General features: G+C 33.6%; 2 protein-coding genes and 1 pseudogene across 5 annotated transcripts; all 3 read left to right on the forward strand.

Moving 5' to 3' along the window:
* Nucleotides 1-23,463: 23,463 nt before the first annotated feature.
* On the forward strand, nucleotides 23,464-25,639 carry LOC143545491 (uncharacterized). 2 transcript variants are annotated; one of them, XM_077037377.1, is made up of 7 exons: nucleotides 23,464-23,591; nucleotides 24,044-24,092; nucleotides 24,169-24,270; nucleotides 24,353-24,536; nucleotides 25,154-25,228; nucleotides 25,373-25,442; nucleotides 25,532-25,639. In XM_077037377.1, exons 1-7 carry the CDS (start codon nucleotides 23,466-23,468, stop codon nucleotides 25,604-25,606), a joined length of 681 nt encoding a protein of 226 aa, XP_076893492.1. In that variant the 5' UTR covers nucleotides 23,464-23,465; the 3' UTR covers nucleotides 25,607-25,639. The 2 variants fall into 2 exon arrangements, 1 of the variants encoding a protein (XP_076893492.1); XR_013137434.1 differs by lacking the exons at nucleotides 23,464-23,591; nucleotides 24,044-24,092; nucleotides 24,169-24,270; nucleotides 24,353-24,536 and having other exon boundaries at nucleotides 25,129-25,288; nucleotides 25,532-25,602.
* Nucleotides 25,640-29,375: 3,736 nt separating this feature from the next.
* Nucleotides 29,376-35,358, forward strand: LOC143545516 (potassium transporter 2-like). Of its 2 annotated transcripts, none has more exons than XM_077037398.1 (11): nucleotides 29,376-29,984; nucleotides 30,068-30,160; nucleotides 30,422-30,656; nucleotides 30,743-30,988; nucleotides 31,071-31,124; nucleotides 31,815-32,075; nucleotides 32,186-32,238; nucleotides 32,922-33,039; nucleotides 33,120-33,374; nucleotides 33,493-34,131; nucleotides 34,797-35,358. In XM_077037398.1, exons 2-11 carry the CDS (start codon nucleotides 30,122-30,124, stop codon nucleotides 35,267-35,269), a joined length of 2,373 nt encoding a protein of 790 aa, XP_076893513.1. In that variant the 5' UTR covers nucleotides 29,376-29,984; nucleotides 30,068-30,121; the 3' UTR covers nucleotides 35,270-35,358. The 2 variants fall into 2 exon arrangements, with proteins under 2 accessions (XP_076893513.1, XP_076893514.1); XM_077037399.1 differs by having other exon boundaries at nucleotides 30,425-30,656.
* Nucleotides 35,359-36,760: 1,402 nt separating this feature from the next.
* LOC143545492 (mini-chromosome maintenance complex-binding protein-like) lies at nucleotides 36,761-40,642 on the forward strand (annotated as a pseudogene). The gene is made up of 14 exons (XR_013137435.1): nucleotides 36,761-36,940; nucleotides 37,023-37,136; nucleotides 37,242-37,349; nucleotides 37,494-37,619; nucleotides 37,714-37,756; nucleotides 37,844-37,950; nucleotides 38,026-38,166; nucleotides 38,239-38,313; nucleotides 39,158-39,271; nucleotides 39,351-39,553; nucleotides 39,845-39,980; nucleotides 40,060-40,287; nucleotides 40,359-40,426; nucleotides 40,512-40,642. The product of XR_013137435.1 is annotated as a mini-chromosome maintenance complex-binding protein-like (transcript).
* Nucleotides 40,643-56,968: the final 16,326 nt, after the last annotated feature.

Genomic DNA, 56,968 nt, shown 5'->3' on the forward strand with positions numbered 1-56,968 from the left:
ACAGCTGTATATTAAAATTTGTTATCTTGTTAGTCTATTTTTTCCCTCTTAAAAGCCATAGTAGTTAATGAATAAAGACAACACGTAACGGTATAAAACAAGTATTCAAAATGTCCCAACACGGTATGCCTACCTCAAGTTACGATAAACACGGTACGCCTACCTCATGTTACGATAAACACGTACAATCCCCTTACTCATTAAGGATCATTTAAACAAAATAGGTTGTTGATTGCAAGCAGGTGTGAATACATTTTCACTTGTTTACCGAGAACACTCTCAGCTAACGAAATATTTACCATCACTATTAACTTTTAACTTATTATTATGATACTTCCAAACTAACCGTACCCTGATAAATATTAATGCAAGTCATTAGAAGGTGCGTACGTAATGCACATTCGTTCAGGACTATTCTTATCCTGATATAAACAAACCCAAGCTAAGGGGGAGAAGCTCGATGCCCTCTTGGTCCAAGGATATATTATTGATATTCAAATTGTCTCTCGTTACTTAGTGATTTATGTGTATTAGAACAACTTTTGTTCTTCATGATATATTATTGATATTCAAAGTAGTTATAGGCATGGCCGTGGATGGTGTATTTGATACGTCTCCATCTTTTAGTGACTTCTTCCAAATTAGACAGATACGGTTATATTAAAAATGTGCGAAAGTAACATTAAGTCGATGCCATATATATACCATCACCAGCCTCCTAGTTGTTCGCCCCACCCATGCGTCCAAATTCCAAAACGCCCCATCAGATTCATGGCGGTGTCACGTCTGTCCATTACACATATAGCCTTATCTAGATTAATTTTTCACTTAGCCTATTTCAACCTTGGATCAATTTACAAGCGTTAAAATTAAAGCAAATCTTGTATTATATATATGGTAACATAATATGTATCAACTTCTATAATGTACAGTGTTCGGTGGTAACATCATATATAATAATTTAGTTGGAGTGAATCTTGACTAGACTAACATATTAATGTAGAAGATAGTATATGGGCAAAGCGGTCACGGGTGGTCTAAAATAACTTTCTTTTGCTGCTTTTTGTGTGTGGAGCAATCAATCAATGCACCCCAACCACCACACTTGTCACACCTACTCTCCCAATTGCACGTCGTAAATTACTACCGCATGTTGAGAGAACACTAATTGATCATGGTTTGGTTTAAAACCCTTAAACTGATCATGATTATCGGTTTGGTTTCATAGTCGGACTTTGTACTAACTTTCGGACAGTTGGTTGGTTTTAAAAATTTCAAACCCTAACGAATGGTTTACTAAAGAATGTATTCAAAATTTTCAAACCGTATAAAACCCCTAAGTCGGGGTGTGACAGTTAAAAATAAAAATTACACAATTCTTGCTAATTTAAACTCTAAAGCGAATATCTAAATCCATAAAAATGTCAAGCATTTGGTGTCTTTCTCCAACTTTGAAACCGAGGACGCTTTGTCTTCAAAAATTTCCTTCCACGTTTTTTTTAAGTTAGAAAATGGAGAGCAAATAAGAGAAAATGAAGGAAATTGATGTTTATTTTCATTTTCAAATTGGAGAAGTTTGGAGAGAAGAGATCCTCAAAATTTACAAAAATATTTAATAAACTTTACATTTATTTTGTATTTGTGAACATTGTTGTAATCAGTTATACTTCAGTTCATTTTTTTGGAAATTACGTCCAACGGAGGTAAAAGGACTAAAGGCTAACAACGAAGGAAAAACCGTATCTTTTGTTAATTTTCGGCATTGTGCATTTTTATTGACATTGTGTTTTTTCGTTGTTTTCTTTAACGTAAATGATGGGGAAAACATTTTAGTTCTTAAATTTTTTTCGATTTTTATTTATATTTTGAGTTATGATTTTTTTATTAATTATTTTGAAAAGTTTTTTTTTGTCACAAATTATTCACACACGGCTCATTTTTGTCACCCTTCGTATTTTAACTTTTCTCTATTCTCAAATAATTTTTAACTGTTAAATATTTAGAATCATAATTATTAACACCAAATAATAAAAATTATAATACTAGGGGTGTGTTTAGGATTCCTTATTTTCCTCTCCTTATAACTTAAGATGGTTGAATAAGTCCTTTTTGTGTTAACAAAGTGTTTGGGAATACATAAGGCCTTCTTCATTTCTCCTTATCAACAAAGCCAAAATAAGGGTTTTCAATAAGTTGGAGTTTGCTAACTTATCTCCTTATAGGATTATAATACCCATTACACCCTTCCAAGTTCCATTCCCCCATTGCTAAATTATGTCCCTTTTGGTCATTTAAATCAATAAGTTAAACCAAACACTTTTAAAAAATAACTTATTGTCTTATGTTAACCCAAATATTTTTTTTGGAATCTTCTTATTAAAAAGTCATAAGACCTTTTTAACTTAATACAAAAAAGCCTTTTTACCTTAAATAAGGAATCCCAAACACCCTCTAGGATTATCAAGCTCCCAAATATGATTCACTTGAACGTTTAAACTCATATTTAAACACATTAAATAATTTACGATGTTCGTGACGTTCGACCTAAAGTATGCTTGGGCATATACAATATACAATTAACATTATGTATCTAATTACTAATACTCATTTTTTATATGAAATTTATCCATCCGACAAAGGAATTAGTCCGAACATCTTTTTCTACATTATTACCTTGGTAAGTATGATATGACTATTCATTCTTATTTATATACACGCAAACAAAATATACAATTGTCCCGCTAACATTAGTAAAAAACTTTTATGTACAAAAAGTAACTCGAGTTTCATTAAATGTTCAATGATGTGAAATTTTTTTAAAAATATTTTACAAAAATAGAAGTAAATGGCATTACTTGAAGCAATTCTGGTTACTATTTAGTAATTATTTATTCCAAACTAGTTTTTATCTCTCGTATTACAAAGGTTGTTTCACATTATTTGTTTTTAATATTTATATACTTTTTTGGGTATAATTTTATTTATTGTAATGAAATTTATAATATATTTAAAGTTTGATGATAAAAAGGTTTCACAGATAACTAAGATGTTATAACCCGGTTTAAAAGTTATCTGGGTTTGGTAACACCCAAGACCCGCTTATTTTTTTTACTATAAAATTGTTTCTTAATTATAAATAATATTTTTTTAAAAATATCATATAATAATTTTTAGTATATCCTATTTTATTGGATTTTCACATCAATAATTTGGTGAGAATAATTTTTAATTTAGTGAGATGTTATAACACGTTTAAGGAATATCTGAGTTTGGGTTTGGTAAGATTCATACTCGTGAATTCAGGTCAAATGTATGAGAAACATCCATTTAAAAATCTAACAAATCTGATGACTCCAAAAAAAGAGGGAACGACCACATCGCGACACGTATGATTTTTATGTTTTCGTTTATATATATTATAAATAGATTGACTTAAGATGAACAATTATGAGACTCGATTCTTAGATAGTTAAAAAAAATCTTTAATACCATTCAAGTTAACTTAAATAAAAAATTATTAACTGCTAAATAACAACTAGCATCCATGTAGGCCCAATAAGATAACATCAGAAAAATTTTGCCATGACTACACAATCGTACCTTCCTAAAATTGCTATGACTACACAATAATAAATTAATAATGCAAGAGTACCTTTCTAAAAGTCAATGGTTATTCATACACTCTTTTTAGATATTCATACATTCTTTTAACACACATTTTATCTTCTATATATATCCTATAAAAGGTGTATAAATTAATTGAAACCACAGTACCTCTTGTATTGTACAATTTAGGAACAATTTGATGCTTGGTATTGTACTATCATCACAACTAAAGTTACTTGTCATGCTCATACTCCAATATATCACAAACTTATTGCTCTCTACTCTGGTTAATTTAAAAATTAATTTATTTATATTTATCATGTTTGAGTACTCTCCAAACACTTCCCGAGTACATCCATTTTACCAATCCTTCACCTGATGTACACCTAGCGACTTTTGCAAAATTCTTCTAAGCACATTTAGGGGGTTGTAAATGTTAATAGAAAAAACGTGCTTTCCCGATAGGCATATGGAGGGTATTTATGTCCTTTCCATTTTAGTGTGTGGTCAACAGTCATAGGTGTAAGGTGAGTAGCCATGTGAAGGGTAATAATGTCCTTTTAATGATATCGCATGCATGGTCATAAATCATAATAATGAATCAGGGGATACGATAAGAGAGTGTGTGGACACAAAATTATATCTGAGTACATTCACAACATTTACTTTACAATAATGTTATATATTCGTACCACATTTTGATGAATGATATTACGAAGATGCCCTTTTACAGATCGATATCGCCTATTTACTAATTCTCCAAAAGAAAAGAAGGATGTCTTATTCACCATCAACTTCTTTTTAATCGGTCACAACATATTTTTCAGAATTATTATTGTATAATAATATTTTGTTTAATGATGTGAAGCAATAGAAAGTTGAATGATGTTTTTAAAAAAATCCAGACAAAAAATCTTGTGAAAAAAATAGAAAAGACATTAAGAAGGAAGTGTGTCAAAGATATTTGACAATTCTTACAAACTTTTTGATGAGCGATATTACGAAAATACCCTTAGTTTGCAGCCATAATGTGAACCTGAGCCTGTTGTGATTCCACCTATTGAGACTGGTTTGGTGTGGCTGCCATGACAACCATCCTAGCCTTCCGTTCATAACGGAATGTGTTTCTTTTGTTTGTAGATTCTTTATGCTTAGTTTATGTAGTTATTTTACAATTATTGTAGGTTTCCTTTGCTTTACTTTTGATTTGGCAGTCTCAATTAGTTGTAAGCAGGATAGCTAGAAACATTGTGCAAGTAATGTTGGTTGTGAAACAACATGATGATCACAATTGAGAAGATTCGATTGACTCTCGATCACCAAGATTTGAGCTTCGGCTATGGTTTCACAACCCTCCGTTGGTTCGACATTTGTTTTTGTAAGCAACTCTAAAGCTCTGCTTCCTCATACAAAAACAATTTACTATATGTTGATTTCTCATTTATTTTAAGTCAGATATTATATTGATTTTTATTTTGATTACATGTCTTTCTGATCGTGTGGCTGTTATATTGACTTCTATTTTCATTACCTTTGTATCCAATTGTGTAGGGCTGTTAATTTGTAGTTTGAGACCGTTTTGATGGAAGCTTTAGTTGAAGACAAATTAGTAGGGTTTGAGGACAAACGATCCACGAGCAAACGATGAGCAAAGTATGTTCATGAATCAATCTTAAAACATTTTGTGAGAGTTTTAATGTTAATTAAAGATTTAAAGTTATATGGTGTGTTGATATAATTGAGTTAAATGTTATATATGTAGGTTATGTATATGAAACATGAGCTTTAAGTGTTACGAATTCAATCGGATGAGAAGCCGAAATGCCAGTAAATTGACATCCGCCATTTTGCGGAACACGAATAAAATATATCAGATCCGTCATTTGAAATGACGGAACTCCTAGTAATCGTCCACATCACCCGACAAAATTTGACATGGTCTACGTTTTGGTTGACATCCGCCATTTAAAATGACGGATCTCCTAATTACCTAATACATCCTAAAAACCATTTCACTCTGAAATATCTTCCTATTTAAAAGAAAATTCCAACTCAATTGTTATTCAAACTATATATTCCCTAACTACAAAGATGACACGTATTCAAATTTGAATAATCAACCAAATTCGATTAGTTATACACAACTTTGGGACCTAATAAGATCCTTAGTTGTATTATATGGCATCGTCTAAGCATTGTTTTTCACCTTCGTAATTGTAGGTTTGTGTAAGCGGCAACAAGTTTCGAATTATCTTTTTTTTATTTATCTTATTATATAATTTTCATTATTTCAAGTTTTTTTTTTACTTTTCAAAACTTTACTCTCTTTTTTTGTCTTTAAGTTAGTGATTAACATATCCTGTTATGTAGACTACTAGAGCAATTGTTCTAGTTTTCAAACCATTTGTTGACGAAAAACTTCATTGTTGTGAAAGAGGAAGGGAAATGAAAGGAAGTGAAAGAAAGAAAGAATGAAAATAAAATTCTTATTTCACATTTTTTAACGACAACTTTCAATAAAAACGACAAACTAGCAAGAAGCTAAAGCCTAATACAACACAATAACAAGAGCTAAAAAGAGAAATTACACAATTCTTACCAATTTAAACTCCGAAACGAAGATCTATTTTTAATCTATAGGAACGCGAAGCATTTGATGTCTTCCATCAGCTTTAAACCTAGGGCGCCTTGCCTTCAAAAAAATTTCTACCACCAACTTTCCACAGCTTCTTATAAGTTAAAGAAATGGAAATCAAATAAGAGAAAATGAAGGAGAAGGAAATTGATGTTTATTTTTATTCTTTCAAATTGAAGAGATTTGAAGAGAAGAGATCCTCAACTTTATAAAATATTTACTAAACTTTACATTTGTTTCGTATTCGTGAACATTGTAGTAATTGGTTATATACTTCCGTTCATCATGCGTTTCTTCTCTCCTTAATTCCCTTTCTTTTGTTTTCTTTCATTTATTAAATTTGGGAACACTAGTAACAAAAAGATAAAGAAAAAAATTGTTAAAGCGCGGGCAAAAGTAAAACGGTAATATACGTATCATTAAATATATGTGTGACAGGTCCCATTTGGTTCCAGTCACAATGTATTTGTGTCAAAACAAGTTGATCCGGTGTACAAAGATATGCCAAAGTAGCACCCCGCTCTAACTTTGAATCTTGCAATTTATCTAAAACATCATCGACTATTACTTGTACAAACATGTTCATCCATGCACATAACTAATTAGGAATATATTACCCAATAAGTATACAAGAATATACTACTTAACGAACTATATAAGCCATGTGTAACGTTCCGTTAACCACAAACATAATTCCAAAGTTTCTTAAATTTACATAATGAAATGAATAACACAAAACCCCCCTAGTGCCCAGAAAATTGTTTTCGACTGGCTTTGGAGCCATGATCCAAATGATGTAGCTGGTCCGGTTACTTGGGGCTTTCGTGGTTCTTGAAGCTTTAAAAGTAATTCGTGATATCAATAGAATAGAAAGAATAGAAATTTTTGGCAAACCGGTACTCAAAAGTTAAAACCACGGGGCGCTATATTTTGATGGATACAAAATGACATTTTTGGTAGTACTTGATGCATGTGGAGTTTATCAGATTCTTTTAACTTTTAACTTGTACATACAAACATTGATTACAGATGTTGCATCATATTTGTGATATGCATTATTGCATTTATAAGGTTATGCAAAATTCATATTCATTTTTCAAAATTCACGTGAAGTATTAGGTGAAGTTTTGTACCGTATCAATATAAGTATACTAGCTAAATGGTGGTGAAGATATAAAATGGAACCGGATAGGCTATATATGGAGAAGAGCTGCTACGGGTTTGCATTTCAATGTTCCCTCAATTCGATTCCATGCAAATATCTACTGACGTGGGTTTGGAATAACACAAATAAAGTAGATGGTGAGCTCCTTGATAATAATATTACACTGATTTCATTGATGGTGACCATGATCGATAAACATAAAAACGAAAATTTAGATCATAAGCTCGATCATTGTAATTTTCATTAGCTCGAAAAATTACAATGCACAAAACTCTCAATGATCTTAATGATATAACCCACAAGCTCGGGTATATATACTAATTTAATCTTGAAAACCTAATTAGAGTACTAGAACGTCACAAACACTTATCATACTCAAATAATAATTAGTAAAAACATATTTAAATATTACTTAATAAATAAATGTCTTGTTGTCCAAGTCATAGGCTTGACTTGTTCACAAAGTAATTTATTTCATGTAAACCAAGTCACGTGCTCAGCTTGATAAACAAGACACCAACCCATCATAGGCTCAATGAGTAGGCCCAAAGTGCCTCATTAACTCGAGGACGAGAATTAAGTCCAACAAAGATATCTTATTTTGGTTGGATATGTGGTATGTGGTCTGGTTTGCGGATTCATCCATGCATGTGATTTAAATTTCCTTCCTTTTTCAAGTTAGAAAAGTTAAAACTATGCTCAATATGGGATATAATGATTGATGGTTCATCAATAGATGGTTGGAAGCCAGTGGGCTTGGGTGAGAAAACCCGCATGTCACCATTGGAACTTCAAGAGTTGTGGGAATGCGGTGGGTCAAGTACGGTATTACCCCGGTTTTTGTATTAGCTTGGAATCGATGGATACCTTTGAAAGTCAGTCTTTCTTGATGGAACGTGAAGATGGGAAAGTTTCCAACCTTGGACTCTTATTTCGAAGAAAGATCCTTGATTATATTAATCGGTGCTCGTTGTGTAGATCCGCACTCGATTCGGTGGATCATACGTGGATAGTGTGCTATGTGGCTTCGATAATTGTAAGTAGTTGGTGTAGTATTCCCTCGGTGTATGCTTTTGAGGTTTGAGATCACCTTCTTAAAGTCCATCTTACTCAACGTGTGAAAGATGCTAAAAAGAAGGCAATGCGTACGGTGATTCTTACGGCTTGTTGGTGGTTACAATCAAAGGCAAGGACTTCTAGTCTAGTCTCTATTAAATAAATTGGCTATTAAAAAAAGAAGAAAAAACTAATTAGTTGGTAAGTTGGTTTAGTTGATCTAGGATTAAATTTATTAAAATCCCACAAGTATGCCTTTTAATGCATTATAATTTATATGTACAAATTACATAACTTTTTGATATTTATGGCACGCCTGAAAATCACAGTCCATACACAAACAAATTAAACATTTTCTATTAAATAAAAAAAATGATCAAACTCAAACTAGTACTACCATTATAGTGCCAAAAACAATGACCTAATTACCCTAGCTAACCCCGTCCATTTACAAATCTATATATACATCACAAGCTAGCTAGCTTATGGCACAACAACAAAAGATCAGCCAATCACCACACGTTCTTCTCTTCCCCTATTAATCCCCTATAAACTCGTTACTACCATATATATACCTCAACTCTACTCACTCTTACATAGAAGCATTTGAAACACATAATTTAGAGAGTAACAACAAAGTCGAATTATGGAGAACATAGTTTCTGGATGGAGCGTCAATCAAATTGGGTATTTTACTTTCTTACTTCTTACTTTTGTTATATATAATTCATTATACACTTATATTGAAGATAAGGGAATAAACACTTTTAAGGATGATGTAGGAGTTCAAAAAGGAGAATGCATCCATTCATCACAGCGATTGATAAAACTCAAATCGCTGTCGTTGTTTTCTCTGAAAACTATGGTGATTCTTCGTTTTGTTTGCAAGAACTTGAATATATAATGAGATGCAAGATGAGGGGAACTAACGGTCGTTCCAATTTTCTGCGGTGTGGTTCCTTCCGATGTCTGAGAGCAGAATGGCAAATTTGGAGAAGGATTTTCCAAGCTGATCTTGAAAAAACCCAGCAAAGTTGAATTCTGGAAAAACGCTTTGGCTTCTACAACTAGTATTTCGGGCTAGGAACATATGAAAATGGCCGGAGGGTAAATATTCTTTCTCATATTCTACGCTTAAACATTTGTACCCTAGTTTGCATTTATACTATTCTCAAAACACTTAACAAAGTTTGATGGCTTTATAATTAAGGAATAATTAAACTTTCATATGAGATCATTTCAATAAAAAAAACTTAAAAATAAAAACTTCAAAAGAGGTGGAAACTATACTCTAAAACATAGTACGCATCAAGACGATAATGATCAATGATGGCCATTGACCAACACCAAAAAGGTAAGACAAAAATAGAAGCACCTTTTTGTTTTTGCACATGAAACTCATTAATTGTGGCATGTGAACCTTAGAAAGATTTATCCATATATTTGTGTTTTTTATATTTAACTGGTAAAAATAAAAGATCAACTTATAAGGAGACAAGTCAAAATGAGTCAAAAGTTACAACACAAAATAGGCTGCTAAAAAGAGGTTGCGACATCAAAATCTCATGGAAATTGCAAGGAAATGAAAGTGCTTTACAAAAAAATTGCAAAGCTACTTATAATGAATTATATATACATAGTAAGTACGACTGTCTTAAACTAGAGACTCACAAGGCAGTGGCAGAACTTGAACATATTCATAGAAGGGGTCGAAAATCTTTAGATTAATCATAAGCTCAAACACATAACAAAATAAAATGAAAAAACCAACTTTTTTACACTATATAAAGATTATATATCCAAGAAAAAAAACAGTTTCTACAAATAAATGACAAAAAAAATCATATGATGTTTTATTGCGGGATAATACTTCCCCACATTAAGGCTAATTCATTAAACTAGCCGATAATAAAATAATTAATAATCAAGTAAATGAATAAACAATAATACAAATTAAAAATCAAACTTTGAAGCCACTCATTTTATCATTTTCAAGAGTATAATAAACTTTCTAGTAATTATTATATGTATTTGAGAAAGGGTTAGATGGATAATTGTGTCAGTGAGTTTACACCCATTCATTTTAACATTTTCAAGAATATAATAAGTCACTTGTTTTCTTGCATGTCATTATATATTCAAGTTCTTACAAACAAAACGAAGAATCACCATAGCTTTCTGAGAAAACAATGACAACGATTTGAGTTTTATCAATCGCTGTGATGAATGGATACATTCTCCCTTTTGAACTCCTACATCATCCTTAAAAGTGTTTATTCCCTTATCTTCAAGATAAGTGTATAAGTGATCCACAAAATTATTACAAGATTCCACTCCTCTAAAGCTTAGAAAGAAATCATATTTAAGACTAGAATAATTTGAAGATGATGCAATTTTCATAGATATATTATGTATACATAACTCAGTCATACTTACAATGTATATATAATTTTGAAGATGACTGTCTCCCTTCTGAGTCTCTAGTTTAAGACAGTCGTACTTACTATGTATATATAATTCATTATAAGTATATTTGCACTTTTTTTGTAAAGCACTTTCATTTCCTTCGCAATTTCCACGAGATTTTGATGTAGCAACCTCTTTTTAGCAGCCTATTTTGTGTTGTGACTTTTGACTCATTCTGACTTGTCTTCTTATAAGTTGATCTTTTATTTTTACTAGTTAGATATAAAAAAACACAAATATATGGATAAATCTGTCTAAGGTTCACATGCCATAATTAATGAGCTTCATGTGCAAAAGCAAAAAGTGCTTCTATTTTGTCTTACCTTTTTGGTGTTGGTCTATGGTCATCATCGATCATTTTCGTCTTGATGCGTACTATGTTTTAGAGTATAGTTTCCACCTCTTTTGAAGTTTTTATTTTTAATTTTTTTTTATTGAAATGATCTCATATGAAAGTTTAATTATTCCTTAATTATAAAGCCATCAAACTTTGTTAAGTGATTGAAAATGGTATAAATGCAAACTAGGGTACGAATGTTTAAGCGCAAAATATGAGAAATAATATTTACCCTCCGACCATTTTCATATGTTTCCAGCACGAAATACTAGTTGTAGAAGCCAATGCGTTTTTCCAGAATTCAACTTTGCTGGGGTTTTTCAAGATTAGCCTCGAAAATCCTTCTCCAAATTTGCCATTCTGCTCTCGGACATCGGAATGAACCTCACCTTAGAAAATTGGAACGACCGTTAGTTTCCCTTCATCCTTGCATCTCATTATATATTCAAGTTCTTGCAAACAAAACGAATAATCACCATAGTTTTTGGAGAAAACAATGACTGCGATTTGAGATTTATCAATCGCATTGATGAATGGATGCATTCTCCCTTTTGAACTCCTACATCATCCTTAAAAGTGTTTATTCCCTTATCTTCAAGATAAGTGTATAGGTGATCCACAAAAATATTACGAGATTCCACTCCTCTAAAGCTTAGAAAGACATCATATTTAAGATTAGAATAATGCGAAGATGATTATGTATATATAACTCAATCGTATTTACTATGTTTATATAATTTTGAAGATGACTGTCTCCCTTGTGAGTCTCTAGTTTAAGACAGTCGTACTTACTATGTATATATAATTCATTATAAGTAGCTTTGCAATTTTTTTGTAAAGCACTTTCATTTCCTTTACTATTTTGTGTTGTGACTTTTGACTCATTTTGACTTGTCTCCTTATAAGTTGATCTTTTATTTTACTAGTTCGATATAAAAAAAACACAAATGTAACATCACGCTTTTAATAATAATAAATAAAAGATATTTAGTTTATTCAATAACGTGTTATGTATTAGTTTAGATAAATAAACTATAAGAGGGTGGGCTTGGACTTTAAAAGATGGAATTAGAGATGGAATGAGTCTTTGGTCCATGGGCTTAATGGAGTATAAATATCCCTTAAACCTTAATAATTTCCATTTTTATCCATCTCTACACCATAGTCTACACCTTCAAAAACACACACAAACACCATCTATATCCCGAGCCAATATCCGAAGGTGACAACCCGAGCTTGTTGGTGTTTGGACGTTGTAACGAGCCTAAACCGACATCAAGACTTGATCGTGTTCGTAAACCGACTCGTTTAAGGTACGTTCAATAACGAAAACTTGTTCGGCTCATTTAGTATTCCAAGATCTATGTATAAATGGTAAAAACGAATCAAACGAAATGATTCTCAGTAAAATCCGTTAACGTTTGATAGATTAATCGAGGGTAAAAGAGCCGTATGTATATATGTATAAATCGCACCATGTAAAACGTAATATTTGGATGATTGATGGATTGGGGTTTGTAGGCGAGGTGAATCCGAGTTCAATGATACCAAAATCATGTTGTTTCATCATGATTTGAAGGGTAATTGCAGATCTGGTGATGTTGACTGTTTATTGTTCTTATCAATTTTGACTTTGACCCTAGAGTCAAAGATTTGGATAAGTCTGATGCTCATCCGTTATGCCAAAAAAATCATCGGTCATTCGTTAACGCTTTTATAACGAATGAACCTCTCATTCGCTCTACAAAAGTCACGAATGATATGTTCATTCGTTACTTATTCATTCGTTAGGATAAGACAACGAATCAAGCCATTCGTTACGGAGTGAGCTTCCGTAACGAATGAGAACTAATTCGTCTCAAGGAAACACGAATGGCCCTAGTCATTCGTTATATGCACATTCGTTTCAGACCAAGCCATACGTTATAACGAATGAAGCCATTAGTCCTAGAAAAATAGCATAGCGAATGATACATAACCAGAACCCATTCGTCATAACTAATGGGGTAGCGAATGAGTCTTAGCCAGAGACCATTCATCATAGCGAATGAGTTAGCAAATAAAATGTCACACCCTCACATAGAGCCTGGGCGTGTGACCAATAGTTGGTACCTGTTTTGTAAATACATCAGAGTTGCGGTTTATAGCGGAAGTCTTTAAAATATTTATATTGAAAACTTATTAAAATCTCGGGTTTAAATACCCGCTTGATATTTCAAATACATTTCTTTAAAAAAACATAATTCTTTTTTAATATTTTTAAATAAAATATCTGAGCTACCAGATAGCATCTAATGACTATAACTCCAATCTTCTATTTCTTCTTGCTTGTCTGTTCTAACCTTTCTTGTTTCCATGTAACATGGGTGGGAAAATACGTCAGCATAAAGCTGGTGAATAACGCTGACTCTAAAAATTTCTTTTCAATACCTTTGTGAAACCAACAATAATACATTTGTGACTACTCATTAGGCACCCAACTACATTGGGATCAAATTACCCTAAGTACCATGTACAATTAATTATATACACAATATCATTTCTCTGAACAGTCCCGAAGACCTTCAGAGGCATGTTGATGATATGCATGGCCTCGGGGAAATGCCGAGTCACCATGTATGTTTGGATCTAGACACATGTATACTCTTAATCAGAGTGTCCGTTTCTTATTATTGTACACAAAGTTTTAAGGATTCGTAAATCTCATGCAAACATTCTGACTCAATATAAAAGGTTTGGGGCGTATTCACCTTTTTCTGTTTATAATCAGTTTCTGATACTGATTCCTGTTTTCTGATTCTTCTTCTTGTTTTGTTACCTCGGACCTATAGTACGAGAATAACATTTGTATAAATAACTAGATCATCGATCTAGCTTTAGACCTTTAGTCTATTTTGGTATAACTTCAACCTTGATAAAATCATTTGTTTATATAAAACATTTGGACCTTTAGTCCTCTTCTTTATTTTACCAATTATATGCTACGTTTCTTCTTCAGGAAGAAACGTCTATACTGAGTTTCTTCTTTAAGAAGAAACATTATTTAACTATACTCTTTGAATATTATATTTCTTAATATTAAAGAAATATTATTTAACTATAACCTTTACTTAAGAAAAGTTATATTATTCTTAATCGTAATCAAGGTTCGGGCTATACCCTCGACTATGGTCTAAGCCATTTATAATAATATAATAATAACTTAGGCATAACCCCTTACCTCGCACGGGTAGTCGGAGTTAGATATTTCTAAGTTTATACGGGCATCACTTCTACTCTATATGCACGTTTATCGAGACGTTCTTGCTCCATCTTTCTTGGCAAGTAAATCGAGATGATGTTCACGTGTCGCCGGGTCGTGAGTGTACTTCGAGGCGGAATGTTGGGTTACTTTTGGGTGGCACGCACTTCGAGGAAAAACACCAGGTATTTGGCACGGATTACGAGGTAATGATTGTCGGGTCGGTGGCACGCAAAACGATCTTCGGCATGAAAACCGAGGTAGAGAGTAATTTTCTAGAGAGAGAGTGTGGGAGTGTGTGTGAGAAATGCTGTGAGCCTCCCCTTTTATAGCCACGGTACGCGATGGCTGTCTTCTTAGACTCATCGCGTAGCGCGATTGGTCTCTGGAAATTGTTATTCATTTTCAGTCCCTTGTCTTTTGTAGCTTGTCACTTCTGGTCTAATTCTCGTTGTCCAAAAATACTAAGGCGGCTCTTAAAGCGGCTCGCGGCGATGCGAGCGTGCGACATCAAAGCGCCACATTGCGCCCAACGCCCTTCGCCGTAGCCGTCGTCCTCGTCCTCGCCCGAGCCCATGCGCGTCGGGTGCTACGCACCCTCCGCTAGGACTACTTGGTGCATGATAATCATAAAAGAATATAATTATGGAAATTCTATCTCTTAAAAAGAGCTTCCATTTCTTACCACTTTCCATGTGGGATGGATTTCATTTCCTTATTTATACCCAAGTGGAATGCTTCCACTTTCTTACATCTTCCAATGTGGGATGGGTTTTCTTTATCTTATTTCCTTCATGTAAGAATACTTAGCTTTAGGAAATATTTTTATTTCCTTATTTTTCTTATATTTTCTTTATTTAATATTTTCTTATGACTTAATTATATATTATTTTTGATCTCTCAACTTTCCTAAGCTGTCAAATTTGGATCAAAATTTTGGGGATGTTACATAAAATATTATTAAAGAATCCTAATGGAAATTTTGTTAAGAGCAGTTAATGAAATTTTGTTAAGAAGAACTTAACCCCAGCCAGGGGCTCTGCCCCTTGGACCCCCGCTAGGGGCTGCCGTCCCTATAACCCCGCTGCCCCCAGACCCCCGTTCATTGAGGGGTTACAATATCTTAGAACTATGATATTATGGAGATAGTTAATTGATACTTGTAATTATTATACAGTTAGCCATGCACAGCTAAAGAAGGGTATTACTATAAACTCAGAAAGAAACAGGACCCATGTGAGTTTCTAGACCCATTTCCTTGTTATGTTTTCGGGGTTGCGTGCATACTCGATGTGATTTGTTAATACACTTACCTTAAGTGGTAAGTGTATGATATGTGAATATGTATGAAATGTGTTGGTATGATATATAAAGTATGACTGGTATATGAATGTTAATGCAAAGATTGAAAGTATGTATGAAAGTTATAATTATAAAGATAAGGAAAATAAGGGTATGGTTGTATGGTAGAAAAGGGAACAGACCCTAATAATATTCGAGGTAAGAGGGAACCGAACCCTAATAATATTCAAGGCAAGAGGGAACCGGACTCTAATAATATCCGAGGCAAGTAGGAACCGGGCCTAATAATACTCAAGGAAAGTAGGGCGAAATGCTCTTTAAAATGTGTAAGTATATATATAAAGAAAGAAAGTATGAAAGGAAGAAAGTATAAAGGTATGTAAGCATAATAGAATGAAAGTATGAAAGTATAAAGTATGAATGAAAGTATGTATGTATATATGTATGAACGAAGTATAAAGAAAGTAATATGTGTCTTCGGATACATAAAAGTAAGATAAACTATTTCCATCAATCAATCATTAGAAAACAACAAAATACAGATAGCATTGATCTAGTATCCCGCTAAGTTGTCCTTGAGGCGTTTTAGATGTTAGACTAAAGTCAAATATTATACCATCTAAGGGAATTGGTATTCAATCCTTTTGTGATTGTTTGCCATGAAGGTTTTAGAATCACATCCAACAACCACAGCTACAACTACAACTATAATGACAATCAAAAAGGGAATGTAAACTAAACACGCAAATTGAATTTTGAAAATCATACCTATGTGATTTCATATACAAATGAGATGGAGTTTCGAATCAAAACTGTGTGACACTGAACTTTGGAACCCTTAGCTGTTGCACTCGTGACCTAATTTGAAACAAAAGATTAAAGAATTTGGAACACGAAGTGATTATGACCGTTAGTTGAACTATGATAATTACCTGACCTGATCTGAGGAGATGGAAAAAAGGATGCTTGGACTGAGTTGTATGAAGGCGGAGAGCGGTGGAAGGCGGTCACTGATTAATCTTCGTGGAGGTGACATGCTCACAACGGTGGTCTGCGAAGGTGAAGAAGACAAGGAGACGTGTGAAGATGGAGAACACAAAGAGAGTCCACCGCCACGTCATAAGTCTCGTAAACTAAAATCACGTGGAACGTAGAGAGAAAGAAAGAAATAGACACCAAAGACACACATGAGCATCTTGTACAAACCATTTGGTACACCATAGACATCATATTGTACAACTAAAATTGCATAACTAAGTTTACATTTGTAATATATATAATTTCTGAGGCAGGCGGATAATTATCCCCTCCCGAGGTTTTATGCCGGAGATCCTAACAAGGGTCAAGGGCTTTCCTCGTACACCCTGAGTCGTTTACAACTTTACACACGCACTTGCAATATTATGAAGAACACACTACTTCACTTATAAAGTTTGATCATTAAATTACGTATGTAATTTTTTACCAAAACATTTTGGCACCCACCGTGAGGCAAGTGGTGTTTTTCATCAAAAAGGTTCACCAACAATCACAATCCAATCAAACTCGATCCAAAAATGGCTTCTCAACAAAGTCTAATTCTTCTCCAATGCCATCCTCAGTCTCCTCCACCTGCTGTTCAGAAAAAGGCAACCATCACTAGGATTAGGCCTGTTCACAAGCCGAGCCGAGCCCGAGCCAAGGCAAGCTCAAGCTCGGCTCGATAATCAATCGAGCTGGCTCGAGCTCGAGCTCTTAATCGAGCTAAAAATTTGAGCTCAAGCTCGGCTCGGTTTTAATCGAGCCAAGCCCGAGCTCTTAATCGAGCTAAAAATTTGAGCTCAAGCTCGGCTCGTTTTAAATTGAGTCGGCTCAGTTCGGCTCGATTTGGCTCGAGTTTACCTGTAATACTAAAAATTATATGCAATCATCAAGCTAAAATAAATAAATATGACGTTAAGATCAACACCAACCAAATACAAACTAAATAAATACGTCTAATAACACCATCGAAAACAAAATATGTTCAACAAGTCTAAACCAAACCAAATACAAAATTAAGCAGAGAAATATTATCTATGAGCGACGGCCGATGGCGGAGGTGAATATGTGCGGCTAGGGTTAGGGTGGAAAATGGAACGTATACTGATTATTGAGTGTGTGAACTATGAAGTCTCATCTCTCAGTTACTCAGTATATGGAATTATGAATATGAACTATGGAGTGAGAAAGAAAATTGGGCTGGATTAAAGGAAAGCCAATGTGTTAAAATAATTGGGCTCGATAATTATATGCATGTATGTGTGTGTGTGTGTAATAAATTAAAACAAAATAGTTCGAGCCAATCGAGCGAGCCTATCGAGCGAGTTCGAGTCGAGCCGGGGCTAGCTCAAGCTCGGCTCGTTTAGAAATCGAGTCGAGCTAGGCTCGGCTCGTTTACAATCGAGCCGATTTCGAGCGAGCTTTCTCCGAGCTTTTTTCGAGCAAGCTTCGAGCCGTGAGCTTTTTGAACAGCCCTAACTAGGATACCCATCTCAGGATCCAAATGATCTGCTTATGCTCAAGGATCTCAGGGATTAGGATCTTCCACTGCAAGACATGTCCTCATGTCTAACAATGAAATATTCTATATGTCATTATAGATGAAGGATCACATGCAACAACAAAGGAGACCAACAATTATTTCATAAGGGAACTCCAAGATATCAGATCGCATGGAACGAAACGTGTAGCAGAATCATTAACTCATGCAAAAATATTTTATAAAATTCTACTAATGTTCCCTGAACTAGCAAGGGTAAGTATTATGTCGAACCTACATGGAATCAGCTGGAAAGTACTAATCAAGTTAATTGTTTATGAAGTAGTTCTATTACGGCGGACGGACGATGTCAAGCAGTTTAAAAGTGATTTTTAAAACAATAATGAGAAAAAAGTAACCACCATGGGCTTCAGATTCAGTAATTAACTAATAACCTAGCTTTGTTCGTTAGGACATCCTTAACGGGGACTCTATGCATGCAGTAATTTTAAGTGATGATTAAGAAACTGAACTTAACGGATTCTATTAACAAAACCACCAACCTAATCAAGATGTGTCAAGAAAATACATGGTCATGAAGTACTAATCATGAACGTTGTGATATTAAAAATGCAAGACATATAATAATCAAGCTATTTAACTTTCAATTGCACAAGATGAATTTAACACAACCAAAGATTGCATAAAACTTACACCCGATCAAAGAACAAAACTAAAATCAGAAGTTTCTCACACAAATCTAACATCCGGGGGTGATTACAAAAGGAATTAGCCGCTCATAGTTATCATGGAATCTTTAATGGTTGAAAGAATTGATGAACACATGAAGAAATAAGCTTGGAGAATGATGGGAACCTTCAAAATTTGCTCTTTAATGATGAAAAACGGTTGGGGGGAAGTCTTTTTTTTGCAACCCTAAAGTTATATTTATATATGGAGACAAAAACCTAAAATTCGCTTCTTTTTACGAACTAGGCCGCAAATTGTGCTCATGGGACCGCAACTTGCGGGCTTCTTTACCAAACTGTCTTATCTGCGCACCTGCTTGTGGCTTCTCTTGTCATACAGGACAACAAATTGCGGTATGTTTGGTCTTCTTCATTTTTCCTCCATATCTTGACTACCGACCTCGTTCATCTTCGTATTAACTATTGAGTATCATCCCAATAGCTTCCATTAAGCACCAACACACCTACAATCATAAAAGATCTCAAAGCTCCGTTTAGCTCCATTAATCAAACGAAGGAAATGACTCAAGATTGACTCCTAGGGGATGATGTAGGGTAGGGGTACTATTTAAGTAAAGTCTTATATATGTTGGTTTCTACCATCATATTTCTCAATTCAGGTGGTGGTATTAAGATCTCGACATACATATGAAAAACAAGTTCTAGATACTGTGAAACATATTGGTTACACTCAAACACTCACATGACGTGTATATATATTTATAAACTAGCTTTTATCCCCCGTATTAGGGGGTTGTTTTATATTATTTGTTTCTAATATTTATTTATTTTCTGAATTTTTATTTTTTTTATTGTATGAAAGTTAATTATATAATTATGGTTTGATGATAAATTGTTTCATAAAAAAATGAGATGTTATAACTCGGTTTAAAAGCTATATGGGTTTGATGAGACCCAAGACACGTTTATTTTTTTTACTATAAAATTGGTTTTTTAATATAAATAATATATCTTTTTTTAAATAAACCAGGTATTAATTTTTAGTATATTCCTACTTTATAGGATTTTTATATCAAATAATTGGTGAGATTAATTTTTAATTTAATGAGATGTTATAACATGTTTAAGAAATATCTGGGTTTGATGAGACGCATACCCGTGAATTCAGGTCAAATGCATGAGAATCCTCCATTTAAAAATCAAGCAAATCTGGTGACTCCAAAAAAGGGGAGCGACCACGTCACGACACGTATGATTTTTATGTTTTCGTTTTTATATATATATATATATTAGAGATAATATGTTTATTATATATATGGCTAACTCATACACACACGGGAGGAAATAGGTTGCCGATATGAAACATGTGTACCCGTCACCTTGACTCGTTATCCTCATCTAAACGACCCCATTTTCTATTTTTGAAAAAAACATTTGATGAGAAAACTATCAAGAAGCTTAAAAAACCAACCATGAACAAGGACCTCTAAATGTGCATTAATAAAGATAATTATAACTGATAATCTACTATTATAATAAACAAAAATGATAGTTGAACCATATTATCTCTAATTGGCCTAATATTTTGCCATGTGGCACCTTATCTTTGAAGCTTTAGATCATAAATATTTATAATCAAAATTAAAATAAAGAAATTAAAACCTTTCATATACAGAACTAAATGTATTCCTTAATTTTTAATATTTAATTATAAAATTAATCGTCAACTAATTATAATAGTTGTCTTGACTTCTTTCTTGTTTGAAAAAAAATTTCATTATCAATTAATAATTAGTGATTTCCTTTAAGTTACGTATTACTAATTACGTAAACAACTAATATACAGTAGCTATTAGTTACCGTAAAATCTGTTTATTTCAATTAATGATTTCCTTCAACAACAACAAAGAAACTGAATTTCTTTAGTCTCTTTCATTCCTTAGTACTAACCACCTATATTTGATAGTGTTCGTACTCACAAACACACCTGAGGAGCCTTCATATGTGTGCTCCTCTTCAATCAATTTACCAATTAATTACAGCAAGTCCTACATCCAATTACGTATTTTATATTGCTCGTCATATATTAATATTGTATTTCGCACTTTTAAGCATATGTGATATGTGAATTACATGCATATTAGCTAGGTGTCTTCTTGGCTACCTTTAAAACCATTAAATCGGACAAACTTACCATCCTGAAATGAAATTCGCCTTTAAATCAGCTGTTTATGTTTATACAATGTTATACATATACTATATACTTGGGTTACAAACGTCATATTACACGTGGTTTTCATATAAAATTTGCATGTATCCATTGGATGATTTTTTTTATAGCTCCCCTAAAAAACATACATTTACCATTTCATTATTTCATAACTAAATAAATATATAAAATAAAAACTAATTACGCATTAAACTAGAATATTAAACTGAAGTTGTTTTATAAAAAAACGATCGTTCGTCCCCAATACAATAAACATAAAGGTGGTATCTCACTAAAAATTGTGTAAAATCATGACCAACGGTTTGGTTTACGATTTTTATAATTATGGGCCGTATATACAAAACCGGACTGTAGGAGATGGTTGGTCAATTTTAATTTTCTTCATGCTGTTTACGCTTTAAATTCATCGTTAATGCTATTTTATACTTCTTCTACCATTCATATGATTCCTTTTTATAAATGTATTTATTTTGTCAAGTGATAAGGCGATGTTTAAAAGATCAAAAGCTCACCTTATTAATTCGGAGAACGATGTTTCTAACAGGAGTTATACAACAAAGTATCATTCGTTTTCCTGCTTATAATTAATTTGTTTTGGGATATGTGTTTATTTTATATTACAACTAACATATAAGATTGTAACTATTTGTTTTAACGTTTCAGTTGATGCATCTACAGGTCCGTTGTCGTACCGTTCAAATGGTATTCCATTATTATTAAATTTAACTTGAATTTATTTTGAAAACAAAAATTTTAATTTACCAAACACATTTATTTTAATTTCATTAATAGTTATATTTCTTACAATCTTTAATATGAACAATGCCTATTCTGGTGCCGCTAAAAAAAGAAAACAATGAAACCCATCCTTGATATAATAAACAAAAACATGGTTATGCCACTTGATACCTAATTAGATCAGCTTTGTAGTGGCATTTCAAGGTTCCAAATAAAACTATATCCCATCACATATTGCTCTAATGAGAAATCAAGAAGAAAACCAGGATTTATAAAAGACAAGGTCGTGCATCCAACTTGTTATTATCATTAGACGGTGCATGAAATATTGTGTACAACTACTCAGTTTTAAAAATATTTAATGTTATCCCGGCTGTTTTTCTTTTCCGGTTCTTTTTGCGGTTTGAAAGCTGGTTAGCGAACAACCAACTGTTAATTTTTATTTATTTATTTGTCAGTTGGACGACCATTATGGTCTGGTTTCTAAACATTGTTTTTATTTCAAACTAGTGCTTTTTCCCGGCGCGTTGCGCCGGGCAGGTCGGTAAAACACGGGTAGTGGTAAAACACAAGCATTGAAACGGTAAGTCGACGCGAATTCGGTCGGTTTCGGTTACGTACGTTATTGTATAGGAACTAAGACAAAAATATAACAAAAAAAATATAAAAATAAGGGTGGACCAATGGCGTGGCATTGGTCGGTAAAACTGATCATTTGTAAAACCCGACCTTTATCGATCCTGGACGGTGATGCGATTGAGTCTATGCGAATTCAGATGGTTTTCGTCATGTTCGTTACGGTACTTGAACAAAAACAAAGCGCGGTGAGTCTACGCAAATTCGGTCGGTTTTACGTCTCGTTCGATACGGTACCGTAACTAAAACAAAATATTAAAAAAAGAACAAAACCAAAATTCTTATTCGATAGATTTTCATTACGTTCATTAGCCGAAACTCAAGAAAACAAAAACAAAATTAAAAAAATACCACCAATAAGGTGCCGCAAAGTTGCCCATCGGGACTTTGCGGCACCAAACTCTTTAAATATATTATATAATAATGAGTTAAAATATTAAATAAGTTGAATTTTATTTGTAACAAAAATCAAAAAGAAATATTTGGATATTTATGAATTTCCGACATGTATATATTTTTTTTCATATTGTTTAATATGTAATCTAATATACCGTATAATACATATTTATATAAACAGTTTAACACATTTTTTATATTTCTTATAATGTCGTCATTTGAATAGATTTATTTATTCCAACCCGTGTTACACACGAATACTTAACCTAGTTATTCATTAAAGTCTGATCCAGTTAAACATGATTAATAAGTTAATCACTAATCCCATCCAATCGTCCGACTAGCAACTAACGATTCCGTTTGAATCTAATATAAGGTGACTTCGTCTCTTGTTATAATAATAAGAAAAATCCCGCCATCCAACGACTTTGTTCTTCCACTTTGAAAATGTCAACCAACGGAGAAGACGCCGATAAACGCGTTGCTCAATTCAATCTGTCTCCGACGACTTTGCTGAAGATCCAGAAAGGAGATATTACTCGTTGGTTCATCAACGGCTCCGACGACGCAATTGTATGTGTTTCTCGTACACGAGCCCGAGCTCGGCTTGTTTTCACTACCGGTGCTCAAGCTAAGTTCGTGAAAGCTCTAGCTCGGCTCATTTGTTATTTATTTATTCAGATTTATTTTTAATTATTTGGAGAAAAAACTCTAAATGAGGCCTAAGTTCGGCTCGAGCTCATATGCATTACCTTAAAGTCTTAACGAGCCAAAGACTTATAAAAAAAGTAGAAATAAAGCTAAACGATTTTCCTGTGCAAGGCTTGAAGACGGGCTCGATAACTAAACAGGTTTAATTTGAGGCTCGGCATGTTTCAAGCTTTATATCTGTCCGATCTTGAGTAGCTCGTGAGCGCCTCGGCTCGCTTGCACCACTGTCCTATATATGTCAAATGACGCATAATCTGATTTCGAATACAGAGAGAAAAGTGAACTTTATGATCATTGATTGATGATATGCACAGGTAAATCCAGCAAATGAGCAGATGCTCGGTGGTGGTGGTGCAGATGGAGGTAATATTCTTACAATACAAACAAATTTTCGTATATGCAACATCGATTTCATACAAATTTCTTGTAAATTTGGTAGCCATACATGATGCTGCTGGTCCAGAATTAAGAACATCATGTTATGATGTCCCTGAAGTCCGCCCTGGAGTTCGTTGCCCAACTGGAGAAGCAAGAATCACCCGTATGATCTCAACATTTAGCTTCCATCATTATTAATATTATTCAAACACTATGAAACTTATTATTACAAAATTTACGCAGAGGGTTTAATTTGCCTGCATCTCATGTAATACACACCGTTGGACCTATTTATGAAGCCGATAGCAATGCTCCAGCCTCCTTACGGTTTAATTGCTATTCACTATTCTCTTGTGGCCAGAAGAGTACAAGCTCATGGCTTGGTGGTAAACAAAGCAAATCTGCAGTCTTCTTGAGTAATGCTTACAGGTATCGGTTTTATCGATAGAATAAAACTCTGACAATCTTGATCCATTCTTCAACATGTGGGTTCATTTGGGTTAAAAAGGTGTGCTTAATAAATGAAGGAACCTGAACATAAGTTTTTGTTCAATTAGCTAAAAGAACGAACATGAACGCATGTCTCATTCGTTCATGTATGTCCGTGAAAATTCATTTACGTTTGTTCATTTAAATTCGTCTATGTTCATTCATTTGAAGTCAATTAATGTTTGTTACTTTACATTTGTTTAAATTCGTTTGTTAATATATTCATTTAAATTGTTTAGGGCGATAACAATCTAGTCTAGTTTTAATAACATTTTTAGGGCCAACACAATGTTGTTTGCATTTACTTTTAATTGGTTTTAGCACGGTTGTGTTCGTTCATCTTTGTTCAGTTATGTTCGTTTGGCTACGTTCGTGAACCTGTTCGTTTATACTGTTAATGAACGGACATAAACGAACACGAACAAGCTCATTTTCTAAACAAACAAATACAGACATTCTCTGTTTGTGTTTGTCCGGTTCGTTTAATATTAGAATCTTACATAACCGTCTATTGAGGTTTCTGTGAAAATGGGATTTTTTTTCTTTTCCTGTTTCAGGAACAGTCTGCGTGTTGCAAGAGAAAACAATATTCAATATGTTGCGTTTCCTGCGATATCTTGTGGTGTCTTTGGGTGAGTTCATTAAGTTGCACAAAATAGATGATTATCTGTTGATGTAAAATAACCCACAATGTCTATATTAGTTTTCATTTGGATGTCGGTTTTATAACTTTTATTAGTTCTGAATTTCACGTGAACGTGTAACTACCATTTCAGATACCCGTATGAGGAAGCTGCAACTGTGGCCATATCTACAATCAAAGAGCATTGCAATGCCATTAAAGAGGTATTTATGACCGTCTTTTGTTATATTAATTAACCATCACCATGCTGTGATTTTATGAACCACACCATGTGGTTATGCTTTCTTTGCAGGTTCATTTTGTGCTTTTTATGGATGATATCTTCAATGTCTGGGTGAAAAAGGCAGGCGAGTTACTCCCAGTTTAGCGTTTGTTTCGACTTCACTAAGTTGATAAAAAAAAAAAGAATAATTATTTAAACTTTTATGTTAGCCAAAACTGATTTACTTAAATTATTAGTTTTATACATAATTAAAATTATAGTATTAGTTTATCCTATACGTGATATCATACATGATTGGCCAAATATGTAATTAATGTGGGCTAGGCATTATTGGGTTGGGTTCACCTGTGGGCCGAGCCGCCGAGGAAACATGAAGAAAGTCGACAGGTGAGGCCTGGACGGTTTGAAAACATTAATGCTGAATGATTATGACTAATGCCTTGTGAGGGAACAAAGAAAAACAAAGCTAAAAAGTGGGTCTCGTGAATGGTCCGGTTGTCATCTTCTTCGAAAATTTGGACAGGCCACCAGGAAAATTCATTTATATGATTACTAGATCATTAGTTAACTTAATACACACGTATATACATACTATATAGTATGTATGGTTATGTTTTATTTTTAGTTGCAGCCTGCAGGTAATGATTAGGATGTTGGAATTTGTAAGTTTGATGAGTTGGCCCATGCGGTTTGGGATGGTAATGGGTCGGGTTTGAAAGTTGAAACGTCTTTTTGACAACACTCGTGTGATATTCTATTTATCTGATTGCAAAATCGAATCTCATAGTTGGTTTCACACTTGTTGCGTAACGGGTATTCAAGTACTTGCTATATTTCGGGTTCATGGTTTCCCCTTTGGAAACCCCGTGTACGTTGTTAAAAAACCCCTTATATTTCCTTTACCTTAAAATGGATCTCGAATTCAACCAAAAAGCTTATTTGAAATATCAAATTTAAGACTGTAATGCACTTAAAGCAATTTCATACCTTTAATAATCTTTCTAAAACTTGGGACTTTAGTGGTTTTCACACTTTCTTCTAGTAAAATTTTACTATACATGATATTTGGACACCAGGCAATATATTAAAACACCATGTATCACATCTTCTATCATGCATCGTCCGATTCTGTTCATATACCTCATATAGGCAGGCTTATACACTTTATATTATATAGGCCTATACGAGATGTATAGATACAATTCCTTTTATAAATTTTTTTATAGGATTTTGTTTTTTATTTATTAAAACCTTTAATAAAAAAGACACAAATTAAAAAATAAATAACACTCCACATAGCTATGAAATAATAACACATAATTTATAAATAAATTATATCTATTTAAAAATACATATTTTATTTTATACTAACTGAACGACATATGAACAACATGAACGTTTTGAAATACCGGCCTTTAAAAGTTGTCTTCTAAATGCCAGTGCCTCAAAACACTATTGTTGTTCATAGGTTGTTCAAATAACATGAAACAAAATTTGCACTTTCATATATGCGTATTTTTATTTACACATTATGTGTTTTTATTTTATAACCGTGTACATTGCTATTTTTAAAATTTTATGTCTTCTATATTGATAGTTTTATTTTAACTAAATGGAAGTAGAAGGCGAGATCTTATAAAAAAATTAAAACCAAAATTCAAAAATAAAATAAATAAAAAGATTATGTATATACGCCTCTGCCCTCCGCACCTCGTATAGACCTATACTAGTCATATAGGCATGCCGAGACACTTATGAAGCCAACACACATAGGGCTGTAAGCAAACCGGACGTCCGGTCGTCCGTTCGGCAAGAAGTTTTATTTGTGTTTGTCCGTTTAATAAACGAACCGGACATGGACAAAAGAATTTTGTTCGGTAAGCTTAAGGGACGAACACGGACAAAGGTCAGGTCCGTTCAATAGTATCCGTGAACGTCCGTTCGATTACGTTCAGTAACGTCCGCCCGGTTATGTTTGTGTATGTCCGTCCGTTGTTGATGACAATATTAGTGTACGTTGGCCATTAGTGTCCATTAATGTTCATATGTTCCTTTGTCCATTAATGTCCATTATTTTTCATGTGTGTGTTTGTTCATCAGAGTCTATTAGTGTCCGTTTGTCCATTAAAGTCTACTTACTAGTGTCCGTTTACGATGTTAATGGACGGAACAAACTCAATTTTTTAATGCACGGATAGGGGCATTAATTTTCGTTCGGTTGAATGTTCGTGAACCGTTCGTTTATCCGTCAAAAACTTAACAGACGGACATGCTCTCATTCGGTTGTGTACACCCCTATGCCCGGGTAATATATATTTACAAACACCATAAATATCCGGCCCATATTTGCAGGGATATAATACAAACGCAGAGATACCCGTTGTTTTCTGTTGGTCACTTTATTACACACATACACACACTTCTGCTGCAGCTGCAACTGCAACTGCAACTGCAACTGCAACTACAACTGTAATGGTGGATCCAATATCAATCAATTTCACTCTTTACAATAAATAATTAGCAACAATTGCCTTATCACCTGCTGCAACGTCACTCTGCTTTTACTCGCCTGCTACCTTCAGTAAGCAAGCTCTAATTATCTCCATTGCTTCAATGTCATGACCTAATTTTCAAACTCTATTGTTATTATTATTATTATTATTATTATTATTATTATTATTTGTTATACAAGCAAATTTACGTAGAAATGTGAAAAGGCTAGGTAGCACGCGTTTATTTAGGGTTATTGTAATTCCACTGATAATGATTAATGAGGCTGTGACCTTCTGGTTTCTGAATAGTTGTTGAGTTGAATATATGTATGTATGTAGACAATGACAGTATCAGCAACTTTACACCACAAATACCAGCCTGCTTTTTATTAAATCCTTAAATATTTGAAGCCTGCACGCGCTCAAGTGTAACTTATAGTGTATGTTTCACGTTTTATGGTTTCTCTTAACTATAATTATTACTAGTTTAATATTAGGGTTTAGATTTAGATTAGACTCTTTACCGAATATCGGTAACCGAACTGGCATTTTTCATGTTTTTCGGTATCGGTACCATTCGGTATTTTTGGTGATTATAAGTAGTACCGGTATTGATAGGCACCGAACCGAAAAAATTGGTACAATATTCGGTATATAGTTTTACTCGTTTTCGGTGTCGGTATCTTTTGGTACTGTACCGATCTCATCCCTAGATAGCTTTATGTATGGAGGTTCCCTCTTCATTGTAATTACATAGTTAGGATTTTTTTTTTCTCAGATCGGGTCATGGAATGAAAGTTTGAAAGTAAGAACTGTAGTGTAAACCGGATTGCCTTTTCATATTGGAAAACATGCATATTTATAATAGTCTATAATTTTTTGTTACCATTCTTAAAATGTTAATAAGAACTATTAATTTCAATAACAAGTCAAACTGCTAAACCAAAGGCTTTTGTTTGGCTTAGTTTGCTGTTTTTGGAAAAAACTCGTTTAATTTGCCGCTTTTTCAACGTGGTTAGCTTTTTGTCTCATAATTTTTGTTAAAATCGACCGAATTGGACGGTAAACGCCCCTTGTTGAAGTTTAAATGTTTATAACAAAAGGCCAAATGCAGTGTTGCAAGGAGTCTATTTTTGTCTTTCATGGTGTGCATAAAAAACCAAATAAAATATGGACAAATTTGGTCCCAAAGCACTAACCAGTTAAAAAGTCCAAGAAATGTTAGATTTGACCTATTATTCTATCTACATGATAAAACCAAATATGTGTATGCACTATAAGTTTTTTTATTATTAAAAAGACTTTAATTAACTTAACCTTTTAACAATTATATTTTAGTGTTTGGTTTTTGTGTTAGTTAAGATGGCTCTTTCTTTAACATTAGAAGGTTTAGTTTTCTTGTCATGAGGTCTATTTCGGTTTTGGATACAGATAATGGATTCTTGCCTAATGTCACACACTTTAATTAACTAATAATTAGGTACTTTGTCACATTGTTGGGTATTTTAATTCTCTCACTAAACCACGTGAAGACACAGTGTGTGTTTTTAATGTGTGTGTGTGAGAGAGAAAGAGAGATAGATAAATGCCAAATTTGCCCTTGAAAGCTGCATTGAATTGTGGACATGATAATGCAGATTCTGTTGAGTCATGTGATTTTGGTCTGCCTGTTTCTTCTTCCAAACATTCTCTGGTTTTCCTACTATTTGAGCTGAAGTGATCTATTAAAAAAATCTTAAATAGTTGATCACCACTTGTGTTGAATGTTTAATTCTTGATGTTGATTCGTGGTCATGGGAACTGGTTGATTTAGTGGCGTCATTGAAACTTATTTTTTATTCAAGAAAGTATCATCTTGATTGAAATATTGTGCATTTTTTTAAGTTACCTCTTCAAAAAGACAATCTTTTTGATTCGATTTTGCATCTTCCTGTCTTTTGCTTGGATTCCTTTTGGTTTTTTTACTTTTTGGTTAATAGATTAATTGAAATTTTGGCTCATCAAGCTCTTTTCATCTTTCTTGAAATCTAGTGGGTCACTGTTTCCATATCAGTCTTGTAATTCTCTTTTTGTTTCTAAAGAAAAATGCAAATTTTTATATATTTTGTTTCAGCTGGAATCTGCATTTAGCTTGTTTCATCATAAACATCATCAATTCTGAGAAAGCATGGATCTTGGTGACAGAAAGTGTTGGGGAAATTCAAAGGTCTACCCACAAATTTTGGAATTTCTTGTTTTCAAATTACCAAAATTTTATTTTGGTTGCTATCAAACTCCCAAAAATTTGCAAAATGGGTGAACGATTGAAACTTTTAGTGGCTCTAATGCTCTATTGTTCTTTTTTTAAAGTTTTACAAAACCAATGGTTTTTTAGCAATAAAGAAAGTCAAGTTGTGGTCTTTTTCAAATTTTAATGTAATCAATCTTTATAAATACAATGCTTATATGTTGGTTAAATTGTGTTTAGAAGGATTCTTGGAGGACAACATTGGTGTTAGCTTATCAGAGTCTTGGTGTGGTCTATGGTGACCTCAGCATTTCACCAATTTATGTTTACAAAAGCACATTTGCAGAAGACATTCATCACTCAGAAACAAACGAAGAGATTTTTGGTGTGCTTTCATTTGTTTTCTGGACTTTAACTCTCGTCCCGTTGTTCAAATATGTGTTTATCGTTCTTCGAGCCGATGATAACGGTGAAGGTAAACAATTTATGTTATGGTTGGGTCAAAATTGTCACCTCTGGTTTTCAGTGATCAAACTGAAACTTGTTATTGTGAATGCATAGGTGGAACATTTGCTCTTTATTCCTCAATATGTCGGCATGTTAACGTAAGCCTGTTACCAAACAAGCAAGTTGCTGATGAATCACTTTCAACTTATAAACTGGTGCAACCTCCAGAACGGGAAAACGGGTCGAAAGTGAAAATGTTGCTTGAAAAGCACAAAATTTTGCATACAGCTTTACTAATCTTAGTTCTTCTAGGCACGTGTATGGTAATTGGAGATGGAGTACTTACACCAGTTATTTCTGGTAAAATATCTTTTTCAAAGTTTTGAAATTCCATTTTACTTTTTTGCATTATTTAACATATTTTTGTTGTTCAAATTTGCAGTTTTTTCTGCGGTTTCTGGGCTTGAGTTATCAATGTCCAAAGAACATCATGAATGTGAGTGAGTTTTTTAAATAGGCTTGTAATCGAACTGATCGAACATAACTGAGTTTAAACAATTAAAAGTATATGTGAAGACCAATATGTTGGGCCTAAAAGTTATTAAAGCTAGACTAAGCTGTAACGGGCCTAAAGTTTAAATGCATATATTAATGGACTAAACAAACGAATTAAATAAACGAACCTCATGAACATAAATGAGCAAGCGAAACTTTAAATGAACAAGCGTAAACAACGTTCATGAACATAAATGAACGAACGAGACATGTGTTCATGGTTGTTCGTTTATTAAATAAACGAACCTCTCACCGATTGGTTCCTTGAATGTTCGGCTTGTTTACATGCCTACAACTATCGGTTATTTAGAGGGTGTTTGGATGTAAGTGTTTGGCAAGTCTGGTTATTTAAGTAATTAATTGATTAAATGGGTCAAAATGACCAAAAAGGACATTATTGTGAGAAAAAGAGAGTCATCTTGTTCAACAGGATTAAGGGTAATAGGTCATTTTACTTTACCTTAGAAATTTGAAGCTGGTTTGAAATTGATACTTTACCTTTAGATATTTGAACCTTTAGATAATCAGAAGCCGAATCTGTTTATCAAAATACTAGAAGCTGATTATGTTTAACTATTAGTCAAACCTTTAAGAGGGTAAATGCATATTCTAAAACTGTTATTATTTACAGATGCTGTTATCCCGATCACCTGCTTCATATTAGTGTGCTTATTTGCACTACAACATTATGGCACACATCGAGTCGGTTTCCTTTTTGCTCCAGTTGTGCTGTTATGGCTGTTATGCATAAGTGGACTCGGATTATATAATATATACTATTGGAACCCAAATGTTTACAAAGCTCTTTCGCCTTATTACATGTATAAGTTTATGAAGAAAACAAAGAAACGAGGGTGGATGTCATTGGGAGGCATTTTATTGTGCATTACAGGTAAAAACCGTAAAATCTTTGTAAATTAGGTACCGTTTGACTTTTGAGGTAAAAGGATTAAATTTTAAATTTGAATTTTTTTTAGAAGAAGTTTATGTTTCTACTTACAGGTTCGGAAGCAATGTTTGCCGATCTTGGTCATTTCTCATATGCTGCAATTCAGGTACAATATTTTCATATATTGCATGTTTAGAGCATTATCTATGAAAAGTTATAAAATTGGTCAAAAAGTGTTTGTTTGTGGCATGACCCAACCCGGCCCAATAATCACCTGTTTTGACCACCACCTGTCCACCTTTATAATTAGGGGTTGGTTTTGGGCTCAAACTGAACGAAAAATGGAAAATTCGATTTCTGGATTTTGAAAAACCGTTCAATTTTAGGTAATTTACAGTGGGTTCAGTTTTGGTTTTTACCATCTGGGCTTGTAAATTTTGGACCATAAAAATGGTCCAAAATAATGAAATTATTTTCAGTTTTTGGATTTTAAAAGAATTGTTGAGTTTTCGGTTTTTACAATGGGTTCGTTTCAGTTTTACCATTTGGGATTGAAAATTTCGGGCCAAAAATGGTCCAAGTTAATGAATTTGGGCTTAAAATTGTCTGTTATTTGATAACTGGTTGATTATTACACATTTGGATCTAAACATTTTGGGCCACACCATTTATATTTCATTTAAATAACTTAAAATTCTTTTTTTCGTTTACAGTTTGGTTATAGCAAAAACAGAAACCGAGCTGAAAATTCGGTTTTTTTAAAGAACTTAAAAAAACTGTTGGTTTTTACTTGGGTTCGATTATTTTGGTTCGGTTACGTCAGTTATTAATTAATAAATTCTTTTGCAGATTGCTTTCACCTTTTTGGTTTATCCTGCACTAATACTAGGATACATGGGACAAGCGGCATATTTGTCTAAAAATCATCAGATGGCTGATGACATCAGCTATTATGTCTCAGTACCAAGTATGCCTTTTAACTTTGATTTTTTCTTGAAAAAAGTATTCTTAATATTAATTATAACTAGTTTATAACATGATGTGCAGAAAGTGTGAGGTGGCCGGTTCTTGTAATAGCCATTCTCGCTTCTGTTGTTGGGAGTCAAGCAATCATTAGTGGAACATTCTCAATCATTAACCAAAGTCAATCACTTAGTTGTTTTCCAAGGGTTAAGGTTGTTCACACATCAGACAAGAAACACGGTCAGATTTACATCCCAGAGATCAACTGGATTCTCATGGTTTTATGTATCGCTGTGACTGTTGGATTCCGGGACATAAAACACATGGGAAACGCATCAGGTTGGTGGTTAAAGTTTGTTCGTAATAGTTATGGGTCAAATGAACTGTGGTGTTCCTTTAGCCACAACCGTTAAATATTGTATCAAAATTTTCATTCTTTATATTTGACTTTTTGCAGGACTAGCCGTTATGGCTGTAATGCTGGTTACAACATGCCTAACATCATTAGTAATCATTCTTTGTTGGCACAAACCGCCTATTCTAGCCCTTTGCTTCTTACTGTTCTTTGGGTCCATTGAACTCCTCTATTTCTCAGCATCTTTAGTCAAGTTCTGTGAAGGCGCATGGCTCCCGATCCTCTTAGCACTCATATTAGTAACCATAATGTTCGTTTGGCATTATGGGACCACCAAAAAGTACCAATACGACCTTCAAAACAAGGTCTCGTTAGAATGGTTACTAGCACTGGGCCCCAGTTTGGGTATTTCACGGGTCCCTGGGATTGGGCTCGTGTTCACAGATCTGACCTCGGGAATCCCGGCAAACTTCTCACGGTTTGTGACCAATTTGCCAGCGTTTCACCGGATCTTGGTCTTTGTGTGTGTGAAAGCTGTTCCTGTTCCGTTTGTTCCTCCAGCCGAGAGGTACCTTATGGGTCGTGTGGGGCCTGCTAGTCTCCGGTCATATAGATGCATTGTGCGGTACGGGTATCGGGATGTTCACCAGGATGTGGATTCTTTTGAATCTGAACTTGTCAACAGGATTGCTGATTTTATTTGTTATGACTGGTCCCGACCCGAACCGACTAGTGATGCAGGTAACTTTTGTACATAAGCTGTGTTTAGTGTCACTTGAAAAAACCGAAATTTGAACTGACTGAATTTAATAGATAAAAAAAATAGAGAATTTTACTCTTTTACATTATATAAATCGATAAAAAAAAATAAAAATATAGTTATTCCTATTTAATAGTTAATTATTTGTTGAATTTTCACATTCTAATTGAGTTCGCAACTTGAAACTAGGGGTGTAAATGAACCAAGCCCGAGTTTGTTTAACTTAACAGAGCTCTGGCTAAAGCTCAGCTCATTTAGAGGCCTATTTCTAAAGCTCGGGCTTGGCTCGTGAGTAGTTTTTCAAGCTCGAGCTCGGCACGGGCTATGCGCATTTATTATTTATAATTTATTTAATTAGTTTTTTTATACACTATGTACTTATAATTATAAATTTTATATATAATAACAGTTATTAAAAATTAATTTATACTTAATTACAGATAAAAGTTATCTAAATAAAGGTTTGTTTAGGGTTGCGAGCTGGCTCGAACTCCTTTATTAAATGATCATCAATAAAAGCTCGAGCCTGCCCAAGATCGTTTTAGCGAGCTAGTTTCGAGTAACCCACGAGTGGTTCAACTCATTTACACCCGTACTTGAAACTGATTAATATTTGCTTATCGCGATTATTATTTTTCCCATGCAGGTAACGAAGAAGACGGGTTTCGATCAACTAGATCATCAGGAGAGTATCGCTTAACAGTAATCGGGAACTCAGACTTCTCAACACGGGATTTTAATCCGGACGAAAGTATACAACAACTTAGCGTATCAGTCGGGCTTCCAACAGCCGAGAGCATAACAGACATAGTCGAGATGGACCTGCAAACCAAAACAAGACGAGTAACATTTGCTGTTGATGATAACAATGACACTGAAGAACCAAAAGACAGACAAATGAGAGAAGAACTTCAAGATTTATTAGATGCACAACAAAGTGGGACTGCATTCATACTCGGTCATTCACACGTGAAATCGAAGCAGGGGTCATCGGTTTTCAAGAGGTTGGCGATTAATTTCGCGTATAATTTTCTTAGGCGGAATTGTCGTGGCCCGGATGTTGTGCTGAAGGTGCCTCCTGCATCTTTGTTGGAAGTTGGTATGGTTTATGTTGTATAGAAGGTTGTTAATGATATATTGGTGCAACTAGCTTCTCTATATGGCTGTATATTTGTCTGCTAAAAGGGCTTACGTTTTGTGCACTCTGCCTTGCAAGTTATATGTTGCTAAAATGTTAAGAAATTTAGTATGAGTAGTGTATGATTGGCTGCAAAAGAATTTTACATTTCTATTAGGGGTGACAAATAACTTAACCGAATCAAAACAAAACCAAACTGAAAACCGGTTATCAGTTAATTTTTTGTACCCTCATTTAACTGAAATTAACCGAACCGAACCGAACCATTCATATTTTCATATATTTCTAGCTTTTATACCTCCATTTCATATATTCCTTGTTTTACAATTTACACCATCATTTCATGTATTTCGTGATTTATATCACAATTTCATGTATTTATACCTTCTTTTCATGTATTTTCGTTTTTCTAAGTATAACTTTTAGTCCGAATTTGATTTTGGCTATTAGCCGAAATTAGTTGAACCGATGATCGAAAAACTAAGGTGTATCTTTTATTCATAAAAATGAGTCGTCGTTGTACTATGTGGTGTGGTGCTCGTCGAGGAAGATCGAAGAGAAGGATTTCTTCATATCATTTGTTGAAGGCATCCCTAATAAACACTTTGTTTTTGTTGGTTAGAATAGAACTTTGTTTCGTTTACGACGAGCTTCAACGTTACATTTGTCTTAACAAATATACAAACACTTGGAAATAGGATTTTAACCGAACTAAGTGTCGTCCGACGGGAAGTTCATTTATGTATGTCCATTTAATAAATGAACGGCCATACAAAAAAGTTTCGTTTGGTAAGCTTAACGAATGAACACAAATAGAGGTCATGTTCGTTTAATAGTGTTCGTGAGCGTTCGATGAGGTGTTTGTTTACGTCCGTCCGGTTAATTCTGTTTCCGCGCGTTCGATTAGGTTCGTTTATATTTGTCCTGTTAGGTTCATGTATTAACATTTTACTATGTAGATTTTTATGCTTTGATTACTATGTAAACTATTAAGTTTTTTTATAGGTAATTTGGGCGTAATTCAGGATATGTGGTTGAATTTGTGTTAATTTTGTTATTATTATTCTCGAATTAATATGTAATCTTTTATGTTTGTTTGTCTGTTAGTGTCGTTTAAGTTTATCTGTCCATTAGTGCCTGTTAGCATCTAACAATGTTCATTACTATCCATTTACAATATTAACAAACAAACATGAGCAAGCTCAATTCCTTAACAAGCAAACACATACACAAATTTTGTTCGAGAGTGTAAAGTGTTCATGAACCGTGCATACCAAACAAACACAAACAAGGTCTCGTTCAATTTAGTTCGGTTCCTTTACCTGGAAACACAAATACATGCATACATACAACACGGCCCCTATACAAAATTGGCGGCAATCCACGTGACGTCACCTTACATTTTGGCGGGAAACCACCAGCCTTCTTATCCTTAATGTAAAACCGTCTGACTCTTATTCAGTGTGTACGGAGTAAAGAGGAGATGGTGGGACGTGAATACGGTTGCTTGTCGAACCCACTCGGTGCCGTCCGGTCCACTTTCGGACAAGGCGCTTGCCGCCGGTTCAGATCCAGCTTCTTTCGACCGGACAGATTGGGGCGTTGCCGATCTCTTTCGCCAGTTTCTCTTTGACAGCCACGCCATCAATCAGGTAGTTATTATTATTGTTATTATTATTAACCCTAAGCCCTAATAATATTGATTTGAATATTATTTATTGTTATTGTTTTTAGGTTCCAATTTTAACTCATTCAACTGTTAAATGTATTCAACCAAATTCATTAGTTCGGTTCCGTGGAATGATACAAGATATGTTGGGAAATGAATGTTATGTTGGTGCTTATAAGGTGTGTGTTTCACTTCACTTTCATATACTTATTGAATAAAATCTTCAACATATTATTATTATTATTATTATTATTAATATTATTGCTTTGCATTATTATTTGAAGAATGAAGAAACATGGACTACCAACAAGTTCACAGATGTTTCTCAATTTCCCATGGGTTCTTCGCCCGATATGCGGCTCTGGGACCGTAGGCTACTCTTCTGTGTTCATGTGAGTCCTGTAAATTTTATAAATAAGACCTGCTAATATATATATATATATATATATATATATATATATATATATATATATATATATATATATATATGTATGTATGTATGCATTTTCATGTTAATTAATTTTCTTTTTTTATAGGTTCCTGGTCAGAATTTATGGGCAGATTTTACTTCTGATGGTTTCGTAACGACACGCTCCACGTCAGCAAATCAAGAGAAGCGACAAAGAGACACCTGCTCGGTTTCCAATGAGGTGGAAATGCAAGTATGTTGAAGTTTTGTTAATCTTTAATCTTTATATATGTTTCAACTATACTTCGTGAAAAAGTTTTAAGATTAACTAAGTTTCATCATTACAGGACTCAAATAATGTGACGCCGGATTCTCCACGTGCAAAGAAGATGGTAAGTTCGTAATTTTGTTATCTTTTTTAAATTTTCAGCCAAACATAGTTTCATAACTAACTTGATGCAATTATTAATTTATAACTGCGCGAAGGTGAATCTTTTCAACCGGAGAACATTGCTGAGGTGGCAGACTGTGGTATGAGTATGGAGCTTAATTTTGACGGAACTAATTTTCAATGTCTAGTGAAGGTAAATTTATATATGTTATAAATTTTAAAGACTGATGTTTCATATTTTATTTAACTTTTGTGTTTTTTTTTGCAGGTATATGATACTCCAGAGTCTGAGTTGAAGCTAAATGATGTGTTTGAGTTTATTGGTGTCCTTACGTTTGACACCAATGTTAAAGAAGAAAATGAGCTAGGTTTTGACCATGAGGAGTTAGTCAACCTACCTTCTAGCACGGTTAATGCCCGTTTTCGTTTTATTTCTATTTTTATATATAGGCTTGATATGTTAACAAGTATATGTTTGCAGGTGCCACGTCTTCATTGTATCATACACAGAAAACTTTAACCCATTGACATGGTTATTGGTTCACCGACATTGGAGGTATGTTTAAATGATGATATTTATAATGTGTCATTTTCATATATACTCCTGAACTTTATAATATAATATTCACTCGAATTGGAAAAACTAATATCAATATACCTATTTGAATTGTTTATTATTTTATATTCAACCATTTCATTAAATACAATTTATTATATTCTTCTCTTTCTACCTGCACTAGACATGTGAAGGAACACGGATGGAACATATTCGTGTTCGTTTGTTTAACTTTAATAGAATAAACAATCAAACACGAACAATTAAAAGAACGGAATTTCTTGTTCATGTTCGTTTGTTAAGAATATGAGCGTGGTCGTGTTTGTTTATGCTCGTTTGTTAATAGTATAAATGAAGATTCAAGAATGTAAACAAATGAACAAATGAACATAGCTTAACGTAGATGAACGGACATTAATTTGCTGGACCTAAAAAACTATAAAACTAGACTAAATTGTAAGTGGTGTTCATGTTCGTTATGTTTATTAAATAAACGAACATAAATGAACTTTTCGCTTAACGATTCACTGAACTAATAAAACTAGGAATGTGTTCATGTTTGTTTTTTTTATTAAATATACAAACACAAACACACTTTTTGCTGAACGATCCACTAAACGTTTAGCTCGTTTACAGGATTATCTTGCAATCTAAATTCTTATATTCTAGGGAAGATTAAAAATGTCAGAAATTTAAAAACTTGTATTTTTTTACTATAATTATTTGTCAAGTAAATGTGATATTTTATCAAGTTTTGAAAGGCATATATGAAATTTTCTCTATTAATAAATTCTTTCTTGTGGTTTGCAATATGAAATAGTGTTTGATGGTTGTGATTTTACAGCCAAAACCTCATGCCATAAAAGAACTACGTGAATCTCTTCTGCATCATCTTACAATAGTTCTTGGTGGTGACGAATTAGCCGCTCGTTTTATGTTATTACATCTATTATCAAAGGCAAGAATCTATAATCCATAATCTTAATTAATTTTCAGATGCATACTTCAATATTAAATAAACAGAATTTTTGGTACAGGTTCACACACGAGCAGACTCAATTGCGGTGGGGAAATTATCACTTAACCTTACAACTTTTGACAAATCGAGTATAGTTGTATTTGGTAACCGTATTGGTACGGCAGTGCAAAATCTTGTATCTTTCAGTCAACATATTCCTCTCACAGTTGACTATCTTAATACCGCTTCACTTGCCCCCGTAAAGGATTATCAAACAAACAGGTAGCATACAAAATATTGTTTATGGTATTTCATGGTGGACTAAATAACTCTTTTAGTCAAATAGGTATTTTAGCACAGGGGTGTTTTAGTCAATTCATAAGAAAGTTAAAAACAGAGATGGATGGTGTCAGAGAGCTGGGCTTTAGTTGAAAAGAAAATGAAACTAATGCACTGTAAAAGTCAAATTAGAACCTTTGGACTAAAAGGGTTATTTTGGCCAAATCAGAGACTAAAACCGTAATTTATCTTTTGTTTGATTAATTAACATATTTTTGGTTATTAATATTGCAGACTTGTTCCAGGCATCCTTCAATGTGCAGAGGGGTCACATTTTACAATAGACGAGGCACAATTACAGTGCGGGACGTTAAACAGTACCGGTGTTGAGAATACGCGATTGCTCAAGGATTTAATGGAGTTTCAGAAGGTATTATTTTATAAAGTTCGTTATATATCATGTGGTTTAAAATTTAAAATTAGATACATTTTTTGTTATGTTATTGCAGGTGGAATATGATTTTAAGTATTATAAAATGAAGATGGATGCAGATATTCAATTTTTGATTCTTTCTGAAGGAAAATCAAACATTTTACCAGCTGATATAGTTGTTCGTTGTCAACCTTCGTCTGTGGGTCCTGTTGGAACCGTGGATGATGAAACATTAAATGGTTGGAGATGGTATTTGGCTACTGTTAGATCATTGCCACATTCTATTGGGACAGATATACAAAAGGTATTAATCTGATTTTAATATATTGGGTTGTTAAAAACTGTTTTTAACTTGTTGCGGTCGACCAATGATAGGTGGTTGAAGATGATTTGGTTGCAGCTAGACAGGCCGATCGGGACTTGGGGACTGAAGATTTTAACAGGTTTTCTTTTAATCTTACTTTCTTTTACATTTTTTTATTCTACTCCTTTGTTAGTTTATCAAGTTTATGCATTTGTGATTTGTAGGTGGCTTACTATGGGGCGGCTAATGGCCGTGAGCTTTGGCGAGACGTCTCTATCAAACGAACATTGGCAAATGGTGAAAGAAATGGAAAGGTTAAGGAAAGATAGACTTGTATAGGCGCGCCAATGGTTCATTGATTAGTTTATATGGTTTATGGAATTTGGCATTTGCCTATGGTTTTACTTTTGATTATTGCTCAGTTTTATCCTAATCTTTTATAGCATTTTGAGGTTGTTTTAGTGGCGATTTAAAACCGCCAAGCTTGTTTTTAATGTTATGTGTGTTAGGGACCTGGGTTTTGCAAAAACACAAACACAAATAATCCGTTAAGGAAATAATAAACGAAGATGAACATACAAGATTTACATGGTTTGATCGGCTGACCTGCATTCACTGGTTGCAATATGAGGATACTTTTTGTTATTGTTTTTTCCTCTTCATCTTCCTGATTGTAGTGCCTTTTCATCAATTAATATGAAGGCCCATTGAAGCTTTCCCGAGCTCCAACATATTAGTCATGGCTACAACTACCACTCATTCGTTTTGTGTCCCTCCCATCTCTTACTTACACGAATTATCGGATCCTGAAATACCTTGAGAACAAACAACACTCTTCATATTTAGCAGGTAAACCTCTAAGAGACTTATCTGAAATACTGGCTCTTTTAACCTATTGTGAAATATTGGTTCTCTTAACCCATTGTCTGGTAATACTGGTTCTCTTAACCCACTGTTTAATAACTCTAGCTATAGCTTTGACCGGCTGACTGAAGTGCTCCTGTTGTCATGAAAACCCCCAATTGGTTTTGTGAATCTCTTCTAGCAAGTTCAACCTAAATCTGACCTGTAGCTGTGAATTTTTCTCCTGCAAAACAAATCTTCCCACTAGTGTCTGTGAATTGGACTTTGGTTTTCTTCTGAACTACGCCAGCCACTTCCTCAAACAATAAAGTACTGATCATATATAATGAACCCCTATTTCTTCCTCAAGCGATGGCAAGATTTCCTTTCACTACTTTCCACTGCCAGTTCTCAAATTAACCTCACGTCTCTGTTCATCCAACTGCCTAACAGAAATCAATTTTTTCTTTAAGCTTGGAATCACTCTGACATCCTTCAAGGTCCATAACCGGCTGAAGTAACTAAATTCATATCACCCATGCCTGTAACATCAAGAACTTCATTGTTCGCCAGTCTAATCTTACCAAAATCACATCCTTTAAATACTACAATGCTTCACCGTCGTGGGTAACATGAAATGAAGCACCGAAATCTATGACCCAGGAATCAACACTACAAAATAGAGCCTCATTATCTATATAGTCTGTTGTGTTGCAGTGTTGTTACATCCAAACCTATCGCAGAACATGTCGGGGGCGCGACAAAGATTGCTCATAGCTCAATTACACTAATTTAAAATAAGTGAAAATAACTTATTTATTTTATTCACAACAAAGTACACAAAGTATTCAAAACAAGAGAAATGACAACAATTATTCTATCTAATTAATAACCTAAAGTCCAATAACACATGTTGAGCATAGTACTTTGCCCGTTGATTGAGTCCTCGACAACGGCGCCATTTTAATGTAGATGTCGTGCTTTAATAAAAAACAAGTATATACGAAACTTAAATAGCTATAACAAGTACGGATAAATAAGGTCGTCTCCTCAAGGAATCAAAAGAAAGTACAAGTGAAACTCATGACTTATTAATTAGTATATTAAGCGTACACACGATGTCAAACAGTTTAAAAGGACAAAGAGTTTTCAATTTCCCCTTTCCTCACACTTTAGGGAAACATTTTCCTCAATGTTAAAAATTTAATCTTTAAAGTATATTTAGAAGGACGGGATTAAAAATTGAGTTTGTAATCAATTTTAAAACCAAAATGTAATGATCACAACAAAATTTACACCACTAACACGTAAACTAAAATAATAAAACCAAGCATGAAAATGAAAGCACCTTATATGCATCGGTTCAATTCCTTTCTCGGTTTGATGTGATATGTTTTCTTCAAAGACTTAAATTGAATATTCAATTCCTTAAATATGTGTAGAAGCAAGCTTATCACGATTGTTATGCCTTAGATATTTTTTTGGAACTATTATTATTTAATTAGTTAAGCTTTAAGGCTATGCGTAGCGGAGGGACTACAAATTGGGCGAATTACGACACGTGACGCCCAGTCAGCAAAGGGTATGAATTTGTTTTTGGGATGTAATGGTGTTGTAGGCTAATACACACACACACACACACACACACACACACACACATATATATAATGGTTAAAATAAAAAGACATAGTTTTGTAGGAAAAGTATGAATAACATAAAATTTACAGTTATAAAACTATTTAGCATAAATCCTATATCCTAGGAAACTATTTGGTATTTTAAAAACTACTAATCTCAACCACTAGATCATGGGTCCAATGGCTTAGATTTATTCTTACTCTTCCTATAAAACTATTTCTTTTTATTATAACTCACCCATATATATATATATATATATATGCACACACACTACCAACAAACACATTTCGCCCCAGAAAATGCCCCCCCCCCCTCATCGCCCCACATTTCGCTGCGGGGGAGGTGGGGGTGGGGGTGGGGGTGTTGTCGGCCGGATCGCCCCAAAATCGCCCAGAAAGGTCGCCCACTATAGGTGGCCTAATAATCATTTATAGGGCTGTGCAACGGTTCAGAACCGCGAGAACCGAACCGGAACCGAAAATGAGTGAAAAATAGAACCGGAACCGGAACCTATTGTAGTAAACCAGTTCGGTTCCAGAACCGCTAAAGCCGGTTCTCACTAATCGGTTCTGGCTAGAACCAGTTCGATCATTTATTTATCAAATGAGTTATGCAAACTTTGCAAATTGCAAAACAAGTTTATACAATTGTTTGTCTTCTTTCACGGTAAAACTAATTTAGATTACAACATGAACACCCGTTATATTTTTATTAAAACCTAAGTGTTGAAGTTATATAAATCATTAGCAACGATAGATTAATGGAAGATCATGTCATTTTATATTAAATTACCTTGATAGCTTAAATCAAAATTGATCATGGTTGCTGGTTGTTGAACATAAAGAAAGAAGATTTGAAAAAAAAATATGATTGAATGGATGTCGGTTAATAAGTTACTCTATAAAAAATGGGGATTGGTAAATTTATATAAAACGTTTTGAATATTCCGGTTCTTCGATTCCAAATTTAGAACCGTCGGTTTTACCCGGAACCGAACCGGGAACCGTTTAATGCAAATTCTGAGAACAGAGAACCGAACCGGTATACACATTAGCGGTTCTGAGGCACCGGTTCGGTTCCGGTTCCTCGGTTCTGACGGTTCCGAACCGTTTTTTGCTTACCCCTAATCATTTACCAAAATGAAGTTAATCATTTTCATAATTAGTTTTGTTAAATGAGTGAAACGTGTTAAAAGATCTAACTCACTTATGTAGTAATAACGGTTGCATTTAGCATATGCAACAAACTTAAACCCCCCGGTAGTCCCGGGTGGACGAGTGAGGTCTCGTGTGGGTTTATAGAAAACTACACACACAAAAATTTTAAATACAACAAAATTTACATGTGATGGTCGAGAAATTTGTGTGTGTGTGTGTGTATATATATTTGTGTATTAATTATGTAGTTTTATTGAGTATATTGTTAGAACTTTGGTACTTCATACGTGCTTTTGTATTTCAGGTCATTGATTGTTAAAGATGCTAAATGAGAGACTTGTACGAGCATGGAATGATATCTCGGGAAAACCGGAGCATGATTTGAATTATTGGGAAGTGTTAGAAGGATTCGGGAAAAGTATGGATGAGAAATTATAAACCGATGTTAAAACTGAATAAGATGCATTGACAAAAAGCGACTAAGAAATAAAACGAGCATATCCTGGGCTAGAAAATGAGTTACGGGACCCATAATATATGAATTTTGGGTTTCTCGACGAGAGGAATCCAAATATGATGTCTTCTTAGGTCACGATACGCGATGGCATGAGGCCATGAACATCGCAGTACGCAATGGTCATAAAAAACGTGAAAAATCTGGTTTTGACCTATATCTTCTTTTTACGAACCCTAATCAGTGTTTACGACTTCCAACAGCTGTTAGGCGATTTTGGGTGAATTCCAGGGCTACCAATCATATCTTTATCAATCCTAATGGTCTTCCTCATCATAATTGAAGACCTATTAATGACGATGCTCGGCTAGTCTTCTCGAATCTTACTCGGGATGTAGAGTATTGTATTTTACAATTTTTCTCATGTCTTAAAAACGAATGATTTGTAATTGTTTATGATTAATCTATGAGTATTGATGTTTGGTATTACTGTGAACTCAGTCGGTTTAGGTTTATTTTGATCAGAATGATTAGTTTGTCAGTTGCTATGATAATTGCTTATAGGGTTGTTTTGACTAGGTTGAATATGATAAAGCGTACAATTACTCTTAGTTGAGTCACACTGGCATGGACTGTTTGATAACCAGTGTCATGTGTTAGCGATTGTTGATGTCTAAAGTTTGCCTAGTTAGTCAATCAAATTATGCTCCAGTCTTCCCGATATATCATTCCATGCTCGTACAAGTCTTCAATTTAACATCTTTAACGATCAATTACCTGAAATAAAAAAGCACATATGAAGTACCAAAGTCTTAACAATATACTCAATAAAACGACATAATTAATACACTAATATACATACAAAATACCCGACCATCAACATGTACCTGAATCAACTGTATCAAAAGAACATGAATTCCTGCCGAACAGCTGGTTATTATGATGAATGTCTTCGCCAAAAACCCGTAAAACACCGACTTTTCCATGTGGTATCCCTACACTTAGCTTTTGAAACAACTGTATGCTTGAAATAAAACGTTAAACAAGCTAAATATATATATATACAAACTGAAAATATGTAAGACCACAATTTTTTTTTCATCATTTTCACCACAGTTGAAAAATGTCCGATCTTTTCTTTTATAATACCTTTTTTTAAGGATTTAAATAACAAAGCGTATTGTAAAGCATACTTTCAAATATCCAAGTTCACAACCGACTAAACTATCATTATTTTGTACTATAAAAGTATATTACATCCAACTACCACTACGAGATGTGTATTCCAATTCATTCCGAGATTACATCAAGTTGTAAGACGATAATTTAAGGGGGTGTTTGGCCTAGTTTTTTTTTAACAAAGCCTATAGCTTTTTTTAATATATATATATATATATATATATATATTTACAAAGTAAGTTTAATTTAGTGTTTGATTTAGCTTTTTAAGCTTATGTTTATGAGCTTATATAAGCTCATTTGAATAAGCTTATGTAAAGATGGTTTTTTAGCTTATTTGAAGAAACTTATTTGTTTAAGGTTGTATGTTACTCATTTTCCCTCAAATGGTAATAGATTAGTAATTATTGAAGCAACTTATTACTCTTAACAAATTAAAGAATGGTGGTTTAACAACTTATTAAGACACATAATTAACTTGTAGAATATAAGCTAATCCAAACACTTAAAAGTAGCTTATCAAATAATAGAAAATAAGCTATAAGCTACTTTAAAATATAAACATAAGCCAAAATAAAAAAGCTTGGCCAAACACCCCCTTAGTCCAATTAGTGTAAATTTTCTTTGATGTAGTGCCTGTTTGTTCGTTTTGACTTTCCTCCGGAGTGTGGACGTTTGTTTATGGCTTCAGCCTTTATTTATAAACGTTTTAAGGTTTGAAAAAGAAAGAAAAAACTAGTTCAACTCCTCAAACATTACTAAAAAGTTCATTAAAAGAAAGTATAGTTATTATTATATGGATAAAGTATAATAGTCAAAATGGGTTTAATTCAATGGTAAAGTTAAAATACAAAGAACAACAAAAATGAGAAATGTGAGAAAGAATTCACTTTATTGATCTTAAATTTAATAAAATAAAAATTGATGGAAATAACATGAATGTAATAACCCATCTTTGTTGATTTTCTCTCTCCACATGTTAATTCTCCCATCATTTTAAAATGTCCATAATTTTTTCATACGAAATTATTTTTTTAAAAATAATTCATCATAATAATAAGCGATTTTATCTTTAATACGAGTATCATATTGTTATATAAAAATAAAAATAAAAATTAGTGGTTTTTTTTAATTGTGTTTTTTTGTTGTTAATTGTGTCCTTTAGTTGAGTTTTCATATTAATTTTATTATAGATTTTGATAATTATATTTTCAATTGGTACTCATATTAAAGACAAAAATTAAAACAAAGATTACGTCATTGTGTCATTTTGTTCGTCATTAACTTTTAGTTATTGTGTAATACGTTCATTATCTTTTATTCGGATTGACATATGACAAATTCATAAAATTTGAGAAAAATAGTATTGCGTTCATTGTATATTACGTTGAAGTCATTGTGTAATATGTTGTTTCCATTGTGTTTTACGTTTCAAGTCATTGTGATATATATATATTCACCATTGTGTCTTACGTTTTAGGTCATTGTGTTATACGTATTCACCATTATGTTTTACGTTTCAAGTTATTGTGTAACATGTATTAATCATTGTGTTTTATGTATTTGATAATTTGTTGTAATTTTATCATTATTTTTACATATTATTATTACACAACGGTGTTATTAGTATTTAAAAAAACATAATGATGAGTTGAAAGACGCAATGACGAAAAAACACAATGACGAAAAAATGTACAATGATAAGCGAAAAGACATAATGGTGTGCGAAAAGACACAATGACGTGATTTTTTTTAAATTTTTATATAACAAAAATCATACTCATATTGAAGATAAAAAAACACTTATTATGATGATTTTTTTAAAAATATATCATACGAAAACGTAATAAGTTATAAGTGTTCTAAAATGATGGGGGTATTAACATGTGTCTTGCATGTGGAGATAGAAAATGTATACAATTACCTCTATACCCTTTTTCTTTTGGTCCCCACTTGACAGTTGACACATGTCAATTATTTATGACTTCTCACACTTTTTATTTTTGTTACCTTTTATAAAATAACTTGACTCTCAGTTCAATTATATTGCTACCTACCGTGAACTTACACATTTTCTCTTCTCATGAATTGTTTTTTGTGTATTACTCCAAACAAAAAAAAAAGACGTCATACAACTAGGGCTAAAGGGGTACATCGAATCGAAAGATGAATTTTCAATTTAATTAAATCGAATAATTCGAATATTTTTTTTGCTAGTATTCGTATTCAAATAAAAGTTGAATTATTTGATTCGAATTCGTATTCATCTTATATGCCATATTCGAAATTCGATTTTATATGTATTTGTAACTCGAATTCGAATTAAATACAAACAGAATTCGGATAACTTTGATTTGATTTAAGTTCACCTATCTTAAAAGTTTTAAAAACTTAAATATAATTATAAAACACACAAATATTAATTAGTTTAGAATTACTATAATACCTGTCATATGATAATAAAAACTAGTTCAACAAAAACATTACTAAAAAACTCATTAAAAGAAAGTATAATTATTATTTGAATTACGACAGTCAAAATCGGTTTAATTCAATTATATTGCCACCTACCGTGAGCATACACTACACTTTTGCTTTTCATGAATTGCTTTTTTGTGTATTATTCTAAACAAAAAAAGACGTCATGCAACTAAGGCTATTGTTTATCTAAACTGCTCACCCATTGGCTGATCTAGAAATTTTATTTATGGGGGGCAAACTTTTTTTAGGAGCTGATAGTTATGCTTAATGGTAAGAAAATACCGGGTCGGGGCGGGTTAGGTAAAAAAAATAAATTAAAAACACTAAGTTAAATTTCAAGTACATGATAATATTATATCATTCGTCATTAGTTATCAAATAAAAAAATACAACATTCGTATAATACTACTATTATATTTTAAAAGCTATTAGTTGCATTATAGCAAACACAACTAATATATATAAACTATTAGTTAACAAATACACACCAACACATATAGGTTAAATATTTATTCGTTTAAATGGTTAAATGATTATTGAGCTTAGTTTATAAAATGATTTAAGTGTTTATAATAATCAGTTAAAATGATTAGCTGAACCATTAATGATCTATTTTAGTTTTCTAAATGATACTTTTTTCAAACGAAATAATGGAAATGTATAATAAATTTATATAAACTGTAAAATTTATTTAAGGAAACAAAGAATAAATTTAGTAAGGTATAACTAAAACCAAAATCAAATTATTGTTATTGAATTAAATTATTAACATATGATAAATAAATAAAAATACTAAAGTTAAAAGAGAATAATAAGTTTCAAATTCTACCTGCTATATTGATGTAATATCTATGTTTTTATAAAAACATGAAAATTTTATTTTGGAAGTAAAAAAAAAGTAATAAATAAATAAATAAATAAATATAGTGTAAATTGCATAAATTAGATTCGTTTTATTTGAAAGGCCCACATAAAATAGAGGAGTATGTTTTTTTTAATATGTACTTCTATGACAAGAAAAAAGCATTATTAAATGAAAATAAAAAAGAAAAAAAGTCTAAAAAGTAACATGTGACAACACCAACTCCAACATTCTCTCTTAAATTTTCAACCTCATTCTTCTTCTTCTTCTTCTTCTTCGTTTTGTTTACTGTTATACCTTACGCCATTGTCATACCTTTGTAGAGTCTAAAATTTATAAGTTTTTTTTCTCTTTTCTCCCAGATCCTTTAGTAGTTCCGCTAATGGGGGCGGTGTCAAAATTTCATGGGGGCGGTTGAAATAAATCGCATATATACTTAATGAAGATAAAATTTTAAGGTGGGCGACCGCCCCCATTCTTCACACAGTAGGTCCGCCTCTGTGCTCACCATTTGTTCGTCGTTTGCTCGAAAATTGTTTGAAAAATGCTTGTTTGATTATGGCTCGGCATTGAAATGAGCTGTTCGGCTTAGTCCGGTTTGAACACAAACCAAGCACACGCAAAGCCTCGCTCATTTCGGTTCAATTCGTTTTTGCTTGAATAGTTATTTATTTATTATATATATATTATATGTATATATATAAAATAAAGTATTTTTTTAAGTTTTAGAATCTCCCTCTTTTGAACCGCTAGCTCAAGTGGCCAGCCAAATGATGGGTAAGAGCTTGATGTCGGTTGACCTCTCAAGTTCGAATCTTGATGGCGACACGAGTTTTATATTAGAGTGTCCCTTCCCAGAGAGCTTGCTCTTGTGGGCGGACAACTCCTATCAAGTGGCAGGGGGCTCGAAATTTTCTCGTGGAATGCCTAGCCAAACTCGGATGCCAAGCGTGGGTCCAGTTAAGACAACATAGTCTTGGCCCGAGTGGGGTGGTTGGGGCTCTCTCCGAGAGCTGTGGCTGATTAATCAACCACTATGAAAGTCACCGTTCAAAAAAAAAGAATCTCCCTCTTTTGTGTTGACTTTAAAGTTCATTTCTAAATTCTAGCTACTCGTTTTATATATTTATTTTTTGTTAACTTAGAGTTTTAAACATATTAGGATTGAGAAAATCTAAACATTTTAGAGTTGAAAGACTAGAATTAATAAAAATTTTTACATTTAGAAATTTAAAATAAAAAACTTTGTTTGAAACCAAACAAAACCAAGGCAAATAAAGCCATTGGATTTCAAACCAAACCAAGTTCAGGCATAAAAATATCGTTCATTTATTAAAATTCAATCCGCTGATTCGGCTCACTTTCAAACCAAACCAAATATGAGCAAGCTTTCGTTCGGTTCGACTTGGTTCGTAAACAGGCCTACATGCAACATAAATTATTATATACATTAAAAGAGAACATTGTTAACCAAATTTGTGCTTTATAGGTTGGGCAGTTGGTTTATTCTGTTGTACATCGTGCTTCACATATTGTAAATCTGGCTCGGTTTATTGTACCTGTTGTTATGAGTTTCTGAGTCATCACGTTAGATTACACGTGTCTTCTTCACAACACACCTTTATGTCTTCTTTTCCCCTTTGCCTTCTCTCTCTTCTCCTTTTGTTTTTTTTTTGTTCTGAGAGATGACAAATTCGGTTGTGTGTTGCCGGTTCCATTTACACATCCGGTAGTCTATGTGTTGTCGGGTTCCATTTTGGAAACCCTAGGCGGTGCCGCGACAGGGTGTGTGGGTGGTGGTAAACCGTCATTTCCGGCAGCATTTTTAGGCCGTTTTTGGTGGCGGTGGTGGCCGTTGCCGGATTCTGATGACCGTCGTTTGAGTCAATCAAAAACCTAGTTAAACTATATAGATAGGATAAGTAAGGTATCGTATCCACCAGGAGTATGTGGTCAATGTATTCGTGTAACAGATTTCTAATTATGAAGTGAGTGGTTTTTAGTGCTGATCACACAAGCAATTAAAGTGAATTTAGAGAATTAAGCAAACAAACAAGTAAACGAGTTTCAATCAATTAACAAAGCAAATCACACCCGGGACTTCAAGTAGGTAACTTACAGTAATCTCGTGCAACCTAACAGATTAATCATTAACAGTTAACTACAGACTGATCAACTAGACAAAACCTTAGGCAACAATAATTGCTTACACACGGCACTGGTTATCAAACGATCCCTGCCAGTGCGACTCAGTTAAGGGCAATTATATGCTTTGTCGTATTCAACCTAATCAAACAACCCTATGATCAATTATTATAGCAACTGGTAACTAATCGTTCAGATCAACGTAAACCTAAACCGATTGGACACACTGAAATACTAAACATCAATAATCATAGATTAACCATAAACAGTTATACATAAATGTTCTTAGTCACATGAGGAAACTGAAATTGTTACAAACTTTACATCCCAGGTATGATTCGGAGAAGACTAACCGAGCATCGTCATCGATAGATCTTCAATTATGATGAGGAAGGCCATTAGGATTGATCAAGAGATGATTGGTAGCCCTGGAATTCACCCATAATCGCCTAATAGCTGCTGCTGGTCGTCAATACTGATTAGGGTTCGGAAAATAGAAGATATAGGTCAAAATCCGTTTTTTCACGTTTTTTAAGACCATCGCGTATCGCGATGGCCATAGACCCTACCCGTCGCGTACTGCGACCTAAAAAAACCTCATATTTGGATTCCTCTCGTCGAGAAACCCAAAATTCATAAATTATGGCTCCCGTAACTCATTTTCTAGCTCAGGATATGCTCGTTTTACTTCAAGGTCGCATTTTGTCAACCCATCTTGTTCAGTTTTAGCATTGGCTTATGATTTCTCATCCATACTCTTTCTGAATCCTTGTAACACTTCCCAAGACATCAAGTCATGCTTCGGTCTTCCCGAGATATCATTCCATGCTCGTACAGGTCTCGCATTTAGCATCTTTAACGATCAATTACCTAAAATCAAAAAGCACGTATGAAGTATCAAAGTTCTAACAATATACTCAATAAAACTACATAATTTATACACTAATATATATACAAAATACCCGACTATCATATTCCATTTTGGAATCCTTGGCGGCGGCGATGGCGGAAGTAAGACAGTGATGTTTGACAGTCGTGGGGTTCCTTTTTGGGAGTCTTTAACGATTTCGATGGTGGTGGCGGACCTTCTACTTTTCACTTTATAACATAAGTTTGATTTGATCTAACCACTGAAGTTGAAAGTTAATTAAGTTGACTCTTTGGTTGTGTATTTGTTCGAGGATTGAAGAATGTTGATACAGTTTAGGTTTTTCATCGATAATGTTGAAATTGGGTTTTCCTCTTTCTCATCAGTGTTGATGGTTTTGTTCCACTAATGAAGGTACTCCTCATCTTTGTTTTCAAAATACTATTCAAAAAGAGAAGTTGGATTTGTTAAATTTATTTGACATTTATCGAGTAATTAAGTTTGGGCCATAACTTGGACAACTATGGTTATTACGGGGCTCATGATTGTTGTCGGGTTCATTTTCTGAACTCTAGGTGGCGGTTGTGTGGTAGTGGTCTGCTGAAGCGACGACTTTGTGGGTGCTGTCGTTTATGATATTATTTTGCCCATTGTCGAGTCAGGCAATTGTAATTGTTGGTTTTGTGGGTTGTATCGGCAGCCTCCAGATGATTGTTTTACCGGTGTCTTACTTACTTTGGCGCGGCTTGGTTGGCAAAGGCTATGATGATCATGTATCTGAGCCTATGATGATGGTCTATCGTTACCAGGCTTCAATTCGTAACCCTTGGTGGCGATTGAGCCGATTTGGCATTTGCCGACAGTGATTCGGTGTTTTGCCGTTGGATTTATGACTTACGTTGATATGGTTTCAATGATTACGACTATTATGATAATGTGTATGAGCCTATTATGGTTCGTTTTATTATTCGTTTAAAGGTTAATTTTTATCTTTTTTACTGTAATTATAAAGACTTGAATGCAGTTTTAAGGAAATGTTACGATTGGTCTTTTTTACAATACATACGGTTGTTTTCTTTATATTTTTGAGGTTATATTTTATCTAAAACGGTCGTTACGATCAACTTACATGTGTCCGACTGGATTAGAGTAAAGTACTGATTATCTACATCTTGGCAGGGCAATCCAGATGGTTATGTGTAAGAAACAATTGTTTCTCACATTGTTACCTATTTATTTGCAGCTATGGTGTGTTTCTCAATATCTTAGCCACAATATTCATCAACTGGTTCATGGGTTTTTATTTGTTTTCCTGTCATTTCTTTTTTGCTGCAGTGAGAACTGTGTTTGTGTTGTTTTTTTTGCTTCTATCTTTAACTAGATTTTTTTAAGCCTTATGGTTGATGATTAATTAAAACTGAATTGCAAAATGGATATTGAAAATTCAATTTATCATTCACAAAGTCAAGGTTCAAGTTTGAGATTGAATTAAAGCTATTGTAACCTTTACTACTAACAGGTTGAAATTGATTTCGAGTTGATATTTGCTGCATATTTGGACTTTCTGTCAAAGTGCAGCGTTGGCTATTTGTTTGTACACATCGTTTCGCTATGATGACGCTTCGTTATGTGGAACGGCAAAGTATGTTGCAACCGTATCGGAGATCTGAGCCTTTGTTTTGTACCGTTGATTTATTTTAATTCATTTCTGCTATGATGATGATTTGAAACCGAAGTTTGAATTGTTTTGTCATTTTTCAAAACCATGATCAAAATCAAGAAAATTCGATTAACTTAAATCACTAAGATCTAAGAGTTGCCTTTGGTTTCATAACCCCCCGCGTTGCGGGGGGTAGAAATACTAGTTATAGTATATTTACAAACATATGTAACTAAAGACATGTGTGGGTGTACACTGCCCAACAATAAGATTCTTGTATAATATTATTCATTTCAAATAGAGTGAATTGTACAAATAATATATGTGCTTTAACATAAATAGGTAACACCCCGCGATGGCATGCCGCTAAGTTGGTTAGTATCGACTAAGTTTGCACTGCACTTTAAAAGCCCACCTACCGATGCATCATAATATTATCTTTAACTGCTTTGGCCGAGATGAACCACCATCGCCTCACGGATTTGTTTTTAGTTGCCTAGGTGAAGACTTCTCAAAAGGTCACACATCCTGATACTACTTCACCGGAGCACAATTAATTATGAAGTTCTACTCTCATCCACTACCCTTATAATGCCCAGAACTCCACACTTGTAATAGCTCACCTGCCGCCACATCATAATATTGTCTGTTTTACCCGTGGCGAACCACCTTTGCCACAAATTTGTTTTTGGTTGCACAAGTGGAGATTTCCCAGGGTGAAGTTCACCCTGATACTATTCTATCACACCCTCAAATCCAACTAACGAGGTTTTACCGCGAGACACGTGACATACCAGGATCTAGGCTTTTGTCATGCCAAACCAACACATAAAATATGTATGTATGTATGTATGTATGTATGTGTTTGTGTGTATTAATTTGAGTCCCCCCGTGTTACGGGGGTTTATTTAGGTTATTGTTTCTAATCGTTTTCCTATTTTATATGTTGTAATATGCTTTAGGTTATTGTTTCTAATATGCTTTGTCGTATTCAACCTAATCAAACAACCCTATGATAAATTATTATAGTAACTGGTAACTAATCATTTAGATCAACGTAAACCTAAACCGATTGAACACACTGAAATACTAAACATCAATAATCATAGATTAACCATAAACAGTTATACATAAATGTTCTTAGTCACATGAGGAAACTGAAATTGTTACAAACTTTACATCCCAGGTATGATTCGGAGAAGACTAGCCGAGCATCGTCATCGATTCAGGTAAAACACATAAGCATATAACACGCTAGACATAAATTGTTAGACACACAAGACTAACGGTTGCAAGTTTAAGTATAGTAAAATATCTACGAACGCATATGTCCCCAAAATGGTTAAAAATAAGTAAAAGAAGGAGAGTGAGATACTCACCTTAGCAATTAAGCAAGCGAGAATAATATAATACGAATGAAATGGGTAGATCAAGCTTTGACGATAGCGCCTAATAAAGAATAAATGCGGGAACAAACATAAGAAATTGACGTATTTAGAGAAATAAAGTTGGGAATTTGATAATTGATTATTATTATTTTGATAAATATATAATTACTATTTTATAGATCTTTACATCTATTTTAACTAATTAACATTATAATTGCAATTTATGTAAAAAAAAATAAATGTGTATATATTATAATATATATAAGTACAAAAGATTAATTAAATTTGTGTAATAAAATACATATCTATGATATAAAAGTTAATTTTAAATATATATACATATAACAAAATTTTATTTATAAATACCTTAAATATTTAGATTTATACAAGTTTTATTTTATATATATATATACATAGAGCAAAGTTATAATAAGAAGTATATTTTTCCTAAGAAGTGTAGGAAGTGTGTTTTCACCATTATATCTAATAAAACACACTCACAATAAACACACTTTCCATATCCACTGTTAGATCAACATATCTAACGCACCATATTACTTCTTACACTTCTTAAACACACTTCACTTCTTATTATAATCCTACCCTACACACACACATATATATATATATACACATATTTTTATAGGATTTGGTAGAAATGCGGAAAATCACATGCAACGATGTTAATAAAATATAAGTTATTCGTTGTTTATTGACATTATTATATATTAAAATGAAATAAAATTGCCAAAAATAAACAAAAATGGTTGGTTGCGGTTCAAACCCGTGACCAGCCACTCCACACCCATAACACAAACCAACTGGGCTAGCCTGTCATTTGGTTACAACATACAAACGCTTTAATATAAACAAACAGTAACAGATCAAAAATCCACTATAAATCCTAACAACATCAATCGGTTAATCCGATTGATGTTGGTTTAACTGTTGTTAGGGTTTTCATTAGTTAGGTAGCGACGAACGTATTACAGTAAACAATTGCCTCAAAATTACGATCTAAGATGGTTTTATCGCTTAAATAGTGGCTGGCGATGAGAGATGGTGAACGAGCAATCAAACAATTGATATAACTCAATTTAATAGAGGGTTAAGGACGGTTATGATTTAATGATTATGTACGCAAGTCTAATTGTGTTTATATATGTGTTTATACGTATATCGACTTAGGGTTAGGGTCGGCCAAGCATAAATAAATAGCAGATCCATTTTGATTCGTATTAACATAATAGTGGTGTCGGTTGGCCGAAATTAGAAGGTATAACACATCATTTGATTCAATTACCAAATTATCTACGTAAATTAAGGTCTAATGCATTCCAAATTGGAAATCGGGTTCAATTAAGGTTTGGATTTGGGTTTGGATCAGGGTACGAGTCAAGGTAACCCGTTTGTGTAAATGGGTTATGACAATCTTTCAAATTAGACCCTAAAGTTTGAGGGTGGTTACAAAACAAGTTAATAGTTTAGTTTTAGGGTGAATTTTGCCAATATGTGAAAGCTTTAATTATATATAATTAATATAACAGTTATTTTAAACTCGATAAATGCGGGGATTTTTATTGATGAGATAGCACAGGCCCGCAAATGGGTCGGGTAACGGTTACAAAGAGATATGGGAAACCCGAATTGTTACATTTGAAAACCATTTTGAACTGCTAAAAATAAACCTTCCAATTTTTTATTTTTTTTTTGAAACGGTGACTTTCTCTATAATGGGATGTCACATCTCCTCCAAGAGGAGCCCCTCAACCCCACTCAGGCCAGACTATGTTGTCTTAACTGGATCCACGCTGGCGTCCGAGTTTGGCTTGGGCGTTCCTCTAAAAAATCCGATAGCCTCAACCCGCCCGAAGGCACGACAGTCAAGTTAACCAGAACGAAATATGGATACTATGGTAAAACCAGGAGGAATCAGGATTCGAACCCGGGTGCTCCGGGTCATCCTTCACTTTCCGGATGAGAATGACCACCCCACTGGAATGGAA

The sequence above is a fragment of the Bidens hawaiensis genome, unplaced genomic scaffold, assembly GCF_021521415.1.
Source record: "Bidens hawaiensis isolate Kalapana, Puna unplaced genomic scaffold, B.hawaiensis_p1.1 tig00013978_1, whole genome shotgun sequence".
NCBI classification, from domain to species: Eukaryota; Viridiplantae; Streptophyta; class Magnoliopsida; order Asterales; family Asteraceae; genus Bidens; species Bidens hawaiensis.

What these genes read in the sequence shown, in the direction of transcription:
- LOC143545516 (XM_077037398.1), top strand. Translation starts at nt 30,122, where the DNA reads ATGGATCTTGGTGACAGAAAGTGTTGGGGAAATTCAAAG. An exon ending in AGTGTTGGGGAAATTCAAAG is followed by an intron (nt 30,161 to 30,421) that starts GTCTACCCACAA and finishes AATTGTGTTTAG; the next exon opens with AAGGATTCTTGGAGGACAAC. An exon ending in TCTCATATGCTGCAATTCAG is followed by an intron (nt 32,239 to 32,921) that starts GTACAATATTTT and finishes ATTCTTTTGCAG; the next exon opens with ATTGCTTTCACCTTTTTGGT.
- LOC143545491 (XM_077037377.1), top strand. Translation starts at nt 23,466, where the DNA reads ATGTCAACCAACGGAGAAGACGCCGATAAACGCGTTGCTCAATTCAAT. An exon ending in TGGTGGTGGTGCAGATGGAG is followed by an intron (nt 24,093 to 24,168) that starts GTAATATTCTTA and finishes TAAATTTGGTAG; the next exon opens with CCATACATGATGCTGCTGGT. An exon ending in ATATCTTGTGGTGTCTTTGG is followed by an intron (nt 25,229 to 25,372) that starts GTGAGTTCATTA and finishes CTACCATTTCAG; the next exon opens with ATACCCGTATGAGGAAGCTG.